Genomic DNA, 72,089 nt, shown 5'->3' on the forward strand with positions numbered 1-72,089 from the left:
TGGATCTTGATCTTCATCAAGGTGTCATCCACATGTCTGAACTAGTGGGTCGGTGTCATCACCAGTAAAGAGTTGAGAGCTTTCTTTTCTACTTGTTCCAAGTGTAAACTGGCTACAATGGGTGACACTGGGGAACACATGGCACAGCCGTGACTCTGTTTGTCAAAGTTACCACCTGTTGCCCTCACTACTCAGTTCAGAAAGTAACTAGAGATGAATCAGCGAAAGAGAAACAGGTAGAAGATGAATGGCTAGAAAAATCAGTGTAGACCTATTAGGACACAAAGACGTTTTATTATCACCTCACCACAGGGTCATTTATACTTGAACAGCACAATGATACATATGATGACATGATATTTTCACAGGAGGCAAGATTTTCCCAAAGATTAAGTCAGACTTAGTCACAGCATTTACCTTCATGTCTCTGGGTAAGCAGTGCACCATGTTAACCTCAGCACGATCAGCACTAAACGATGTTTAGTAACGTCTTCTACAAATGACACTATCTACTTGGATACCAATTACTTTCATTAAAAATCTTTTTACAGATTCAGCTTCTCAAATCTCACTTTAAGTATGTTTTACAGACTTAAAAATGTAATAATTCATCACCAGAACAAAGGGTTAATCATTAAACAACAATTATCAGTAGCTGTTCAACTATCATCAACATCTTCTTACACAGTGCCTTTAAGAAAAGACCAAGTCATGGAATGGCTCCAAAACATGTCAGTAATGGAGATGCCTAAAACATCCTACTGCTGGAGATTTCTTTAGGCTTAGTAACCTAATGTTATGAGTCATTAGCTTTTTTGCTTTAGCAACAAAATCATTCAGTTGTTTTGGTGTGATTAACATGTCCAGAAGAGCTTCTTCGTCCTCAGACATAGGACCAAAAAACTACTCTAGTTCTGTGATCGCGTCGTTTACAGTTCACCTTGTTGAGAATCACTTTCTGCATCAATACAAACAGATTTTCCGACACATTTCCTTTGTATTATATCAAGTTTTTACTCACAGTTCAGATGAAGTGACATTTAATGAATAACTATTCTTAACCTGAGGAAAACCCAGGATTCAAGGAGCTGGTTCCCAGAAGGCTGGATGTCAGGTGTCAGGTGTCAGGTGGTGCTTTGGGAAATTGTTGGATGAAGGTCGGAGACGGATCAGTGATTCTGAAGAAAATCAACATCAATGAAGATATGATTGTTATTTTAGAAGGAACAATGAAAACAGACCTCAGCTCATCCCCAAGTTCAACCTGACAGTTGTTGAACCAGGTGAGTTAATGTGTGTGTGTGTGGATCAGAGTTGAAGCTGCTTCCTGGTTGTTGATGTGATAATAAGATGTTTGTTTTAGTCTAGTTTTATGTCTGCAACATTTTAGTGTCGTTTCTTCCCTGTATGTCTAATATTATAATCTACGTGTCTGTTGATATATTTGTTGTGTGCAGTTGCCAGAAGAAAGTAATTTTCTTTGGTTAATGTGTCCCTGTGCTCTGGAGAGAAATAACTGGCGGTTAATTCACTCACGTTGTGTCTAAGTTGTTGCTCACTGAGTCTTTTTTCATTAGTTACACCTTAGTTATCCTTAACCAGGACGTCGTTAATGTTGTGACAAGCTACAGAAGGAGTCCTTTTTACTAACTTTACTTTGTTTATTTAGTGTCTAAACCTAACCCAGATGTCTTTTTGCCAAATTACAACCACTTTGTTTGCACCAGTCACGTGAAGTCATATGAAGTTAAGGAAACTAACTTTTCAGGCGAATGTTAATTGGTACTAATCCTAACCATGTTCATTTAATACCTAAACCTAACCAGGACATTTCTATACCCAATATATCTCAACCAAACTGCTGTGTTTGCACAGTTGTTGTCCAGTCTTTTTGACTGTTTAGTGTCCTGTGAGGGGGTTGGGACAAACAACCTTAAAGGTGGAGGACTTGTTGGCTAAACAAACTTTTGAACCAGACATATTTCGGATGGTGAACGTTGGGATTCGACAAATACTGCAGATCGTTAAATAAGACTTTTCATCCAGATACGTTTTTTCTGTTCATGTGTTCACATTTGTTTAGTTTTAACTTTAAAATATTTTGTACACGTTTTTATTTTCAAATAGTCATGTTGCCATAGTTTTTAATGATGAATTTAACACTGGTATGAATGATCATGAGGGATGTTTGACCGTCTCTAATCTGACTCTGATCTGCAGTTCACATCAAAATTGGAACAACGATGGAGGAATCAGATGTGGACTGTGGATCTCTACGTTAGTTGCTACTGTATTTCTTTTTTATCTTGGTGGTGTGGCACTTGTTGTTTTTATGATGCTCAGGAAATGTATTAAATTATGTAATATTTGAATTAAGTGCACTGGCCCTCCTGTGGAGGATTTAAGCCATTAGTTCATTTGTTTTACGTATTAAACAGAGAAAATGAAAATGATTAAAGTTCAACTTTACTGGAATCTAAGAGAATTTCTTGAAAAATGTGAATTCTCTGAATCATATTGACTTGATGTTTGTGGTTTGGTTTTGAAAGAGTGAAACTGGGATTGATGCATTCCATAGGAATGTCATTTCCTGCTAATTAATCCATGAATGTACTAGGCGTTGTATAATAATACTTATATTATATTATAACACGTTTATTTTTTATTTGTAAGAGAAAGCATTTCTTTTTTAGATATTTCTGTTATTCTCTGTTGAAATAATCTGATTCATTCATTTAACCTTTCACTTGTTCTCAGGTTTGAAACTGTGTGTTACAACCAACAACAACTTATTATAAAAATCTATTTACTGTTTTACAAACCTGTTAAACTCTTTTTTCTATATTTTTCTTGTTTTCTTGTTTTAAACTGTCTTTTATTATTAATACATCTGCGCCTAAATACTTTTATTTTGCAATCTGTAGTTGAGGTGAAACTAAAAAGGTTGTACAATGTTATTAGTCTTATGAGAATTACAAGTGTTACATATGTTTTATGTTGCCTTAGTAAATAAACTGTTTTAACATTTTCCTTCAACTTGTTCTTTAAATCATTCAAGTTAATATGGAGGTAGATTAAAACCTTTCCTATATTTTGACTCTCAGTTCAATAACATCTCTTAAAGCCCCCAACTATCATGTCAAGGCAGCATAGTAAACTCAGGACCTAAGAAGTATGGAGAAAAACCTTTAAAAGTTCCTTTAATGGAACCAGACTCAGCGTCGGAGTAAACCTGCCTCGACTGGTTGGAGAGAGCCGTGTTCCAGTCAAGCATCCAGTTCTCTTCATACATCAACAGCTGCATGATGTGAGCTTTTTAAAATAACAAATACCCGTACTTTCTGTAAACAGGCCTCTGTACATGTTTGTGCATAAGAGTGCAGATTCTTACTGTATTATTTAACTGCACTTGGACCAGATTAGACAGGTTTAGATATTCACTGCATTTCTCATTCTTTACCGCTGGTATTCTGGGAAAAGTCATCAGTTGTTCAATGGCTCCTGCATACTTTCCACCAAACACAAGTCTGGTACTTTTCCAGACACTAAAAATAGCTCCCTCATCTCACTGAGTGCAAAGAAACAGAGAGACACATTATGTAGTTGTTACTAAATCATGAACATCTTCTCTAATTAATTATTTCATCAATCAAAAGATCACTCACTGAGTTACACTGCACCATTAATAAGGGAGAAGCAGCAGTAAAAACTTGACTTGTTGTGGTGACCATGAGCGATTGATGAACTCAGGCGGCTCTGAGCTGCTGTAGGATGCAATATGATGATGGACAAGAAGTCTAGTCAGGAAACAGTAGGACACGCTATGAAGTAACTCAGCTGATGACGAAACACAAGTCTGAGTGCTGATCTGCTGTTTTTAATCTCAGTGTAACAAGAACAGGACGGAACTGTTAACAGAGGCAAGAGGTCAGAGACGTTTCTGTTCAGCTGTTCATCGTCTGCTTCATCAGGAGGAATAATATCTGATTCCATCAGCTGTTTTTAACACCAACATCTGATCTGTGATGTTTCACTCTCACATCAACAACCAGGAAGCAGCTTCAACTCTGATCCACACACACACACACACACACACACATCCTCCTCCGTCCTTCGTCTTTAGATCTTTCATCTGCACTCGACCAGCATGAGATTGATGCCGGTCATTTAACTTTATCTTGTTCCTCTAAACAAAGACGCATTTGTTCTGATGAAGTGTGCTCCACTCTAACATCTTCTGCACGCTTCTTTGTAATGTGGCGTCTCTGTTGTGTCGTCTAGACTCAACCTGAAGTCAGAACAGTGCAGCCTGTTGATGAAGTCCAACGATGGTCATTCCAGAAAACCTGAAGCTGGTTCTCAACTGACTCTGTTCACATCTGACCATCAGAGCCAGAACTGTAGTGTTTCTTCCAAACAGAGGATATTTGATGAACACCTAGTGACTGTGAGTGAGTGTGAACAAGATCTTAGAACGAGAGCAGAATAAGAACCAGTGAAAACTGTTGGACTCATGTTGAACTAAGGTTCTGGATGTGATTAAATGATAAAATCTTCATGAGACATTAAGCTGTAATCTGTTCCAGGTCAGAAAATCCAGATGAAAGCAGACAGGAAACACAAATGTGAATGTCTGGTTTCCCTCCAACAACGAACAGGACGGAGCTGTAAAAACAGGAGATCGAGTCAGAACCCTGAATGAAAACTGTGACACGTTTCAATTAAAGAACATGTTCAGATCTGTTACTCAGGTAAAGGTTCGGATGCCATGCAATGAAAATACTGATGTTTACTGTCAGATATGTTTACATGAAGGGAAACAGAGGGAGTTTTCCACCATTTGTGTTTCTCTGAATCTAGATAGTTTCAGAGATAGTGTCATGGCGTGGAAACTACCTTCTGTTCCAGATGTGCGTGGCCACTGTGTAGGACATGAAAAATGGTTTTAATAGGTTGTAGATTCCTAAACTTTGAACACTTGTCTGGACGTGTTGGAAGTCTAGTGTTCACTGAGCTCTTACACTAAACGACCAGGAACCCTCTCACACACGTGTTTACTGCCTCCATCCTTCATCTGTAGGTAAATCTGTGTGGGTGTTCGTCCAGATAACTAAACTGTTACCAGGACGTGCAGCTTTTATCAATTAAACATCTGTCCTTCAATGCTAAACCTGGAGCTGAGTTCAACCAACATCAGGCCAACATCTTCAGGCCTCTCCGGGGGTGGGGTTTCACATTCTTGGTAATTATATTTATATTTGTACAGTTGTTTGGCTTTTACATGCTGAACGTGTGCAGCACATTGTATTTAATGTGTTTGTTTTGTGTCTAACATCACTGTAGATGTTAAACGTCCAGGTCCGTGTGTGATTAGTAACTATGGACCCGTGTCCAACACGTTATCAGCAAAAATATAAGTACTGTGTAGAAGGAACAGCCCCTCTAAAAGTAAAAGTAAAACAGATTCATCCTGATGAAGCAACATGATGAGTTCAGGGTCTGTTTCTGATTACTGTCCTGATAAACAGTAAGTGCCATGCAGGTCCTGGCGAGACGCCACTGCCCACACTGTGTATAATTTAAATCAGGAAACACATTTTGAACATTTTGTTCTCCACATTTTTCTTGTTCCAACAGTTTTCTCACACTGACTCTAAAATGAAAATATATTTGTAGGAAAAACTAAGCAGGGATCCAGACGCAGTATGAATCCATCGGAAGGAATCTGGAGATCAACTGAGAAATAATAGGAAAGTAAAATAATAATGATAAAAAAAAAAGTTCAGTAATTCATTCTACTGTCATCTGTTCCAGGTAAAAGCAGACAGGAAACATCAGCTGTTCACTAGTGATTCACTCAAACACATTAAAAACACAAATCCAGGGCTGAGCTGTTACAAACAGGTCGTCGAGTCAGAACCATGATCTGTTATTTCATGTCCACTCTTGTAAATATGAAGCTCAGTTTATTGTTGAACACAAACAACGTGGAGACAGAAGTGTGTATAAAGTTCACGTAACCTCACAAACAGCTGTGTGACAACCGACATCATCCAGTTTGAATCACGTGGTCGCTCTGCTTCCTCCATCTGCTCCTTGTCACTGCTCTGATCCTCACATTCAATCAGTGAAGTAACACATAGTAAAGACACAGTGAATGAATCTGAAGAACTTCTGTCAGTGTGGAGCCACCAACACATTTAGAAAAGTCGCTCCTCTTTCTTTCTGCAGACTCTGTGAGGAAGAAAATCATACTTCAGAGATCTCAGCTCATACGACACGACATGTTGTCGCTTCCTCCTTGTGCTCGTGTTGTGTTCACTGTAGTAAATAATAAATTCCCTGTGGGACTTTGTAGTCATGAAGACTTTCTAGTGAATGTAAAACCAAAACTGGACTGTTTCTTTTTAATGGAAGATTTATTATGAAGCTTCGTGACAGTGTTGCTATTCAACGTTCAGATGTGTGACTCCGGCCTTGATAAAGTTTTTTATTTGATTGGGTTTGGGATTCCCAGAGCTGGATCAGGGTCAAAACAATCTGTTTAACCTCTAGCGGCATGGTGTACGTCTGTCATCCATCCCAAACAACTCACTTCTTCATCTTTTAACAAACGTAACATTTTCAAATTCAATTCATTTTGATTCGTATAGTTTCTGAATTTATACAGGTTTAATATTTAGAATTATTATAATTATTCAGTCACATAATAAGTGAGTGTCCAAACAAAAACCTACAAACAAACTAAACTTTGTCAGATAAGAACCGTTGACGTTAGTTTTCTTTTTTTCACGTAACATGTGACATTTCTATGTATTGAGAACAGACAACACGTGGTAAAAGTTTTCTTACGTTGAACTCAGCGTGAATTCTTTTATGTGTCAATAAATTAGACTTTTGACAGAAAGCTTTTCCACGCTGATCTGTCTTCTCAAACATATTCAGGCTTCTTTAATTCCTCTGTTCCAGTTCAGCTGAGCTGTTTTTAATCAACAACTATTACTAGTGACGACCGCAACGACAACGTTCACTTGTTTATTACTATATTATATATTATTTGCAGCCCCCAGCTGTCAACACACCAGATTTGACCCAGTTCTCTGCACCCGTTTAGCATTTTTAAAACGTCCTGAATAAAATAGTACAATTTAAAATATTTTTTTAACACCACAGAAAATTCCTGTGTTCACTGTGGTTTTTCCTGTAACTTGGGACGTCCTCATTAAATCCACCACGTCTGCACCTCACTATTTGGAATCTAAGTAAATTACATGTAGTGGATCTGACTGGGGGATAAACCTGATTCAGGAATGTGATATTTAACAAATGAAGATCAGTGTGAGTGCTGGAAATTCACTGAGTAAGTTTACGTTTAAAAATATTTGTACAGTATATTTGTGGCATGACAGTATTTAAAGGTACACCGTCTCATTTTCAGTACTCTCACACACAGGTTTGTTCTACTGATCTGCGTTTGGTGAGCTGCATTCAGAATCATCTAAATGGAAAAACTCCTCCAGACGATGTCATCAGAGAGAGATTTTAACACAGGGAGAAAGTAAAAGTGTTTCTGTAGCTGCTAGAGTCCAACACTAGAGGACCTCAGTCTCATTTCTTTATGATTTACAGAACCTGATGAGCAGAACTATTAATACTCACACACAGTGAAGAGCTGAAAGTATTAAGTTCCCACAAACAGACACTGAGACTCTAATAAACAAAGACTGGAGCTGTTCAGGGAACATCGTTGATCTGAGGACGTCACAGAGCTGCAGCAGATAGATGACGATGAAAGACGACACAGTAATCAGGGTTATGATGTGTGTTTGTTCTGAGATCAGCTTTAAGAAAGTGAATCTCTGTGTTAACACGCATCCATCCAGCTGGATCTGTGAGTGACTTCAGCAGGTTTCAGCTCTGTGATTTATAAAAACATGTAGAATAACTAAGGTGACTTTTTAATATTATATTAGTGTCCTAATGATCTGTATCTAAAACTCCCACAGTTTAACAAAACATCCAGTAGCAGTGTTGATGTCAGTGTGGGTTCACTTCTGATCTCAGCTGCCTGTATCAACACACTGGAAACTGTTCTTGACTGTGAGGTCCACTGGAAAACCCACTGTCCTCCCTTTACAGCCTTTTAGATGCATGTTGTTTCTCTAAGTTATTATAAATCTATTTTATTAAATGTTAGAAACTGTTCAAATTCAATAAAAACTCAATTTAAAACCAATAAAACAGCTGGAACACATGTGATGAAGCTCAGGACTCATCCTGCTGAAAACCAAGGATTTAACTGAGACTCACTTAGAAACAACGTCTCCGTCAAACCTCAACCTGCAGCTCAAACACCTGATTCCACCTGAGAAGATACGATGGGTAAGAAGGTTCCTCACATTAAACATTGTATGTTGATGCAGATAATTGTTCAAATGTGCAACAGGATGTTTTTGAACATCAGCTCAGACACATTTGTTTAGAGGATAAGAAAATAAAGTCCCATGATATGAGACCATTCTAGATCAGACATGACGAATCACTGCACAATAAAGAGGTGACAATAAAAAATAAATAAGACAAAAGGAGAAAGAAATAGAATAAAATTAAGAAGAACTGTTTTTAAAAGTGAGATCTGGAGTCTCCGAGTCTGTGTCTTTCAGTTTTAGGTCAGGAACAATCAACAACTCCCCTCAGATCCTATCAGACAATCTCTTCAGTGTCGAGGTCTGGTTTTTACGACGCTCCGCGGTCCTTGAACGCGGCACAGCTTCAATAAATACCGGTGACGTCAGACGCCAATTATCTCGTCGTGGCGCAGAAGGAGACTGAAGTCTCCGGGTCTAAGTGGTCCAGGACTGGTCTAGGACTGGTCCAGGACTGGTCCAGAACTGGTCCAGGACTGGTCCAGGACTGGTCCAGGACTGATCCAGGACTTGTCGGAACAGGTGAGCTGCGGTTTGTTCAGATGACGTCAGGTGTGTGGTCGTTGTTCAGGTAACATGTGGAGCTTCAGCTCATTAATCCACAGCTCGGACTTTAGGGACTTTAGGTTTAATGTCTTCGGTCCAAACGGACCTCTGAGGGGCACGTGGAGCTTTAACCTTTAACCTTTAACCTTGAAATGAGACGTTTGAAGCAGCAGATAGAAACCCGGTTCATCCTGAACTGATGGACTGAAGTCACGTGGATCTGTGATCTGTGCTCAGGATCATCAAACATCAGCTGGTTTAAACTAAAATGGTCCAATAAATGTCTCTGGTTCTGGTTCTGGTTCTGGTTCTGTTTCTGGTTCTGGTTCGGTTCTGGTTCTGGTTCGGTTCTGGTTCTGGTTCGGTTCTGGTTCTGGTTCTGGTTCTGGTTTGGTAAAAGGCCTCATGAGTGATGCGTTCAGGGACTGCAGGGATTTAAAGACGTGATGAGTGAACACTGTTAGAACAGTACATTGAAGAAGTCTCAACACTAACACCGTCCAGGTTTCTGTGAGTCTCTCAGTGATGTTGATCTGTATTTAATGTTTCAGGATCAGGACTAAACAAATCCTCAGTTGAACCCACGCTTCGTTTTCTTCGAGGCCTGACTTGTCGGGCTGACTCTCACTTTCTTTATTCTCAGGTGAGTTCAAAGACCTTTCTTAGTGTCCATGCTGATTTTTATCTCTTTACATCAGTAAACTTACACATTTTATGTCAGTTTAAGTTGATTCTCTGGTGAAGGGAGGAGGTTAAATCTCATTAGATGACCTGTGATCAGACTCTTGTATTAGTTTGTTCATGGCCGCACGTCGACTTTGTATTAAACAGTTTTTCTCCTCACACCTGAACATCACACGGATTAAAATACATTTATACTAAAGCTCATTTAAATGTCAGGAAGTGTTGAGGAGTCATGTTTATGATGAAGTTGGTGGTTTGAGATTTTACTTGGTCTAATATTTATTTTTCTCTTTTTCTATTTCCAGGTTGATCTACAAACTGTGAGTCTGAACTTTTTTATATTTTTGGCCGCCGTGCCTCTGTTTCTCTTTCTCTCCATCAGCTGGATTTGTCTTTTGCTGGATTTGGCCGCTGGGTTTGATCTGGTGCCGCTGTTTTCCTCGGTCTACCTAACCTGGGCAGACACCTGCTCAGCCGTCTGTCCGCGCGTCCGCTACGGCCACTTAGTTCATTTAATCCAAAATGAAAATCTTCGTCGATTTTCAACATTTTATTTCGCATTAAAATAAAATAAACAAATATTTTCCAGTTCATGTTTAGTTCTGAATAATCCTCCAGGTTCAATATTAATTTTTTTCCATAGCAGCAGTAGAAACCAGACAAACTGAGAATGACTGATGTCTTGTTGGTTTGTTGACCTCTTGTGTTAGTTGGTTTCATGATTGTGGTTCAGGTTTAAGTCATGTATCTGTTGAGTTGTTGTTATGATGTTTGACTGTCACAGCTTGTTTGTGTTGACTTGTTTTCTTCCCTTGTTTCCATCCAGTTGTCTTGAGAGCTGTTAACTTGCTGTAGCTTCCTGCTTCATTCAGTTTATAATTTAACTTCTTACCTCAGTTGTTGTAGGTTGTCAGTGTAGGTTAGGGTTAAAGGTTAGGTATTGATATGTCAGTGTAGGTTAGGGTTAAAGGTTAGGTATTGATATGTCAGTGTAGGGTGGGGTTAAAGGTTAGGTATTAATATGTCAGTGTAGGTTAGGGTTAAAGGTTAGGTATTGATATGTCAGTGTAGGTTAGGGTTAAAGGTTGGGTATTAATATGTCAGTGTAGGTTAGGGTTAAAGTTCAGTATTAATATGTCAGTGTAGGTTAGGGTTAAAGGTTAGGTATTGATATGTCAGTGTAGGTTAGGGTTAAAGGTTAGGTATTGATATGTCAGTGTAGGGTGGGGTTAAAGGTTAGGTATTAATATGTCAGTGTAGGTTAGGGTTAAAGTTTAGGTATTGATATGTCAGTGTAGGTTAGGGTTAAAGGTTGGGTATTAATATGTCAGTGTAGGTTAGGGTTAAAGTTTAGGTATTGATATGTCGGTGTAGGTTAGGGTTAAAGGTTAGGTATTGATATGTCAGTGTAGGTTAGGGTTAAAGGTTAGGTGTTATGTCAGTGTAGGTTAGGGTTAAAGGTTATGTATTGATATGTCCGTGTAGGTTAGGGTTAAAGGTTAGGTGTTGATATGTCAGTGTAGGTTAGGGTTAAAGGTTAGGTATTGATATGTCAGTGTAGGTTAGGGTTAAAGGTTAGGTGTTGATATCTGTAAAAGCTTTAAGACCATAGTATTCAGACTTCTACCAAACACTTTTTGAGACGCGTCACTTTCCACTCTGTGTTTCAATCCTATCAATATTCGCTTAATAACTTTTTATTCCTCAGGTAAATCAACAAAGGGTGAGTCCCATTTAATTGATCTATCCCCGTCTCTTTTTCCATCTTTCATTCTGTCCTCTTAATAAAAACCAAGTGTCCTGTGTGTTTAAATTATGTTTAATGTTACTGTTTGACCACTGTGTTTTGAATTCTCCTTCTCCACCATCTGTCTGTGGGGCCAACATGACCCCTCCATCTGTCCGACATATCCGTCCCTCTACTTGTCCAATTCATCGACATGGAGCAATTTAGGTGCAGCAGTATAGACCAGGACGGTCAACACAGTAAGTACCATGTGGGGTGGAAGGTGATTTTGAACGGCCACTGTCAGGACACCTTATTGCTCCATTTGTCCATTTATCCAACATGGCTGCCTCTAATTAGGTCCGTCGTTCGTTAAACATCGTTTGTCGCCCATTCGTTCGTTAATCAAGGCAGCCATCTCATTAAATCGAGGAACCTGGATCCATTTTGGTGCAGCTACATAGACCAGGAAGGTCAACAGCTCAGTGTGGTTTTGGGGTGTGGGATGATTTATGGTTGTATTGAATGACTGCTGTTCCACAACAATTTCATTTCTCCATCCGTCGATCATCCAACATGGCTGCCTCTAATTAGGCCCGTCGTTCGTTAAACATCGTTTGTCGCCCATTCGTTCGTTAAACAAGGCAGCCATCCGTTCACCTGAGGAACCTGGATCAGTCTACAACACAGTAAGTCTCATAAGGTGAGTTTTGATTTGGGTGGTCGCCGTGCCACAAGTGTAAGTTCAACATTTCTGCCCGTTGGTTCAAAATGACCATTTGTCCATCGTCGTCGTTTTACTTTAATTTTGGATTTTTGTTTGGCCGCCGTGCCACGAGTGGCTCGTTTTGGCCGCCGTGCCACAAAGTCTTAATGTCCTTTCACTCTGTCCAACATGGCCGCCGTGCTATGACGATCAATTATTCTGACAATTCAGTTTAAATCAATGTTGGTGCAACAACTATTGTTCAGATCCACATAAGGTAAGTGATACTGGTTTGTTTCCAGGCCGCCGTGCCACAACTGACTGGACTTGGCTGTTGTGCCTTCCTGTCCCTGTCTTCATCTGTCCCTCTTTTCTCTAACTGGTCTGTTGATGTATAGAAGTTTCCAGGTCTTGACCTCTGTTCCTAAACTTATTGTGGGATCAGTCTCTGTTGTTCATGTCCACCATGAATGTGTCTTGTCCTCTGGTGTAGTTGACGTTTGATTCTCAAAGAACAGATTAGTTGTCTTCAGTAGTTCAGACTTCAGAATGTACTGATGGTTCTGACCTTCTCATGTCTCTGCTGTTTGTCAGTAACAGTGAATTTAGGTTGTTGTCTGGTTGGTTTCTCTGATGCAAGTGTTTAAGTTTTAAGAAATAGTTTTCTGTGTGTTTTTTTTCATCTGGACTGTAATGAATTTAGGTCCTTTAGAAACGGGATTTTGATGGGAGTTGATGCTCGAACAGATCATTTTGTAATTGTAGTTCATGACTGTGTGTGTGTGTGTGTGTGTCTGTGTCTGTAAGGTTATATAGTATACTGCATAATACTTGGACTTCATTTGTAGTAGTGTATATATATTTTTTTTTGAGTACTCTCAGCTGTAGCCACACTATAAACCCACCTGTACATCACCAGAATCTAACCTCAGACTCTTGCCGTATGTACGTGAATTCAGATTACACTCAAACACAAACTACTAACTCTACTCCTGTTGTAAATAAAACTTTCTGGCAATGTTGAAGAGGTGTTTCTAACACTTCCAATCATTTTGGCTTACAGGGGAAAACACATTATTTTTCATGAACCCTTTTGAAGACACAACATTATTCAACTTATATCCATGATTTTCAAGCACAATGATGGATGAAATTAAAAATATCACCTTAACAGCAGAATAAGTGTGAATGGAAGAAATAACTTGAAGTGAAAATCTGATCTCCTGGTCGGTTCATGTTGAGTAGAGATCAGTGGAACAACATGTGGTTGTAGAACAAACTAAACAAAAATAAGAGTCAACAACTTTTTGTTTTTTATGTAGAGAAAAGAAAATAATCCTGAAAATGTTAAATTCAAACAAGACAACTTGGTTCTTTAAAAGTTGAAGTGATTAAATTTGTGTGAATATGGTAAAAGAGTCGACTTTTGAAGGAGACTCTGGAAAGACTGGACATTCAAAATGAGGTCCTGGAAAAATGGGAAACTGCTGCAATTAAAAATACAGTTCATCTCAATCTGAAGTATAGTTCTAACCATGGTTAAATATTAACATTTATTTATTTTTAACTGTACAAAATGTTACTGCAGTTGGATTATTGTATTCCAACTACAGTAAAATGTGTTGCATACAAACATTAAACTGTATTTTAATGGTTATGCTGATTTTAAGCTCTGCTAATTTTTAAGCTTTGCTTAAATTTAGTATAACTTCATCCTCCGTCCATGTTCTCACTGGATTAATTATGGACGGACATGTTGCATGTGCAACATTTAACAAAGTAGAAAAACGCAATCGTCCAAAATACAAAACATGTTTCTGTTTAGACGGAAACATTCAAGACTTTAAAACAAGGTTGGAGATGGAAGAATCTGGTAGATCAGTCAGAACTGAAACTGTAAAATGATCCACTTGAAAACTGATTAATATCTAATACAGAGTTGGTAAATGTCTTCAGTGATGGATCAAATTTAACATGTGTTGATATGAAGTGTTGATAGGGTGGCTGTGGAACCGGGGGTAAAGCTGGTCGACCACTGACCGCAGGGTCAGTGGATTGATCCGTTTACTCTCAGGCCGCAGCCCATAAGAATTTATTAAATATAAATATAATGTGGACATAGATTAGTACAGGACTAGACACAGGTTTGTCATCATGTGGTTCAGTGATCTAACTCCAGTCTCACAGGTTTGATTGTAATATGAGGTACTTGGAGGTTTTTAAACATCTGAAACATGTAAAGGAATCTAATCAATGAGAAACACAATTTAATAAGAAGAAATGCTTCTAAAATAAACAATATAAACATATTTACTGTTGTGTTAATGTAACAACTACAGTAAATCATGTGTTTGACTTACAAACACTCACATGTTTCAATAATAGAGTTCTACTAATGAATTAAATTAGTATAACCCCACTCTCTGACCACGTCCACACTAAGTCAGATAAATTTTATCTTTCTGCTGTTCACACAAGCAGCTTTTTAACATTTAGATGACTCGATGTGGACAAACTCTCTCCTCTGTCCCCCTCAGTCTCTTCCTCCCTCCATCTTTTTCAACAGGTAAAGACTCAGCAGCTGGATCCTGAGGAGTCGATATTTCTCACTTTGAATTGTAAAGTGAGCCTAAAAGAAGCATTTACTAAAATATGTAAAACACACAATGTTGTAATCTAAAGTTTTATTAAGTGATATTTGTGACAGTCTGTAAAATCTTCTAAATTGAACTGGGAACATCATCTGTTGTCCAACTTCCAACAGGGTCAGCTGATCCTTTATCCTCCAGCCCACATGTTGAGGTGTTTAATTAAGACCCAGAACTCGAGTATCTGCTAAATGTAAATATGAAGTGGAACAGTAGGAGACATGTTTCAGTGATTCCTGGAGCCTGAATTCAGCTAAATGTAAAGTAATAATTCTACAGGTTGGATTTATAATCTGAACCATTTTAAATGATCAGTTGAAATATGTAATGAAATCTCCTCAATGAAAAACAACTGGATATGAACAAGTTCCAAAATATTTGACTGTAGTTGTTTTATTATTGTAACAACCAGAGTAAAATCATGTTTGATTTACAAACATGAGTTTAATGTGAAGGGTTAAACTAATTTATTACTTCCTCTGATTTAAATGAGTATAACCCCACTCTCTGACCACGTCCACTCTGAGACACTAAATTCATGAATTAACCTTTTTGCAGTTTGTGCAGATGAAAGACTTTTTGAATTTAGATGGTTTAAAGTGGATTTGTTCTGTTTTTTCTGTGTCTGTCTCTGTCTTTGTGTCTGTCTGTGTGTCTCTGTCTCTGTCTGTCTCTGTCTTTGTCTCTGTCTGTCTCTGTCTTTGTCTCTGTCTGTCTCTGTCTGTCTCTGTCTTTGTCTCTGTCTGTCTCTGTGTCTCTGTCTGTCTCTGTGTGTCTCTGTCTCTGTCTTTGTCTCTGTGTCTCTGTCTTTGTGTCTTTAGTGTTTAACAGTGTTTTGGGCTGTCGGTACATTAGAGCTGTCAGAATTTGTCCATGAATTTCAAGTGTTCACTTTAATAAGTACACTTGTTAAAATAATAAATGTCCACCAGTGGATATTTTCTCAGTAACAAAGATTTTATTTTGATATAAATTAGTCTGTCAAAGCTTTTTCAAATTTCAGATTAGCTTGTTTGCATTATTAGACCTGTTGGTTAGTGTTGGTGTGACTCTGGATCCAGGAGGTAGAGCCTAAGTGGAGACTTACTTACTGCAGCGTCAGCGTGTTGAAGTGATTCCTGAAGACAGAAAACAGACTCGACAGGTCAACAACTGTAACATGATTAAAATCAGATTAACAGCAGAATCAGACGCATTAATATTTACAACACAATGAACAGCTGCATGCTAACATTTTGGTGAGGTGGGATTTGGTATTTGTTGCATCATTGGATTAAATTTACTAATGTGTTGGAAACACAGTGACTCACAACAGAGGTCACTGTTTTTGTCCATGTCTACATTAAACCAGATTAATGTAAAATCACCTCTTTCTCTTCATTTGGAATCTTCAGTCCAGTTTAAGTTTAATGCAGACAGAAGTAACTGGTATAAAACATGAACATGGAATCTTAGAAATGGGTTTTGGGCTTAATGAAGACATGGTTTAGAACTTGCACTATGTTGGTGTCACACACAGTCCCTACCCCCCCACTCTCACTATATGTTAGTCACACAAACACTACAGTGGTATCACAGTTCATTAATGAATGTCCACCTCAGACGCTGTGGGTTGTGGTTGGTGTTACTACTTTCACCTTCTTTCTTACCTTCTGTTTCTTTTTCTGACTCTAAGCTTGGAACAACTTTGTAAATCTACAAACATCAGTATCTTTTCTACTGTTTTTGTAACTTTCTCTCTTCTGGTCCTGTTTTCCTGTCATTTTCTTTTTCCTGCCTTTATCTCCTACTTAATAATTCAGTTCTTTTGGTGTTTTTACTAACGTGGCAACAGTGTCATGTATCGTGATGTCTCAGATTGGTTTGGAACAAAAGCTCTTGTTCCAGTACGTCTTCAAACGGTGAGTGTCTTTTTATTTATTTATTTTGGCTCTGTATGTATGTATTTCTGTATTTTCTTTTCTTTTTTTTTTTTTTTTCCACTTGTGTTCCTCTGTCTGGGTTTTCATGCTTTTCCTTTAACTCCCCCACTCCATCCCCAACCTCTGGATTTCACTTCCTGCTCAGTCGTTTCACATTGTGGACAGAATAATGATTAAATATAAAATATCACCACACTAGTTCAAGTGTTTTATCTGGTGGTGGTGGTACTGTTTATGGGGCCCATAATTCTTTCTTTCTTGTAATTCTTGGGGAATTCAGTGAATTGTTTGTCCAAGATTGGTTTTAAGACTTTCTAATACTTTAGTGTCAACTCGCCTGACACTGTGAAACTTTCTTTTTCTTCTGTGTACATGTCTGGTACATATGTTTAGTACCCTGAGTTCTTTGCATGTGTCCTGTTATGATCTGAATGTGTTTGATACCTTATACTTGAGCTGATCTGAGGTTTTATTCATGTTTTTGTTATTAGAACTAGAAAACACTAAGATGGTTTATATTAAATATCGCTGTACGGGAGATTTTATGGATGGATTGTATGTGTTTTGTTATTTATTAAACTGGTATTCAGCCCATAAATGTATAAACATCTAAAATCTATATTTACAGCTGGGATGTGCTGGAATTTGTTTATACAATTACATTTACCAGAAATGGTAGCTGGCAATACAGTTGCCAGGTTAATATTGGATGATGCTTGGTTCAGATTTACTGCTGAAGATCATCACTGTACAAGTCTTTAGTTGTATTTCAGTGTTATGACCTGGAGTTGTAATGCTGGCTGCCTCTCTGCAAATCTTCATTCATTCTACGGAAAACCTCGAGTACGATGTTTCATGATTTGTATTTTTTAAATACAGTTTGATTTCCGAGCATCTTGGGAGGCCTCCTGAGAACGTTAAATAACTGATAATCATTGATCACAAATGAGAGCCAGCACATCTCCACACTACAGAGAAAAAGGTTTACTGAGTCGACTCATAACATAAGAAGGTAAGGCTTTTCTCCTTCCCCTTCTTCTCTTTGTGAAGATGTCAAGAAGTTTTAATTTGGACTGTTGCTGGCTCTTAAAGCTACTTGTGGAGAGCTGACTTTCAAGATTTTCAAAAGAGGAGAATATATAAGTAAGAGGTTATGGTTAAAGGTTGTTTGTTTGTTCTAAATTTTATTTATTTTTTGTCCATGCTTTACTTGATTCAATATGTTAAAGTTCCACGTTGTAATATCAGTTTTGTAGATACAGGACAATACTCTGGCATTTGAACATCCAGCTCTTATTTTTCTGCACACTTTGTAGACGGGGATAATCTTGACTGAACTCTTGCTTCATAAGGGTCGGGGTTTTGTTCAGTAGGTCATACATCACAGTTCCATATATCTTCATGTAGCAGTTTTCAGATTTGACTGAGTTGAGTTCCTATGACCCACTTCACACATCCATCTTTAGCAGAAACGGTAAAGATGAACCTGCTTTACAAAATGCCCTTTTATTTTCTGTGAAGGGTACAATTCATGCGTTTCTTTCCCATTGGGGTAACTCTGCTACAGCTTCTTCCTGGATTAACTTGCATCCTAAAGTGTCCGTTGTCTTGAAGCCTTTCTTCTGCACACAGTGCTGAGTAAAGTACCTTGTTAAGTGCAGGATTTGTAAAGTGAAGCAGGGCAACTAGCTCTGCTTGTTCAGTGAAGTGGCTTCTGTCGTGACATCATCTACAGCATGGATCTGGATCTCAAAATGCTCTTTCCTGTGAAGAGCACAAAGGTTTTTCTTTAAGGTAACTTCACAACAGCCTCTTTCTAGAGGTTTTCTTGTAAACAGAGTTGTACGTCTAACTCTGTGGCATCGTTCTCTTGAAATGGACTTCTGGATTCTGCAAAGGCCACAGTGTAAGTTATTTGGTCCCTTTTAGCCTCTTTCTGGGTGAACATCCATCCCAAGTGTTTTCTTTCTACAGAAAACAACCAAACATCTGCACTCTGGTGAGTTGAGTCATAAATAACCTCAGTGGTAAGTTAAATGGCGTCCATCTATACTGGAAAGGGAAATGTTCTTTTTCTGGAACGGCACAAGGTGGAACTCCCTAAGGACCCCTTCATGGAGGGGTTTTCTCTTTGGGAAGGTTTTACAGTTCAACAGGGTGCATCTGGATTTTCTGTTGCGTGCTTGAATTTATCAAGCGGGTGAAGTGGCTCTGCTACATTCTGTAGCAGCAAGTAGGTTTCTTTCCACAGGATTTATTTACAAGCGTTCATCACCCATTCAGGGGACATGTTTGTACCAACAACTGTCTTAGAGGTGAGTTCTTGAACTGATGGTTCTAGTAATAAGACTTGTTCCACCTTCAGGGTAGCCCTGTAACTGGAGCCTCTCTGTCCTTCTACTCATTCTTTTTTCACCGTCCATGTGAATTTCTACACACTTAAGCAGGGCGACTAGCTCTGCCTCATCCTTTAGCTGCTAATCAGGTAATCAGGTTTTCCATAGCATCCTCCATACACCATGGCATTTAATAATTACAACTGGGATGTTCATTTACGCAACCTGATGTTAGTACCTGCACATCAGTGATTGTCAGAGGAACAATGTTAAGTAGCTCATTTCATTTTCATGATGCAATATCTCATGACTGCTTTGAGTTTTGTAAAATGTGGCACAAACTTCTGTTTAAATGTATAAATTAATTAGAATGAGTTTTGGACAAACGACATTCTTGACTGATCCCCTTGGGGAAATGGGAACATGCATGTGAACTTTGTCATGAAGCTTCAAAACGTGATTACAGGTGAAGATGCTGCTCATCACTCTGTATTCAATTCAGTAAATTATGTGAATTCAAATTGCTGGTTTTGTGGATGTTATCTGTTCCTAAACTTGTTCATACCGGATCGGTCGAGGCCCGGGTTAACAACGACCGCCACCGGTGCTGTTAACCTACAGGGTGCCGGTGGAAATTTGACTACTGTTGGTCGAAGAAAGAGGGGAGGCAGAAGGGTTCGTGGTCAGAGAGAGAAGGGGAAAGGCAGGAGCATAGGTTTGAGAATAGGGACTCTTAACGTTGGCACGATGACAGGGAAAGGCAGAGAGCTGGCAGACATGATGGAGAGAAGGAAGGTAGATGTTCTGTGTGTGCAGGAGACAAGGTGGAAGGGCAGCAAGGCACGTAGTATCGGAGGAGGATACAAACTGTTCTACCATGGTGTTGATAGGAAGAGAAACGGGGTAGGAGTGATCCTGAAGGGGGAGTTTGTAAACAGTGTTCTAGAGGTGAAAAGAGTCTCAGACAGGGTGATGAGCATAAAGCTAGAAATTGAAGGGGTGATGATGAATGTAGTCAGTGGGTATGCTCCACAGGTTGGCTGTGAGTTAGAAGAGAAGGAGAGATTCTGGAGTGAGTTTGATGAGGTCATAGAGAGTATCCCCAGAAGAGAGAGAGTTGTTGTTGGAGCAGACTTCAATGGGCATGTTGGTGAGGGGAACTGAGGTGATGAGGAGGTGATGGGCAGGTTTGGTGTGAAGGAAAGGAATCTGGAAGGACAGATGGTGGTGGACTTTGCTAAGAGGATGGAAATGGCTGTAGTCAACACCTACTTCCAGAAGAGAGAGGAACATAGAGTGACATACAGAAGTGGAGGTAGGAGTACACAGGTGGACTACATCCTATGTAGACGAGGTCATTTGAGAGAGGTTAGTGACTGCAAAGTGGTGGTAGGAGAGAGTGTAGCCAGACAGCACCGCATGGTGGTGTGTAAGATGACTCTGGAGGTCAGGAAGAAGAAGAGAGGGAAGACAGAAAAGAAGACCAAGTGGTGGAAGTTAAAGAATGAAGAAACTTGTGAGGAATTCAGGCAGAAGTTGAGACAGGTTCTGGGTGGTCAGGATGAGCTTCCAGATGACTGGGAAACTACAGCAGAGGTTATCAGGGAAACAGGTAGGAAGGTGCTAGGTGTGTCATCTGGAAAGAGGAAAGAAGGTAAAGACACTTGGTGGTGGAATGAGGAAGTACAGGAATGCATCCAGAGGAAGAGGTTAGCTAGAAGGAAGTGGGATGTAGAAAGGACTGAGGAAAGTAGACAGGAGTACAAGGAAGCGCAGCGTAGAGTGAAGAGGGAGGTGGCAAAGGCCAAACAGAAAGCTTACGATGAGCTGTATGACAGGTTAGACACAAAGGAAGGAGAGAAGGACTTGTACAGGCTAGCCAGACAGAGAGATAGAGATGGGAATGATGTGCAACAGGTAAGGGTGATTAAGGACAGAGATGGAAAGGTACTAACAACCCAGGAGAGTGTGCAGAAAAGATGGAAGGAGTATTTTGAGGAGCTGATGAACGAGGAAAATGACAGGGAAAGAAGGGAGGAAGATGTGGATGTTGTGGAGCAGGAAATAGCAGAGATTGGAAAGGATGAGGTTAGGAGGGCTCTGAAAAGGATGAAGAGTGGAAAGGCTGTTGGTCCTGATGACGTACCTGTGGAGGTGTGGAAGTGCTTAGGAGAGACAGCAGTGGAGTTTCTAACCAGTTTGTTCAATAGGATTCTAGAGAGTGAGAAGATGCCTGAGGAATGGAGGAGAAGAGTTCTGGTTCTGATCTTTAAGAACAAGGGTGACACGCAGAACTGCAGCAACTATAGAGGAATAAAGTTGATGAGCCACACAATGAAGCTGTGGGAAAGAGTAGTGGAAGCCAGGCTTAGGAAGAAGGTGGAGATTTGTGAGCAGCAGTATGGTTTCATGCCCCGTAAGAGCACCACTGATGCCATTTTTGCTTTGAGAATGTTGATGGAAAAGTACAGAGATGGTCAGAAGGAGCTGCATTGTGTCTTTGTAGATTTAGAGAAGGCGTATGACAGGGTGCCGAGGGAGGAGCTGTGGTACTGTATGAGGTCGTCGGGAGTGGCAGAGAAGTACGTCAGAGTAGTTCAGGACATGTATGAGAGAAGTATGACGGTGGTGAGATGTGCTGTAGGTCAGACAGAGGAGTTCAAGGTGGAGGTGGGACTACACCAAGGATCAGGAGGTGCCAAGGATGAGGTCAGACAGGAATCACCCTGGACAATGATGTTTGCGGATGACATTGTGATTTGCAGTGAGAGTAGAGAGCAGGTAGAGGAACAGCTGGAGAGGTGGAGGTTTGCTCTGGAAAGAAGAGGCATGAAGGTCAGTCGTAGTAAGACAGAATACATGTGTCTGAACGAGAGGGATCAAGGTAGAAATGTTAGGTTACAGGGGGCTGAGGTGAAGAAGGTACAGGAGTTTAAGTACTTGGGGTCAACAGTTCAGTGTGATGGAGAGTGTGGAAAAGAGGTGAAGAGGAGAGTGCAGGCAGGTTGGAGCGGGTGGAGGAAAGTGTCAGGAGTGTTGTGTGACAAAAGAGTGTCAGCAAGACTCAAAGGAAAGGTGTACAAGACAGTGGTGAGACCAGCTCTGCTCTATGGGTTAGAGACGGTAGCAGTGAGAAAGAGACAAGAGGCTGAGATGGAGGTAGCAGAGATGAAGATGTTGAGGTTCTCCTTAGGAGTGACCAGGTTAGACAGAATAAGGAACGAGTACATCAGAGGGACGGCTCACGTTGCATGTGTTAGCGACAAAGTCAGAGAGGCCAGACTGAGATGGTTCGGACATGTTCAGAGGAGGGATAGTGAGTATATTGGTAGAAGGATGTTGGAGATGGAGCTGCCAGGCAGGAGGGCAAGAGGACGACCAAGGAGGAGATATATGGATGTTATAACAGAGGACATGAGGTTGGCTAGTGTTAGGGTAGAAGATGTTCATGATAGAGTTAGGTGGAAAAGGATGATTTGCTGTGGCGACCCCTGATGGGAAAAGCCGAAAGAAGAAGAAGGTATAAAAGGTAAAGTGCAATATTTAAAGGTAAGAAGACACAATAAAGCAACACGGACGACAAAAGTAGGGAGTAGTAACACTAAAGAGACACGTGTGAAGGTTTCAATAATTATTAACAGTATAAAATGCTCAAAAACTCCAGGACTAACAGGTATGTAGACAAAAAAGGCACAAAGCAAAGGACTCCAGCAGGAGCAGGAGACGGGACCATGAGGTCAACAGGCACCAATCACCAACGAGCACTGGCTGCAGGAAATGTAAATAGACATGAGCAACATTAAACAGATGTTTTCTTCCCACGACGTCATGTTGAACAGTTTAACTTAATATCTGGAGTGAACTAAACTGGTTTTGACACGTTGACTTGTAAATGGTCACAGAACTATTTATTACATTTAAAGTCCATTAAATCTCATTTTCAGTGCAGCAGGTGAACTTCTATTTCTAAAATGAATAAACTTCAGTGTAACTATCATCTCACTAACGTAACAGTGAACTGGGATCAGAAGTGATACTCGGTGGTGACTACTACGATGTCATCAAAGTCCTGGGTGGATGCTGATGTTGGTTCATTATCTGTCAGAGGAAATAATCAGAAACTTTACATTCAGGTTATAGACGGTAAAAAAAATCAACACAACATAAATAAAATGATAAAAACAAATATTAAGAACTACTATGATTGGTTGACTGATTGTGTTGAGTGTTTGTTAATTCAGTGACTGATTCAGAGTGTTACCTGTGGGTCTGTGTCGATATAAAGACACCATGAGGAGAGTGGAGATGAAGTACGGACAGAACACCACCAGGTGGAGGACCAGTCTGAACACAAGCTCTGGTGGAATGGAGGTAGGAGGTGGGGTGGCAGATGTGGGTGGAGCTGTGGTTTTATTTTCTGTAGAGAGAATCCACGTGTTCAGGTGAATGTGTGGATGTAATAAATGTTGAACTCAGAGTTTTCCTCCTGACCTGTGACAGAGATCCAGCTGGGTGGAGACTCTCCATGACTGCTGATGTTACACTTGTAGAGGCCTTCATCAGACTTGGTAACATGGTGGATGGTCATGTGACCTGTAGGCTCAGTCCTGATGAGGGAGCCATCTTTATAGAAATCAGCTGGGAGCTTGGAGGGAGGGCTCTTTGTTTGACAGTGCAGAGTGACATCATGTCCCTCCATCACAGGGAGGACAGGACTCTGCAGGATCACTGATCCACCTCAACACAGAGACAAACTACAGCATTTCATCCATTTCCACACAGACTCATCAACACTAACTCCACAGTCTGATCTTACCAGAGACAGTGATGTTGATGATGCTACTGGTTGATCCCTCTCTGGACTCACACCAGTAAACTCCACTCTCCAGTGAGTTGATGTAGCTGATGTTACAGGAGGAACCAGCTGTTCTCCCCCAACCGTCTCCACACTGTTTCCTGGTGTCTATCTTTGTGTTCCTCTTTACCGTCCATCCAGCAGAGCTGTCGTCCTCCTCACAGCTCAGAGACAGAGACTCATCTTCAAACAGCTGAGATCTGTTGGGACTCACAGTCAGACGAACTGCAGAAAGATTCATGTGGATGCAGAAATTGCACAAATTAGTTTTAAAGGACCAACTAGTTGTTTGGAGAAGTCTGTGTCTCCAGGAGATGAAGAACTCTGTAAAGTAAAATCAGTTTCTGTGTAAATATGGTCGTTCTTCAACACAGACTCAATCTGAACGAGCGTTAGCTTCAATCACCTTCATCTATTTATCAAAAAACACTGTACAAGTGTAAGTTAAGGAGCTGAATGTTTTAACATCTTTAAAGAATCAGTAGAGAAGTTTACTGACCTTGGTTTGTTGTGCAGCACAGCAGTGGGATCACGACTGAAGAAGAAATAAATAAATAATTAATATTATGAGAGTTGGAGATAGAAATGAATTCATGGTAATAAACTGGAAACACACTTTTCTACTGGTTATTTCAGTGTAATCATCATGAATCATCAAACACATGCAGCTCTGCACAAACAGCTGGAGACTTTTTGAAGTTCACATGAGATCAGAGAATTTCAGCACTTTTTCTGCCTGATCAGCAGGTTTTGTATTATTCTTAATTATTTTGATTTCTTAACGATGATCAGTACCTGAAGTCAGAGTGTTTGAAGCATAAAGAACCAACCCGAGCAGTAACTATCTGTTACATTTCCTTCCTCCGACCAGCTGAGGCAGTGTCCCAGGAACTCTCTGTATTTTAGTTTTTTCCTGTTTGTGTATGACTTCACTTCTGGGGACATGTCTCGGCTGGTTCTAGTGGCAGCAGGTGTGTGTTTTTTAGCAGGTGTGTTATGTTTGTCATTAGTGTGTCTTGTATTTACGTTGCTGTCTGTCGGTCATTTGCTAGTGTGTCAACTGTCGTCTTGTTTGTATTCTCATCCCTCCATTCACCTTTTCCCCGACCTCTGGCTTTTCATCCAGGGTTTGTGAGTTTGAGTACTACTAGTTTGTTTGTCAGTGTAGCTTTGCTTAGTCTGTTTGTTCCAGCAGAACCAGACTGATGCACATGTTTCGGCCCTCGCCTCTGCTAGTGTGGTTGCGGACCAGGCTTGTTCCTGGCTAATTCTCCCTCTGCTGAGTGCGAATTGGCACCTCCCGATTTTTTCGGGGACGCTACCAAGTGTCGCTCGTTTTTGGCTGGGCTTAGGATTTTGTTTGAGCTCCAGCCAAATTCATTTGCCACTGAGCGGTGCAAGTTTGCGTACACACTTTCTTTCCTCTGCAGAATGGCACATGAGTGTGGAATGGCTGAATGGGAGAAACAGGATGAGTGCTGTTCCTCTTTCGATAAGTTGGCAGAGGAACTGACCTCAATATTCAATCCTTCCGCCCATCGCCAAGTGGTTGCAGCGTAGCTGACGTAGCAGTGGCTAGACCAACGCACTCGTGGGCGTGCTCCTTCATCCACCTCCTCAACTGGACTGGGGCCCTCGACCACTGAAGACCCGCTTCTTCGAGGCGACAGACGTTAGGCTGCTCCTCCTTCCCCTCTTCCAACGGATCCAGGAGAACTGATGCAGCTGGGACATATCGTCTGCCAGCGGCTGAGAGGCAGCGTCGCCTGTTGGGGGGTCTTTGTCTCTATTGTGGGGAGGCTGGACACCATGCTCATCAGTGCCCGTTAAACTCCAGCGGATTTGCGTGGATCTGCGCAATGCCTACCACTTGGTTCGGATTAGGGAAGGAGACGAGTGGAAGACGGCATTCAACACCCCAACGGCCACTACGAGGATCTAGTAATGCCTTTTGGTCTTACCAATGCCTCCGCAGTTTTCCAGGCCCTGGTGAATGGCGTCCTCCGGGACATGATCAACCACTTTGTTTTTGTTTACCTTGACGATATTCTAATCTATTCCAGCAGCCTCGATCAACATGTCCAGAACGTCCGTGCTGTTCTTCTGCGTCTGCTAGATAATCAGCTTTTTGTGAAAGCAGAAAAGTGTGAATTCCATGTACAGAAAACAACCTTCCTGGGTTTTGTCCTGGAAACAGGGAAGTTGTCTATGGACCCCACCAAGGTTTCAGCAGTCCGGGATTGGGCTACTCCTAAAGACCGTAAGCAGCTACAGAGGTTTCTAGGGTTCACCAACTTCTACCGTCGGTTCATTCAGGGTTACAGCAAAGTGGCTGCCCCTCTCCACTTACTCACCTCCTCCAAGGTGGCGTTTGTTTGGTCCCCGGCTGCTGAGGAAGCCTTTGTTCATTTGAAGGATTTGTTCACCTCTGCTCCCATACTCAACCTCCCTGATCCCAAGAGACAATTCATCATGGAAGTGGACGCCTCCAGTACTGGGGTCGGGGCGGTCCTTTCTCTGAAGGCTGCTGTTGACAACAAGGTACACTGTGTGTATTCTTCTCTCGCCACCTGTCTGATGCAGAAGGGAACTATGATGTTGGCAACCGTGAGCTGATCGCTGTCAAGCTAGCCTTGGAGGAGCGGAGACATGGTTGGAGGGAGCTGTCCAGTTTTTTTTTGGTCTGTACTGACCATCGAAACATAGAATACATTAAGACCGCCAGGAGAGCCTGCCAGTCTCAATGGGCGTTGTTTTTGGCCGGGTTTAACTTTGTCCTCTCTTTCAGGCCTGGCTCTCAAAATGGTAAACCGGATGCTCTGTCTCGCCAGTTCGAAGAGGGGACCTCGGATTCCGAGCAGGACACTGTCGACCATCACATTGTTAACCCAGTCAACGTCCGGTCCCTCCGCTGGGACCTAGAAGAGAGGGTAAGAAAGGCTCCTCATGTCACTCCTGTTCCCCATGGTTTCACCGTGGGTCGTCTGTTTGTCCCCTCTCCTCTTCGTCAGCAGGTGCTTAGGTGGGGACATGACTCAAAGTTGGCCTGTCATCCGGGTGTTTTTCGCACGGCAGCGCTGATCGCCCAACTATTCTGGTGGCCATCGCTGAGGGAGGACGTCAAGCGATACCTGGCCGCCTGTCGGGTCTGCGCCTGCAGTAAGACTTTGGTTTTGTTAAGGGCCCTTCCTGTTCCGTTGCGACCCTGGTCGCACAATTCCTTTGACTTTGTGACTAGTTTACTGCCTTTCACTGCAATTATGACTGGTGGACCGGTTTTCCAAGCTGGTCCATATTGTTCCTCTGTCCAAGCTGCCGTCCACCAAAGACACTGCAATGCTTCTGGTGGACCATGTGTTCAGATTGCACAGTCTTCCGGAGGATATCTTGTTGGATCGGGGCCCGCAGTTCACAGTGCCAGCTTGGGCACTTGGTGCCACAGTCATCTTGTCTTCAGGTTTTCACCCACAGACTAATGGCCAAATGGAACGGATTAACCAGGATGTGGAAACGCTGCTGCGATGCATGGCTTCTACTAACCCCTCCAGCTCTCTTGGATCGAGTACGCCCACAACTCTCTCCCGTCCTTTGCCTTGGGCTGTTCGCTGTTCAAAGCTGCATATGGCTACCAGCCTCCTCTTTTCCCTGAACAGTCTGCCAGAGCTTCTGTGTCGTCTGTTGGGGCCCTCATCCGGCGATGCCATTCCACCTGGGACCGCGTTCACCGGCACCTCCTCCGAAGGCAGGGCAGGTCTTCTCGGCAGGCCAACAAATACAGGAGGCCAGCTCCTGCTTACAAGGTGGGAGATGAGGTGTGGCTTTCCGCCAAGGACTTGCCTCTTAAGGTTCAACCGTTCAAGATTGTTTATCCTGCTGCTGTTCAGCTGGCCCTTCCTGCCAGGATGAAAGTGCACCCTGTGTTTCATGTGTCCAGGCTGCAGCCGCTTTGTCGGAGTGTTCTTATACAGGAAGTACCAAACTATCATACATATCACTTTATCAATGTTATTATTTTATTAGTGCTGAAATATTATGGTTATTACCTAGTAATAGTTTAATGTACCCCTCCCCAAACTGCCACCTTACTGTGGTGGAGGGGTTTGCGTGTCCGAATAACCCTAGGAGCTATGTTGTCGGGGGCTTAAGCCCCTGGTAGGGTCTCCCAAGGCAAAAAGGTCCTAGGCGACGGGCCAGACTAAGCAAGTCATAAACCCCTTATGATGAATAAAATATCAAGATTAGTTAAGTCGCCCGGATTAGCGTCAACGGGGCCCCACCCTGGAGCCAGGCCTGGGGTTGGGGCACGTAGGCGAGCGCTTGGTGGCCGGGATCTTTCCCACGGGACCCGGCCGGGCAGAGCCCGAAGGAGAGACGTGGGACCGACTTCCTGTAGGCCCACCACCCGTAGGAAGGAGCATAGGGGGCCGGTGCAGTGTGGATTGGGTGGCAGCCGTGTGGAGGTGCCTCGACAACCCAATCCCTGGACAAGGAATCTGGCAATTGGAACATGGAATGTCACCTCACTGGGTGGAAATTAGCCTGAACTTGTGTTGGAGGTTGAGCAGTACCGACTAGAGATAGTTGGGCTCACTTCCACACACAGTCTGGGCTCTGGAACACAACTCCTTGAGAGAGGTTGGACTCTCTTCTAGTCTGGAGTTGCCCATGGTGAGAGGCGGCGGGCAGGGGTGGGCTTGCTTTTAGCCCCCCAGCTCAGCTGCCATGTGTTGGAGTTCTACCCGGTGGACGAGAGAGTTGTTTCCCTGCGCCTCCAGGTAGGGGATAGGTCTCTCACTGTTGTTTGTGCCTACGGGCCAAATAGCAGTGTAGAGTACCCGGCTTTCATTGGGTCTCTGGAAGGGGTACTGGAAGGTGCTCCACCTGGGGACTCTGTCGTCCTACTGGGGGATTTCAACGCCCACGTGGGCAATGACAGTGATACTTGGAGGGGCGTGATTGGGAGGAACGGCCTCCCGGATCTGAACCTGAGTGGTGTTTTGTTATTGGACTTCTGTGCTAGTCACAGTTTGTGCACAATGAACACCATGTTCAAGCATAAGGGTGTCCATCAGTGCACGTGGCACCAGAACACCCTAGTTCGCAGGTCTATGATCGACTTTGTGGTTGTGTCATCTGACCTCCGACCATATGTCTTGGACACTCGGGTGAAGAGAGGGGCTGAGCTGTCAACTGATCACCACCTGGTGGTGAGTTGGATCCGGTGGCGGAGGAGGGAGCTGGATAGACTTGGCAGACCCAAAAGTATTGTGAGGGTCTGTTGGGAACGTTGAGTCTCCAGGCTCAATGTCTCCAGGCAAAAACCTAGTAGTAGGGCCTGGGAGAAGTTCGACGAGGCCATGGAGGAGGACTATCGGTCTGCCTCAAGGAAATTCTGGCAAACCGTCCGGCGCCTCAGAAGGGGAAAGCAGTTTCCTGCCAACACTGTTTACAGTGGAGGTGGGGAGCTGCTGACTTCGACTGGGGACATTGTAGGACGGTGGAAGGAATACTTTGAGGATCTCCTCAACCCCGTCGATACGCCTTCTGTTGAGGAAGCAGAGGCTGGGGACTCACTGAAGTAGTCAGTTTTCGTCCTGGCCGTGGAACACTGGACCAGCTCCATACTCTTGCCAGGGTGCTCGAAGGTTCATGGGAGTTCGCCCATCCAGTCTACATGTGTTTTGTGGACTTGGAGAAGGCATTTGACCGTGTCCCTCGTGGCATCCTGTGGGAGGTACTTCGGGAATACGGGATTCGGGGCCCTTTGTTAAGGGCCGTTTGTTCCGGAGTAGGAGCTTGGTTCGCATTGCCGGCAGTAAGTCAGACTTGTTCCCGGTGCATGTTGGACTCCGACAGGGCTGCCCTTTGTCACCGATCCTGTTCATTACTTTTATGGACAGGATTTCTAGGCGCAGCCAGGGGTCGGAGGGAATCCGGTTTGTGGACCACAGGATCTCATCTCTGCTTTTTTACAGATGATGTTGTCCTGTTGGCCTCATCAGACCGGGACCTCCAGCAGGTACTGGGGCGGTTTGCAGCCAAGTGTGAAAGGGCTGGGATGAGAATCAGCACCTCCAAGTCCGAGGCCATGGTTCTCAACCGGAAAAAGGTGGCTTGCACCCTCCAGGTTAGGGGGGAGATCCTCCCTCAAGTGGAGGAGTTTAAGTATCTTGGGGTCTTGTTCACGAGTGAGGGAAATAGGGAGCGTGAGATTGACAGACGGATTTGTGCATCGGCAGCAGTAATGCGGTCGGTGTACCGGTCCGTCGTGGTGAAAAAGGAGCTGAGCCGAAAGGCAAAGCTCTCGATTTACCGGTCAGTCTACGTTCCTACCCTCACCTATGGTCATGAGCTTTGGGTCATGACCGAAAGGACAAGGTCCCGGATACAAGCAGCCGAAATGAGTTTCCTCCGTAGAGTGGCTGGGCGCACCCTTAGTGATAGGGTGAAGAGCTCAGTCACCCGGGAGGAGCTCGGAGTAGAGCTGCTGCTCCTCTGCATCGAGAGGGGCCAGTTGAGGTGGCTTGGGCATCTGTTCCGGATGCCTCCGGGAGGTTTTCCCGACATGTCCCACTGGGACCCCCGGTGAGACATGTCCCCGGGGAAGACCCAGGACACGTTGGACAGACTATGTCTCTCGGCTGGCCTGGGAATGCCTCAGTGTTCCCCCGGAAGAGCTGGAGGAGGTGTCTAGGGAGAGGGAAGTCTGGGCATCTCTGCTTAAGCTGCTCACCACGCGACCCGGCCCCGGATAAGCGGTAGAAAATGGATGGATGGATAGTTTAATGTAAAGTGCTGCTCAAAATGTTCATATCAGTGTAACAGCAAAGACGTGCAGAACATTTAAAGCTGATCAATGAAATTTTAACAGTATTGATTAAAAAAAAGTTAAAATTTACTGAGTAGGGAAAAAAAATGATCTGACCATGATCTGGCTTCTTTACCGTGATCCACTTGTCAGAACATAAATTACTGAACGTCTTTCTTGTTAATTTACATTTTAAATCCTGCATTTTTCTTTGTTTCCTTTTCTCTAAATAATGACTAAGATGTTCTCTCCTCATTCACAGTAAATAAAATCATTTAATAACATATCTTGTACTCACAGAGCAGCCACTGAAGAGCTGTTTGGTCCATTGTGCTACTTGTTGATGTGAGATCATCAACACATGTTCTTGCACTTCCTTCCTCTTTGTATTTGAGTATGTTGTGATAGTATGTGATACTTCCGTTCCAGCAATTGACAGGAGAGAGCACATTTAGTTTTATGTTAATATCTCACAGATAAACCATCAGCACTCTGCCAATATGTTGTTAGAGGCCTGGTATAAACAAGACAGGATGACCTTAGCATCATCTTAAGAACCATCTTATGAGATTCAGGATTCCAAAAAGTTCATTAATCACATTTGGAAATTGTTTAACATTCACATTTGCCTGTGTTTGTTTGTTTTTTTTTTATTATTCTGTTTTATGGTTTATTTGGTTTATAAGTTGTTGGTTTGTTTGTATCTGACCAACAACACACACAAAAACCGTAAGATCATAAACAACATGGACACTGCAGAGGTGAGAAACTTCACAGGAAAGACTTTAGTACTGAATGTCTCTAGTTATGAGCCTGTAACACTAATTAACACACAGTTAATTCTGTTTTAGTATTTTTGAAATTCACTCCAGGTGCATTTTAAGGGTCAAAGATTTCTTTGAGTTCATTGAGTTTTACAACATACTGTGAAGTTCAGTGTATTTAGATTTAAAGTGCACAATAACCTCCTGCAGCTTGATATCAAATATCTTTATTGATGCAGTTCCTACAAATATAGCAGCATAAAGAGAGATGGTCACGTGACGACCAGAGCTCTGTAGCTTCAGTCTTCACGTTGTCTGTTCTCCTTCTTAGTATTGTTGCTATAATGTAAAAACACATACTGACCCAGACATTAACACCCAGATCCACTAATCTACCACTATTTATTTATTGACTCACATAAAAGAACAAAGTTGATTATTAAATGATTCTAACCTGAACCTTAATCTAAGTCTGTTTGAGAACCAGACAATCCCAGAGGAGTAAACTGGTTCTTCTAACATATACCAGTACACATGCACACACTCACACTGACTGAAGCCTAATTCCCAGTAAGCCTGTTAAACTCAGCAGCTTGAATGTGTGTCTGTGTGTTATTAGTGTTAAACTGCTGACTCAGGAGGATCAGAGGAAAACCAGCACCACTAATCTGCCCCTCCACACCTTTCACTGTCTCTTCCTCTCTCACAGTTACTTTCTTTCTGCTCCTGTCATCTGTGTTATTTCTCTAGGTCATTAATCCTTCCTTATTTCCTTCCTTATTCCCTTCCTTATTCCCTTCCTTATTTCCTTCCTTATTTCCTTCCTACCTCATTCTTCTTCTGTTCCCTCTTCTTCTTCTGTGTGGTCTCTAGTCTTTCCTCTGTCTTCTCTGTGTGTTTCAATCATTTCTATTCTGTTTGATCTCATTTCTCATCACTTGCTCATCCTAACTTAAAGTCTAAAGATGTAAAATAATTATGAATATTATTATGCATTATTAAGTGTGCAGTCATTTCCTTCATTCACCTCTGAGTGCAGGTGTATGTGAGACATACGTATCATCCGTCCTCCTCTAATCCCTTTATCCCTGTCAGGGTGACAGAGGAGACCGTCCTGCTGAGTCTTCACTTCAGTTCCTCCTTTTTTCTCCTTTTATCTCTGGAAACTTAACATTAAAAGGATTTAAAGAGGTCAGAAATATCAGTTTGTGTGTGGGGTGTGTTACTCGTCTGTTTCCATGGCAATGAGATTGAAGCACAGCTGGCGGATACAGGCCTAGTAACCGAGGCAACAGGTTATCACCTGATAGATGAGTAAAGAGATAACGGAGTAGTTTCTGGTAGATTTGTTAATGCAGTCAACACTTTATGTGCTCAGAGCTGCAGAACAAAAGAACCACAGGCCTAACGACCCAGTTGTCTGGTCATATTGATGTGTCCAAGACACTTTGGTCGTACACCTGAAATGAAAGCAGTGTTTTTACCCTATGATACGTCCCTGTGATGCTGTTATAATCAACATTACTTTGTTCATCTTGTATTTCTACAGAGTTGAAGTTACATTAGAGTTTGAGGAGCAGCAACAGCCTCGATTCTCAGTTGTTCTGGAAAATACTATTAAAGCAAAACTGTGTTTATTGTTGTTAAATGTTCCTTTAGCGGTTCCAACTAAAAATAATAAAACTTCTTGGTAGATGACACCAGATTAGACTTTGATGAAGTCAAGAACAGATAAACTGGAGTTGTTTTAGTTTCATGTTTCTCTCTCTAACAACAGAAAGTCAGGGGAACAGCACCTCCATGGATAAAGTAGCTCCATTAGCCCCTCCCTCCACGTCCAGGTTAACCCCACCCACCATCGTTCTACAAGACATGGAGGAGGAGCCAGGTTCAGTCAGGGAGGGGGACAGGTGAGACCACACTGTATGGTAGACCAGGAGCTGCTGTGGTTGCCAGTTCTGCTTTTATCCACTGAATCATCTCAACAGGAGTTTCAGGATCTAATAAAGGATTCAAGTTGAAGTTTGTTGTATTATGAAGAGTTTCAGAAGCCACTGAGATGGTTTGAAGTCTAGTTATATAAACCTGTGAACGTGCTAAATGAGGTGTAGTCAGTATTTACCAAACTTTAAATTAAATAAGTGGATTAATAAGAATTGAATTTTTCTTGTTTGTCTCAGAGCTGCACAAAGAGCAGGACCAGGAGTTTTGTTCAATGTCAACAACAACAACAGCAACAACAACGAGGAGGAGTAAGACCCACACATTCAAAAGATACAGTTTAATCTAAGTGTTTATGGACACAGCTGATCTCTCTGATCTGTTTGTTGCTGCAGGGACGAGAAAAAGAAAAAGAAGAAAGAGAAGAAAGAGAGAAAAGAGAAGAAGGAGTAAGTTTTATCTTTAGGATTCTTCTACGATCCAATAAAAGCAGTAATACAACAATTACTGCCACAAACATCCATGTTTCATTGTGCAGCCGTCGCCCAACACACTAAAAACTAATCAACCAATGTTCTTTATGTTCTTTTACTGTGATCTTTTAATTAGTTTTAATTCTGACAGACATTTTAAATTCAGCTCATCCTATTTTATTCATTTTAAACTAATTTTATCTTCTTTTCTTTTCACTCAGGAAGGAGAAGAAGGAGAAGAGAGAGAGGAAACAGAAGTTGAAAGAGGAGAAGGAGAAGGAGAAGGAGAAGAAAGCCAAAGAGGAGGCGTAGGTTTGATTAACTCAACCAAATAAAGATATTTATAACTCAGTGAGACATCGACTAATGAACCACAATGAGTAGAATCATTAATAGAGACAATGAAAGGTATGTTTTAATATTTATTTTCTTTGTGTCCAGTCCAAAGGAGATCACAGTGATCGATCCAGCAGGTAACACCTACTACTACTGGCTGTTTGTTATCACCGTACCTGTGATGTACAACTGGACCCTGATCATAGCCAAGTACCAAACACATGCTCGTTCTTTCCAGTAACTCTTGTTCTTTTGATAATTTCTTATCTTCTGTATGTCTTCCTGTGTTTCAGGGCGTGTTTCGAAGAGCTTCAGACCGACTATTTGGTCCTCTGGTTCATCGTGGACTTGATCTGTGATCTCATCTACCTCGCTGACATGTTTTTCAGAACCAGGACCGGTCCGACCACACACTTCCAAACACACACACACACACACACATCAAATGATTAATTCATGCAAACGTCATTTAGTTTATACATAAAACTACCAGTAAATGAATGAATCACATCACACTGGACAACAGATACTGGTTACTGCTGCTTTCACTACTCACACAACCTTTTCTACCAGTTGTGTCACAGTGTTGAACCAGTTTCCAGTGATATATGAACTTATCAACATTCAGTTTAAAGTGTTCCTACACAGCTGAACTGAACATTTCCCCCTCCCTGCCTAAATATGCCTGTTTCTGTCTGTGTGTGTTGTGTGACTGTGTGAAGGCTTCCTGGAGCAGGGTCTGCTAGTGAAGGACGAGTTGAAGCTGCGTGAACGCTACACAAAAAGCTTCCAGTTCACAAAGCAGAAAAATGGTGCAGACTATTTACACAATACACAGTTCACTATGTCACATGAAGTTATTGCACTGAGTCCTTGCATTATGGGATTGGACAGTTCAGCCCAGACACAGCTTTGGGGGAAGAAGCTGACTCTGTGTCTGGTGGTTCTGGTGGCTATATCTTCCTAAAGTCCACTGTCATCTCCACAGTCTTGAGCATGTTGAGCTCCAGCTGGTTCTGACTACACCATTGGACCAGCTGCTCCACCTCCTGCCTGTATGCAGACTCATCACCGTCCTGGATCAGTCCAACAACGGTCATGTCGTCTCCATACCTCAGGAGTTTCGCAGACGGGTCCCCTGAGGTGCAGTCATTAGTGTACAGGAAGAAGAGCAGTGGAGTAAGGACACACCCCTGTGGTGCGCCGGTGCTGATGGTGCGGGTGCCAGATGTGATGCTGCCTCCTGTCAGTCAGGAAGCTCCTGATCCACTGAGCAGGTACGGTGAGCTGGGTCAGTTTATGGATGTGATCGTGTTAAAGGCTGAACTGAAGTCCACGAACTGGATCCTGACATACGTGCCAGAGAGATCCAGGTGCTGCAGGATGTACTGGAGTCCTAGGTTTACTGCATCATCAGCTGACCTGTTTTTATAACTTCACCTGGACGACTGAGAACCTTCACCGACACAAAGGAAATAGAAACACGTTACCATGACAACAAAGGTAAATGTAAATAATTAGATAATAAACAGATTCATCAGATTATTTTCAATTAATTAATTAATTTAAGTAAAATCTAGAAGAATGTGTCTCACCTTTAGATTTTCTCTGTGTCACCAGTGAAACCAGTATCACCAGTAGTTTGAAACCATAGACAGACAGAGCAGACACCAACACAGACAGAGGATGAGATGAAGGTGGAGGAGGAGAAGATGTGGTAAAAGAAGGTGGAGATGTGGTGGAAGTCTTTTCTAGAAAATAAGGAAAAATAATTGTTGTCACATTATGAATCATCACAGCTGAATTTATTAATAAAGAATTTCACAGATTTATTTTCCCCTCCTGACCTGTGACAGAGATCCAGCTGGGTGGAGACTCTCCATGACTGCTGATGTGACACTTGTAGAGGCCTTCATCAGACTTGGTAACATGGTGGATGGTCATGTGACCTGTAGGCTCAGTCCTGATGAGGGAGCCATCTTTATAGAAATCAGCTGGGAGCTTGGAGGGAGGGCTCTTTGTTTGACAGTGCAGAGTGACATCATGTCCCTCCATCACAGGGAGGACAGGACTCTGCAGGATCACTGATCCACCTCAACACAGAGACAAACTACAGCATTTCATCCATTTCCACACAGACTCATCAACACTAACTCCACAGTCTGATCTTACCAGAGACAGTGATGTTGATGATGCTACTGGTTGATCCCTCTCTGGACTCACACCAGTAAACTCCACTGTCCCATGTGAAGATGTAGTTGATCTTACAGGAAGAACCAGCTGGTTGTTCTCCCCAGTCAGCTCCACACTCAGCTCTATTGTCTTTGTTTGTGTTCCTCCTCAGTGTCCATCCAGCAGAGCTGTCGTCCTCCTCACAGCTCAGAGACACAGATTCTCCTTTAAACAGCTGAGATCTGTTCGGACTCACAGTCAGACAGGCTGAAGGGATAAAAGATTTAGAAAACACATCATTTCAGGAAAAGACCGCTAATATTTACTAATTTCATAACATCTCCTCAGTTAATTTGTTGACTTATTCAACAGCACAGATCTTGTCAAACTCAGTTCAACAATCATTTATTGATTCTTTTCCAATATAAACATTTACTAAGATCCTAAATACTGAATTGTGTGAACAATCAGTCTTCACATCCTCCTCACTAACATGTCTCCCATTCTTTCTTAGACACAACCAGTGAGTTTCATACTATGACACAAGTTTACTGACCTTGGTTTATTCTGCAGCACAGCAGTGACACTACAGCTAAAGAGAAACAAGAGGTTCATTGAGTTTAGAGCAGTCACAGAGTTACATTCAATTACAGTAGAACAGTTATACAGTGATATGTTCAATTTAAATTAAGTCATGAAACATATAATGATACGTGATTCATTTAAAGGAAACCAAATTTATTATGTTTTACATTTGAAAATCACAGGACATGAACTCAGGTTAAATATTTGATGCAATGGTTTCACTTGAAAATCTGTCTGATGAGAATGTGAATCACTTAAAGTTTAGCACGACCGCTCTGTGGTTCCAACAGTCACATTCCAGTAAGGAGGGACTGGGTCTGAATCCTCTGGGTACTAATATTTCCCCCATGTCTAAAATCTCTGAGTTGTCCTTAATTACATTTTCATCAGTGGGACTAAACATTATCTAGAATTTAGTGACTGACTGAAGCTGTTTGCTTTTCTAGCTCAGATCAGTTTCATGCGTTTCTCTTCCTGTATTGTCGACACATCTGTCAGTCACAGCAGCTACGTTTTACTTTCTCTAGACTTGAAGCTGTTCACTTTCCACTCTAGTATCTAATCTTCATTTCCCAACATGCTACATATGCTGAACATGTAATTATTGAATCAGAACATGTTGTACTTACAGAGTAGATACTGAACAGATGTTTGTCCCATCATACACTTGGTGGTCTGAGATCAACATGCTGTGAAGTATTCAGTCAGTCCAAGGTGTTAAAATGAGGTGTTTCCTGTGTTTTCTCTGTTATAGTTTAGAGGAAAGTTGTTGCAGACTGTGATAAAAGTAGCTCTGTGAGTATTTAGCTGTGAAATTCATTCATTTCCCTGAACTTTACTCAGACTGATTCTTAATCTGTTGTTTCTCTGAACAGGAAGGTCAGGGGTCAACATACAACTCTAAAACCCACTGAATAAAACACGGTTTACAGATACATCAACAGGCACAGTCCAAGTATCAGTGTGTACACACAAACAGAAATACTTTAATGATGTTTGTCCATCCAGACTCTGTACAACACACCAGACCTCTGTCACCCTTTGGCAGAAGAAAGAGTTAATATTCAGTAAAATATTATATTCAGTGTGGATAGTCAGAGTGTAGGGAGTTATAAACCAGATACTACAAATCCAACAAAGAACCAACATTACAAACAAGGGACAAAGACAATTACTTCAACATAGTCCTGCAAGAAGAGAAGTTAAAGAGCAGCCTGGTTCAACTAGGACTGCCTGATTTAAATAGGTGGGGAGGCCAACCAGATTAAATACAGCCTTGTTGTGAGTAATTTGTTCATGCTGGATACCAACAGTAAGAAGTACAAGAAAAAAGCAGCTTTGTTGGAATATATAAAAATGATTACGACTAAATCTAAGCTTAGTGGCAACACTGCACAGACCTTAGAACTAACACTGAAAGTGAAACAGGGGGCGTGGTGGTGTAAATAGTTAACGTTGTAGTTGTAGGTTTCCCTATAGAGCGAATTCACCTGTTCAGGTGAATAAGTGATTAATTCCCAGCTGGGTGGAGACTCTCCATGACTGCTGATGTGACACTTGTAGAGGCCTTCATCAGACTTGGTAACATGGTGGATGGTCATGTGACCTGTAGGCTCAGTCCTGATGAGGGAGCCATCTTTATAGAAATCAGCTGGGAGCTTGGAGGGAGGGCTGTGCTGGTCATATGGTGTTGAAGATGCTGGATAAGTCAAAAAACATGACCCTCACTGTGGTTCTGGCAACCTACAGGTGAGTCAGTGCCCGGTACAGCAGGTAGATGTTAGCGTCATTCACCCCGATGTTTGGCCTGTAGACAAACAGCAGTGGGTCCATTGTAGTGCTGATCACAGAGCGAAGGTGGCGGAGGATGAGCCTCTCCATGGTCTTCATGAGGTGGAAAGTCAAGTCTACTGGATCTGGAGTGGTTTGGCTCTCTCATTGTCTTAGGAACCGGCATCACACAGGAGGTCCTCCACAGCTCAGGGACCATCTCCAGACTCAGGCTCAGGCTCAGGTTAAAGACGTATGTGACCACATCACAGAGCTGGTCAGCACAGTTTCTGAGCAGTCTGGGGCTGATACTGTCAGGACCTGCGGCTTTCTGATCTTTAGCCGCCTCAGTTCTCTCCTCAGAAAGGTGGGGGGCACACATGGGCTGTTTAAGGAGGGAGGTGATGTGGAGTGATTTGAATTTGAATTGACATGCGAATCAGGACAATGATCCTAATCATCAAAGTAAATCTACTGCAGAATGACTTCTTCCTGTGTTTCACATGTTATTCTGTAGACTTCTCTTTGCTGCGTGTTGTCATGATGCTGAACTCTGTCATTTTATTCTAAATCTCATTTCATTTTAGATACTTTCAGCTTTTAATTTAGTCAGTTTACACTGAATCTCAACACCACTTCTCTAAACTCAGCTATAGATATAGAAATTATACAGATTGTACTTACAGAGCAGACACTGCAGAGCTGCTTGATCCATTGTATGACTTTACAAAACATCTACACTGAGTTTGGTCGCAGCAGTTCCCACTTCCTTCCTCATTGTAGCTAACTAGTCAGTGTGTTTCCTCTCCAGCAGATGGCAGAATAGAGCTTATTTAGTTTGTATTAGCACACACATGTCTCCAGTAGCTCCTGTGATAGACTGCTGACCTGTCCAGGGTGTACCCCACCAATCAATATTGTCAGTATTTACTGAATTGAAACCTACGTTACTGCAGAGTTTTCTGTACTAAAAGCTGCCTCTCACCTCCAGGTAGGTGGCAGATCACCATCTTGTCTGGTTAATAAGTACAAATCTGTGAACTATGATGATAGAGACTGTAGATTTCCTGGTATAAATCAGTTTCTGATGACTAGAGACAAAACAAACTGTAAAACTCTACAGAGAGTAATTTATGAGTATTGTCAACACAACATCAGTCATTTTTGGGCTCTACCCAGGATTTTAATTACCTGTAAGGTATCCTGTTGTTGAGTCAGGATCAAACAGTTTGGTAACTGAGGTTGGATTTATGAAACTGAATTTACTGAAAATAAATCTTAAGCCTGGTTTAACTGGTCACTTAATAAAACACTTCTCCTGTGTGTGTTGTGCTTTCTACCATGACATCTTTCTGTCTGTGGTGTCAGTATGTACTCAGCTGGATAGAATTGTTGGTACCCCTCTTTACGTCTGAAGATAAAGGTGCTTCACCTCTTCTGTTCCCATAACAAAGTGTTTCCTGATGGGTTTGGTAAAGACATCAACAGATGGAGTTATATAAATAGGATGGATGAGGTTTTTACTCACTGACAGATATTCATAAAGTGTACACACAGACTGCTTGAACAAACCACAGGAAGAGATCCATTTTAGAAACTGACCCCATCAACACCATCAACCTGAGAGTTGAACCAGGTGAGTTAGTGAGTGTGGATCAGGCAGGCAGCCTACCTCAGCTGTCATTGGGCCAGAGGTGGGGTACACCCTGGACAGGTTTGTTCTCAGCTCTGTGTGTTTGTAAAGTGATATTTATTAGAAATGTTTTTGATTTTCAACCAGTGTAGTGGGAACTTTTTGAACTGGTCCATTAATACCTGAAGGACTGGTTGAAGCTTTGGTTTTATTCTTCAGTTTAGAATCAGACAATGGTTGAGTTGGACTTTTATCTGTGGTGGTTAAAGTGAACTAGGGGATCTGGAATAGATTAGTTCATAACGTATTTACAACAATAAAAAACAAACTGTAGTTTTTTTGTGAGGACATGTTTGGATTTTAAAAGAACATTTTAAAAGTAAGTAAACTTCTCTAAACTGATCACACTGAAGAATGGGAGAACATTTTTCTGAAGTGGGGAGACCCACTAGTCAGACTCCCATTAGAGACATTTCAGCAGGTTCAGCTTGATGAATCAGCAGCAGACATGTCAGAGAAATAGACCACTCTGATTGGCTGTTCAGCTTAGTGACTCAATATAAAGAGGAGAAATGGACCACAGAGTCAATCACTTATTCTCAGACCAATTCTCTCTTAGCAGTAACTGTGAACTGTCTGTGGTGTAAAAATAATGAATCTTTTACAGTTTGTATATCTGTGATCCTTTATCTGCTCTTTATTTTAGAGGATGAGCACAAACTGCTGCCACCTGCTGGTACAGACAGTTATTTCCTTGTTTCTCAGACTGAGGTGATTCAGCAGTTTCTCAGTCTCCTCTAGTTCTTTGAAGTCACTTTGGTAATTCACAGTCTTTAGATTTAAGATCCTCAAACTGAGAAGAGAGAACATCTTTGTAGATAAGGACATTACAGAAGTGATGGATAATAATAATGAGGATTAGAAAAGTTGTTGTTTAACAGCAAAGATGAAGATTTGATGCTATTTACTGTGAAGTACAAATGTTATCCTGTGATTTTACACTGAACTGCATTAAAATTCCCATTTCATACATTCTGATGTTACATGTTGATGGATTCAGACTGTGAGACAGACCTTGAGACATCTTGAACATGAAGTGTTGTGCTGTGTAGATGATTGAGACTTCAGCTCTGTGATTCCTGTTTCTCAAGAAAGGTGTTTTTACTTCATGTTCTTCCTTGTTACTGACACTGTTAAATGTTTCAGCAGCAGTGACAGATGTTCTTCTGTCTGTATATCCTACATTAGAAACATGGAGATTATGAGTCTTTTGTTTTTTCCTTTGCTAAAGGAACCATCCTCCTCATCATGAAGTCTAAGGTAAGAATTAATGTTATTACTGATGCTCTTTAGATGTTCCATTAAAGTGGGAGCTGTATGTTTCTGTTAGTAGAGAGTTTAAGAGTTTGTAGGTGAAGTTAAAACAGTGTTTCCAATTTCCACATCAAATTTAATTCACTTTAATGGTGAAGGTGGTGGAAAAGTTCCAGCCAGGCCTGAAGCAGACCTGTCTGGAGTCACTGATCCATCTCTAACTATAAGATTTATAAAAAAGGAAAGTTTAAAGTCTAGTCTTAAATGTAGAGAGGGTGTCTGCCTCCAGAACCTGAACTGGGAGCTGGTTCACAGGAGAGGGGCTTGATAGTTAAATCACCTGTGTGCTCCAAGATAGTTTTTAAAATTAAAGTTAATAAAGATACAACAAACATTTATATTTGTATCATCGTAGTTTATGGAGCAAGAAGAGTGAGTAAACGAGGACCTGCGCAGAAATACTAGTGCGCAGAAATACTAGTGCACAGAAACACTAGTGCGCAGAAATACTAGTGCGCATGTGGAGACATTTAACACGGAAGAAGAATCGGAAGAAAGGAAACTTTTAGATTTATAAGATGCGAGACATTTATTTATTATCACAACAATAAAATTAACAGTAACAGTATCAGAAAAGGTAAAGATGACGTCTTCACAGTGGATTTTATTCTTTTTTCTGATCACATGTTTGCTTCACCACGCTGCTGCTGAAGGTAGGTTGTGTGAGAGGATGTCGCGTTTACGGTTCAATATAAACTGAGGTGAACAAACAGAAACCACATCCAGGTTTCAACAAGAGATTTAATAAGATCTGGATGTGACAACATTGTGATGAAAACTAACTGTAACCAACAAACCTGTTCAATAACTGAACTGACCACACCCTGTCTCTGTTCAGTGCAGCTTAACTTCCTCATTACTACAGTTGATGTTAAAATACAAATAAAACACATTTTACAGTATAAAGTATAAAGTATATGTTGAAGAGGGAGATCAGAACTGTTAGTAGATGTTTAATGTTACACAGGTCTGTTGAAGACGACGTGTGAGATTCAGTGAATGTTGTATAATAAAGATCCAGCAGGCAGCAGCAAATCTTTCAGTTTGTCTAAGAAATGCTTTAGATTCACTTTTGGTTTAATGATCAGTGTCAGAAAATGAGAACAGCTGTGTGGAGAAACATGTGATCACTGCAGAGCAAACAGCGACTGTCATGTTCAGTAGAACAGGTGAATATCAAGAGTAGAACAGTTAAAATGTCCTGAGTTAGTGAAATACCTGTTGAGTTTAACAGCAAACAGCTGAAGCTGATGAACAACCCCCTCTGATACTTAACTTCTGTCCTTTTTTATACATGATGATGATAATTCACAGCAGACTTCTTAAACCTCATCTCTCTTTATTACAGATCATGTTCTGTGGTAAATTCAGTGTTTAGCTGCTGTAGTAGTGAAGTGATTAGACTGTAGAAATGTTTAGAGAAGTGATGAATATGAAAATATTTCCTAAAGAACTTTATCACTGACTTTTGTTTCTTCAGAACAATATGAGATTAAAGCTGAACCTGGAGAAGACGTCACTCTTCAGTGTCAGGATCCCAGAAAAGTTTCCATTGAACTCATAAAGTGGAGTAAACCTGACCTGAAGTCAGAGAAGTACGTTTACTACTTCAGAGACGGCAGCATGTGCATCCCATGCCAGCTTGAATCTTATCATGGTCGAGTCGAGCTGAAAGATTCAGAGATGAAGGACGGAGACGTGTCTGTGATTCTGAAGAACGTCACCATCAATGATACTGGAACATATGAGTGTTATGTTGGACATAGACAAGATGTTCAGCTAATCAGCATCATCAACCTGAGAGTTGAACCAGGTGAGTTAGAGTGTGTGTGTGTGTGTGTGTGAGTGTGAGTGTGAGTGTGAGTGTGAGTGTGAGTGTGAGTGTGTGTGTGTGTGTGTGTGTGTGTGTGTGTGTGTGTGGATCAGAGTCTTTATGAGAGAAAAACATTTGTCATATGAAAAGTACCAGCTTGAATGTTATCGTGGTCGAGTGGAGCTGAAAGATCCAGAGATGAAGGACGGAGACGCATCAGTGATTCTGAAGAACGTCAACATCAATGATACTGGAACATATGAGTGTTATGTTGGACATAGACAAGATGTTCAGCTAATCAGCATCATCAACCTGAGAGTTGAACCAGGTGAGTTAGGGTGTGTGTGTGTGTGTGTGTGTGTGTGTGTGTGTGTGTGTGAGTGTGTGTGTGTGTGTGTGGATCAGAGTTGAAGCTGCTTCCTGGTTGTTGATGTGAGAGTGAAACATCACAGATCAGATGTTGGTGTTGATGAGACTTTGTAGAAAACAGCTGGTATGAGTGATGGGATCAAAGTGCAGTAGATAATGTCTGACAGGAGTTTGAAGAGGAAATGGATTCTGTTGTGTTCTTCACTCATCACCTACCTGACACCTGCTGACTCACTGCTGCTTCTCATCTTTCCTCCCAATCCACAGGACCATTCAGATCTGAGACCTACAGTGACCTTTGAGTCTGTTTCAATCAACCTCAGCAGTGCTATAGCCAGGTTTATCCAGGTTAATTTCAGGTTATATCCAGGTTTATCCTCTGTTAACTCTTAAAATGTCAACACCATGACCCCATGACTCCGTAGAAACTTGTCGTGTCTGAGAAACACATCTACACATGAATGTTCATAATCCAGTCTTTCCTCTTTTATTTACTGATGAATTCACTTCTGTTATTTGAGATAAGGACCACGTTTCATGTGGGCAAAGTTTAGTCAGTAGAGTTGTTTAGATGTTAGCTGAAAATTAAAGTGTTTAATAAATAACTGACTTTATGACTTTTACTTTCTGTTTGTTTAAATCACAAGAAATAACAGCAAAACCTGGAGAGGACGTCACTCTGCAGTGTCAGGGGCCCAGAGATGAAGCTGTTTTAATGTTGAGGTGGACGAGAGCTGATCTGACGGCAGAGGACGGCTACGTCTTCTTTATGAGAGAAAAACATTTATCACATGAAAAGTACCAGCTTGAATCTTATCGTGGTCGAGTGGAGCTGAAAGATCCAGAGATGAAGGACGGAGACGTGTCTGTGATTCTGAAGAACGTCAACATCAATGATGCTGGAACATATGAGTGTTATGTTGGAAATGGGAATGGCATACTTACACTCATTAACATCATCAACCTGACAGTTACAGACTCAGGTGAGTTAGTGTGTGTGTGTGTGTGTGTGTGGATCAGAGTTGAAGCTGCTTCCTGGTTGTTGATGTGAGAGTGAAACATCACAGATCAGATGTTGGTGTTGATGAGACTTTGTAGAAAACAGCTGGTATGAGTGATGGGATCAAAGTGCAGTAGATAATGTCTGACAGGAGTTTGAAGAGGAAATGGATTCTGTTGTGTTCTTCACTCATCACCTACCTGACACCTGCTGACTCACTGCTGCTTCTCATCTGCAGGTACCAACAAGGATGGAGGAGACAAGGGTGGAGGAAACACCACACTAATTGGTGTAGTGATACCTGTTGTACTTGTTTTGTTGCTTGTTGTTGTTGGTATTGCTGGGTTTTTGTTCTATAAAAAACAAAGAGGATCCACAGACCAGTCTTCATACCAACAACCTCCTGAACAAAGAACTGAACTTCAAACAGTCCAAACTGACTCTGCTGCTGAATCTTCTTCTCCTGCTCCTTTTAAACAACAATGATAAAACAGAGACTTTGTAGAAAACTAAAACTATAAAGTCTATCAAATATTTGGGACTCTGTTAAAATGTGGAGAACAGAAGTGACAGTTTGGTCTTTTTCACCAAACTCCATCCAGAGATGTAAAGTGGTCAAACTGCTGCTTCTGTGACTGGTAAAGTAAAAATGAAAACTGAACTCTGTTCCACATGTTTTTAGTTTGTCTTCAGTTTCTGTCTAATCCAACTCAAACCTCCTCGTTGACTCACAGCACAGAGCTGCAGACAGTTTGTTGAAGCAGAGACAGTTTCTCCAGAGGTCCCACTGATTCAGGACACTGAGGAAAACCTGGTTTATTGTGTTTCTCTGGGACCATTCAGGTAGAAAGAGTTCAATGTTGAAACCACTGATCAGATATGAGTCCTGTTGTTGTTCACTGGGAGAATTCAACAAACACTGAGTTGAACTGTGTCTCCTCCATCCTCCACTGTTTCACTTCCTCATTAATACCTGATATCCTAATCTACTCAGGTCAGAGCAGGAATTTTACTAATGGACATTAGGAGAAGATACAAATCCTGGTTTATTAAAGTGTTAATTTATTAAAGTGTTTATAGTTTTATATCAGTTAATTAATCAACTCAACTTGGCTGATCTAATGTGAATACACGTGTTCTACTGTATAAACTGTATTGAATGTATTTTTACCACTGTTCAAACATTGTCTTATCATTAATGTGGATTTACTCATCTTCTCATCTCAACTTATTATTATTTCTTGAATGTGTCTTTCTGTTGGAGCTTATTTAAAATAAAAACTGATTTTACTTCCAAATGAGCAGCTTAAATATTTTATCAATGTTTTATCACTGAGTCAGTACAACAGTCAGTGAGAATACTCACAGTATTTTTACTCTCATCTCTCTGTGTACGTGACTTTTAGTTTCCTGATTCCTCAGAACATCTTGACGTGTTGTTGTAGTTTGAAGTATTTAAATAAAGCAGAAATGTTGTTTTACACTGATAAACACGAGACAAAGAACTGAGACAGTTTAGGAGGAAAGTTTTTCTTCATCAATGATAGAAACTCTGTGACTTTTGTTTCATGACCTTTGATCTTTATAAACACGTGTCTCTGTGTGTGGATATAAAAGATTTAAAGTTTTTCATTTACTTCTCAGAACAGTTTAATTTGAGGAAGTTTCAGTTTAATACAGAAAGAGACATAAACCACATTTAGTTCTAATAGTTTTATTTCCTTTTCTTTTAATCAGGCTTCTTCAGCCTCAGTGTCTGTGGGTTTTGGGGGTTCAGTCTCTTGTACAGAGACATTTGACATGTGTCTAAGAGGAGCTGTGTCTTAAACTACCGGCCCTGAGTTGATGGGCGACCACTTCACCAACTGCACCACTAACTTTAAGGACAACAGCTGTTATCTGAGTGAGGAGCTGTGTTTGACCCTGTTGCTATTGATGACACGTTGTTTTAAACGCTGTGATTGGTTGATCATTAGATGTATTGTAATGATCTGAGTGAAGTGGCAGCTTGGACTTTATGATTTGTGCTGTGAGTGTGAGAACTGATGGTTCTGTTCACTTTTAGGTTTAAGTGGTTCAGTTAGTGTTGAGACTGTGTTTGGACTGGTTGGTTGATATCGACTGTGGTGTCGTTGGTGGGATTAAGAACAAGTTTAGAGTTTAGTTCGTCCCCATGATGGAGGTTCCTGCAGCATTTAGTGGATCCCAGTCAGTGCTGTGACTTAAATTAATATTAATTTAATTAAATCTCTGTCCTTCCACTGTTTTGTTTTGTGCTTAACAAACTCTTAAACTTCTTAAAAGTTCTCCTCTCCCAACAATTTTTCACCTTAGTTCTTTAAAGGTCTAAGATGTTTTGTCAATCACATCTTTACTTTTAGTTTTAAAATTAAAGAAAATTATCATAAAACATCATTATTCTAAGAATTTGTAAATTATTTTATCACTAGGAGCCACTTTCATCCTTAAAAAGCTTCATGAATACAACTCGATGAGTGATGGGATCAAAGTTCAGGAGATAATCAGGTTGTTGAGAGCAGGATGCTGAACAAGGTTAAAGGTTAAAGAACTGTTAATACAGACATCTGAATCTGAATACAGCAGATAGAATATCTAATAATTATTATTATTTCATTGTTATTATTATTATTTTTTATTTTCTTATTGATTTTTTAAGTTTTTATTTATTTTGTATTAAAAAATAAAAAGAAACTGATTTAAGGAAAACCTGATGCGGTCCAGTCTCACCCAGACTCTGCTTCCTGTGGCCCCCAGGTAAATAGAGTTAGAGACCCCTGTTTTACGTGAGCAGTAAGAGTCAATAAATAAATAGTGGTAGATTAGTGGATCTGGGTGTTAATGTCTGGGTCAGTATGTGTTTTTACATTATAGCAACAATACTAAGAAGGAGAACAGACAACATGTAGACTGAAGCTACAGAGCTCTGGTCGTCACGTGACCATCTCTCTTTATGCTGCTATATTTGTAGGAACTGCATCAATAAAGATATTTGATATCAAGCTGCAGGAGGTTATTGTGCACTTTAAATCCAAAAACACTGAACTTCATAGTATGTTGCAAAACTTAATGAACTCAAAGAAATCTCTGACCCTTAAAATGCACCTGGAGTGAATTTCAGAATTACTGAAACAGAATTAACAGTGTTACAGGCTCGTAACCTGAGACATTCAGTACTAAAGTCTTTCCTGTGAAGTTTCTCACCTCTGCAGCGTCCACGCTGTTTATGATCTTACAGTTTTTGTGCATGTGTTGTTGGTCAGATACAAATAAACCAACAAGTCATTAAACCCAATGAACCATAAAACCGAATAATAAAAACAAACAAACACAGATAAATGTGAATGTTAAACAATTTCCACATGTGATTAATGAACTTTTTGGAATCCTGAATCTCATAAGATGGTTCTTAAGATGATGCTAAGGTCATCCTGTCTTGTTTATACCAGGCCTCTAACAACATATTGGCAGAGTGCTGATGGTTTATCTGTGAGATATTAACATAAAACTAAATGTGCTCTCTCCTGTCAATTGCTGGAACAGAAATATCACACTAGCAGACTCAAATACAAAGAGGAAGGAAGTGCAAGAACATGTGTTGATAATCTCACATCACCAAGTAGCACAATGGACCAAACAGCTCTTCAGTGGCTGCTCTGTGAGTACAAGATATGTTATTAAATGATTTTTATTTACTGTGTCAGAATGAAAAGAGAAGATCTTAGTCAACATTTAAAGAAAAGGAAACAAAGAAAAATGGAGGATTTAAAATGTAAATTAACAAGAAAGAAGTTCAGTAATTTATGTTCTGACAATGTGGATCACGGTAAAGAAGCCAGATCATGGTCAGATCATTTTCTTCCCCTACGTAGTAAGTTTTAACTTTTTTTTAAATCAATACTGTTAAAATATCATTGATCAGCTTTAAATGTTCTGTGCGTCTTTGCTGTTACACTGAGATGAACATTTTGAGCAGCACTTTACATTAAACATCTCATGTAATAAATAATAGGAATAATATTTCAGCAATAATAAAATAATAACTGAATAAGAATTGAAGTAATATGGATGATAGTTTGGTACTTTCTGTATAAGAACACAAAGAGCTTCAGTAATTATTCGAAAACACACGTCTAATGAACACAGATCTAAAGATCGATGACATGTTAGAAGGTTGTTTAAAATTTACACATCCATCTATCTGTTTTCATGACATTGAATTATACCCAACAGCTGAGCTGAGATGGAAAATCATTTAAAAAAAGACAAAAAGAAACAAATTGTAAAACTGTAGATTTGCATTAATTTCAAAATTTCAAAATACATTAAATTTGATGTATTCACTATATGTATACAGTACATAGTGATGTATACACTAGTTATTTTGAAATCTACTTCTTACCATTCGCAGTAAGTTAGATAATTATCTTGCTAACATGCTAGTTAACTGGGTAACAATGAGGCAACACATTCAGTTTATTCTAACCACAGAGAGATGCTGCTTCAGTATTTAAGTAATATTCAACTTACAAAATGTGTTTTCATATGTATTTATTTATTATAATAATCATCAATTATAATATGAAGTTATGAAGAACAAGTGAAGTTAGAACCAGTATGAGACTCCGTCCAGCCCTCCCTCTGTATAGTTACAGCTCAGGTTGGTTCTTTATGCTTCATACACTCTGACTTCAGGTACTGATCATCAAGAAATCTCATGTCAACTTCAAAAAGTCTCCAGCTGTTTGTGCAGAGCTGCATGTGTTTGATGATTCATGATGATTACACTGAAATAACCAGTAGAAAAGTGTGTTTCCAGTTATTTACCATGAATTCATTTCTAATTCCCACTCTCATAATATTATTTATTTATTTATTTCTTCTTCAGTCGTGATCTCACTGCTGTGCTGCACAACAAACCAAGGTCAGTAAACTTCTCTACTGATTCTGTGAAGATGTTAAAACATCAAGTTGCTGATTTTACCCAGCAGCTCCTTAACTTACACTTGTACAGTGTTTTTTGATAAATAGATGAAGGTGATTGAAGCTAACGATCGTTCAGATTGAGTCTGTGTTGAAGAACGACCATATTTTCCAAGAAACTGATTTTACTTTACAGAGTTCTTTATCTCCTGGAGACACAGACTTCTCCAAAACCCCCTTTCATCAACTGCATATTAATAAACAGATTAATTAACCTACAATATCATCCATTAGTGTAAAAACAATTCCATTGAAACGTGCTGAGTGATTAGTGAGCTGTTCACAACTTTTCTGTGTAGGTGATAAAATACTTGATATTTGTTTCATCTACATTCTCTGGTGTGAACGAGAGACTGTGAGTAACTTAGAAACAGAAGTTTTTACTTTCAGAATCCAAATTTGACAGAAAGTTCAGGAAAAGAAGACAGAAATACAAATTGACTTGATATAATGTAATGTGGAAATGTGAATGTCACTCTAACAACTATTTGGTGCTTCAAAACTAATTTATACAATTTTTACCTCTGCATGAATCTTTCTCCAGCTCATCTGACTGTGAGTCCCAACAGATCTCAGCTGTTTGAAGATGAGTCTGTGTCTCTGAGCTGTGAGGAGGACGACAGCTCTGCTGGATGGACACTGAGGAGGAACACAAAGATAGACACCAGGAGACAGTGTGGAGACGGTTGGGGAAGAACAGCTGGTTCCTCCTGTAACATCAGCTACATCAACTCACTGGAGAGTGGAGTTTACTGGTGTGAGTCCAGAGAGGGATCAACCAGTAGCATCATCAACATCACTGTCTCTGGTAAGATCAGACTGTGGAGTTAGTGTTGATGAGTCTGTGTGGAAATGGATGAAATGCTGTAGTTTGTCTCTGTGTTGAGGTGGATCAGTGATCCTGCAGAGTCCTGTCCTCCCTGTGATGGAGGGACATGATGTCACTCTGCACTGTCAAACAAAGAGCCCTCCCTCCAAGCTCCCAGCTGATTTCTATAAAGATGGCTCCCTCATCAGGACTGAGCCTACAGGTCACATGACCATCCACCATGTTACCAAGTCTGATGAAGGCCTCTACAAGTGTCACATCAGCAGTCATGGAGAGTCTCCACCCAGCTGGATCTCTGTCACAGGTCAGCAGGATGAAAAAAACTTTAACTTAAATTCTTTGTTTCTTTATAAATTAAGTCTCCAGTCATTATTCATTATGTGACAATGATTTAATATTTTTATTGGTTCATTTTAGGAAAAACAACTACAACACCTCCACCTACCACCACCTCTACCTCTACTGCCTATGGACCTTCCTTTACTGCTCCTCTCGTCACAGTGTCTGTTACATGTTCTGTTGTCTTTGTTCTGCTTCTACTGATTTTACTGATTCTACTGGTGAGACGATGTGTTAAGAAGAAATCTAAAGGTGAGATACAGACTTTATAAAGTTAGACTGATTCTGTTTAACATACGTCCTCCCATGTTACAGTATTCTCTTAATTACATTTTACTGTTTCCTTCAAATTTACAAAAACTACAAGTTACACATTTCATCTGCAATTTGAGTTGGTTCATGTTGGTTTGTTCCAGCTGGTGAAGTAAAAGTTAAAGAAGATGACATCACATACAGTGAAGTCAAAATATTAAATAAAAACAGTCACCAACAACAAACAACCAGGGAAAGCAGAGGTAAGTGTTCATTTGTACTTCTGCTTTGATTTTTTTTTTTTTTTTGTATATTGCAGCTCAATACTACTACTACTACTACTACTACTACTACAAATACTAGTAATACTACTAATATAACTAATATTGATAACAACAATGCTGTGAGACACTGAAGCCCGTCTCAGTTTTGATCGCCCAGAAACAACACGTTACACCAGTCTTCAGATCTCTGCACTGACTTCCTGTAGCTGCTGCATCAGGTTCAGGTCCTGACTCTCACCTGTAAAGTGATCAACTCAACAGCACCGACCCACCTGAACTCAGTCATCCAGGTCAACAATCCCTCTCTCTCATCATCACGTCTTGTGGTTCTCTCACCTCAAAAGATCCCTGACAAAACTTTTCAGTTCTTTGGTTCCACGATGATTGAACAAACTACCCACCTCTACACACTCAGCTACGTCACTCTTAACTTTCAAAAACATGCTGAAAACACAACTCTTGAAAAATAAAATCTTATAACCTGTTCAACTCAAACAGCTGTCTCTAGAGCACCTTAAAGTTTGTCTCCCTGGATTTGATATTTTTTTGCTTTGTACCTTACTTGTAAGTCACTTTAGATAAAAGCTTCTAACTAAATGTAAATGTAAATGTAAGGTCCTGGGTTCAAATCCATGTGTCAGGTGATGAACCATCTGCTGCTTTGTGTTGTTTTCTTCTCACTCTGATCTTTGTCAAACTAAATCTAGTATTTTAGTAGCATTTGTAAACCACAGCAATTTTTAGAATTAAAAACTAAAAATACTTGTTTACTATAGCTCTAGTACTACAGTTCTAACTCGTCGTTCTAACATTTGCAGTAAAAAGTACTATTATCAACTATCTGTAGTGATGTCTTCTGTATTTTATTTTACAGACACTGATCCAGATGTTGTCTACTCAGGTGTGAGAACAGAAGATGTCAGTTATGGACAAATAGTCATCAGACCAAACAGGAGCAGAGGAGCAGCTGCAGGTCCAGCTACATTCACTGTTTCCTTATGCTAAGCTAAGCTTAGGTCCAGTGATGGGTAACTCTGGTCCTTGAGGACCACGACCATGGTTGTATTTAAAACAAACTTCACGTACTGTAAAGCTGTAGTTACTGAAGGCTTCTTTCAGTCTTGACCTGCAGTAGAGTAACCAGACATTTAACTAACTACACCTACATGAGAAAGTGATAGTAATCTTTACCTATGTCAGAAATAACATCGTCAGATAAACATGTGACTTTGTGTGTTTGTGTTCAGACTTTTGTCCAGAACCAGAGGTCGTCTACTCTTCACTGAAGTCGAGCTTCACACCTTCACAACAGTTCAAACACTGACGTCCACCTGCTGATCTGGAACTGGTTACAACACCTTAAATTCTGTTATTTCATTTTTAGACATGGATCATTTTTTGTATAACCCACTTATACAGTTTTCAGTGATTCCACATTAACTTTACTTTTTATTTATATTTATTCACTTGTTTCTCTGAAGCATCAATAAACTTTGGTCTAAATGTAGCAGCTGTTTTTCTCATAGTTCTGTGGTTTATACAAAGGTGTTAAAATGGAAACTTTGACTTGTTCTTGTTTGTTTGTGGTAACAGATCCACACCTCTCTACTGTGCACAAACATCCACAAACCATAACCACAGACTATTAACAGCACCGACATCATTTAGTGTTAAACTGAACAGAAAACATATTCTGAGTGTCTGTGTTTGTTTAATAATCAGTGAATTATTGAGAGTTAGAGAAAGTTTCTTATCTTACGTGTGATGATAAATATTTAATATATTTAATATTATTAATTCATATTATCTTGTAATTGTATTCATTCTATTAAAATTGTGTATATATTACCAATGCAATACAGCAGAACTGTAACGAGGAGGACACTGTTGATATTAATAATTTAAATATTTTATTTTTATTTTGTTAATTAATTTACCTTAAAGTAAATCAGCAGATTGTTTAATATTTAGTCAGTTATAATAGTTTTAAACATTGGTTCAGTGGTAGGACGTGTCTTCTCCCTCTAAAGTACTTTATAACATACAGAACACAGCAGTAGGAACTGTGTAATGTGAGGATGTTCTGACTCATCATCATCACCTGGTCTTCTTCTCTTGCTCTGCACTGATTAAACAGCTTCTTCTGCCCCCTGCTGGACACAGAGAGAGTTACTCTGACTGAAGTAGTGACTGTGGTGAATGTTGGATAAGATAAGATAAGATAAGATATTCTTTATTGATCCCACATTGGGGAAATTCAATTGCTACAGCAGGTCAGTGCAAAAAGAACAACAGCAATGTGCAAAAAGAATGAGAGGGTGTTTAAAATACAAAAGTAATAAACATTTTACGCGAATCTACAACTATATACACTATTACGAGTTAACATATATAATATGTTATACGTAATAAAAAATAAATAAAATAAAGTAAAAACAATACAGTCAGACGGGCTATGGACCGGTTTTGTACATGTATATTTAAACTGTGGCATTGTACAGTCTCACAGCTGTGGGAATGAATGACCTGCGGAACCGCTCCTTCCTACATGGAGGGTGTAACAGTCTGCAACTGAAGGAGCTGCTCAGTGCCTCCACTGTCCGATGTAGTGGGTGAGAGGTGTTGTCCATGATGGATGTTAGCTTGGCCAACATCCTCCTTTCACCCACTTCCTCCACAGAGTCCAGTGGACAGCCCAGGACAGAACTGGCCCTCCTGACCAGCTTGTTGAGCCTCTTTCTGTCCCGGTCTGTGCTGCCTGCTCCCCAGCAGACCACGGCGTAGTGGATAGCAGAGGCTACCACAGAGTCATAAAATGTCCTTAAGAGAGGCCTGCACACTCCAAAGGACCTCAGTCTCCTCAGAAGGTGGAGGCGACTTTGGCCCTTCTTGTACAGGGCATCGGTGTTGTGAGTCCAGTCCAATTTCTTGTTGAGGTGAACACCCAGGTACTTAAAACTGTCTACTACCTCAATGTCCAAACCCTGGATGCTCACCGGTGTGTGTTGTGGTGTTCTCCTCCTGAAGTCAATCACCATCTCCTTTGTCTTACTGGTGTTCAAGCACAAGTGGTTGCGCTCACACCAGTCCACAATGACTGACCTGTACTCCAGCTCGTTCCCCCCCGACACACAGCCAACAATGGCCGAGTCGTCAGAGAACTTCTGGAGGTGACAACTGCTGGTGTCGTACGTGAAGTCCGATGTGTAAAGGGTGAAAAGGAACGGTGAGAGCACCGTCCCCTGAGGAGCCCCAGTGCTGGAAACCACCACCTCTGACACACAGTTGTGTAGCCTCACATACTGTGGCCTGTTGGTGAGGTAGTCGGTTGTCCATGCAGCCAGTCGTCCGTCCACTCCTGCCCCTTCCAGCTTCTCTCTCAGCAGAGCTGGCCGGATGGTGTTGAAGGCGCTGGAGAAGTCAAAGAACATGACCCTCACAGCGGTTCCAGCATTCTCCAGGTGAGTCAACGCCCGGTGCAGCAGGTAGATGACAGCGTCATCCACTCCGATGTTCGGCCTGTAGGCAAACTGCAGCGGATCCATCGCGGTGCTGACCACTGAGCGAAGGTGGCTGAGGATGAGCCTCTCCATGGTCTTCATCAGGTGGGAGGTCAAGGCTACTGATCTGTAGTGATTTGGCTCCTTAGCGTGCGCCATCTTAGGAACCAGAACCACACAGGAGGTCTTCCACAGGATCGGGACCGTCTCCAGACTCAGGCTCAGGTTGAAGATGTAAGTGACCACCTCACAGAGCTGGTCAGCACAGTCCCTGAGCAGTCCGGGTCCGATGCCGTCTGGACCTGCAGCTTTCCTGGTCTTAAGTCGCCTCAGTTCTCTCCTTACCTGATTAGAAGTGAGGCAAAGGGGGGTGGAGGTGGGGGGCAGAGATGGGATGGTTGTGGATGGGGGTGGTGTGCAATGGTGAGAGTGCGTGGGGGTGGGTGTAGCTGCTGTACTGGAGATGTGTGAAGTGGGAGGGGGAGGGCTGGAATCAAACCTGTTGAAGAACAGATTTAACTCGTTGGCCAAGCCCTGATCTTCATCAGATGCCACCGTGCCTGCTCTCTGTCCGTGGCCAGTGAGGGTCTTTAGGCCTCTCCACACATCTCGAGTGTTGTTGTTCTCCAGCCGCTCCTCCAGCTTCCTCCTGTAGCTGTTCTTGGCCTGTCTGATTTTGCATTTGAGGTCATGCTGAACTCTTTTCGGCTCCTCTCTGTCCCCTGAAATAAAAACCCTCCTCTTCTCCTTCAGTAGGGCTCTCAGCTCAGGGGTCACCCAGGGCTTGCTGTAAGAGAAACACCGCACCCTCCGAGTTGGTACAGTGTTCTCTACACAGAAGTTGATGTAGTCAGTGATGCAGTGGGTCAGGCTGTCGATGTCTTCTCCATGAGAGCTGCAGAGTGTCTCCCAGTCCGTGGTCTGGAAACAGTCTCTCAATCTCTCACTGGCCTCATCAGTCCACACTCTCACTGACTTCTTCTGGGGTGGTTCTCTTCTCGCCCTGGGTTTGTATTCAGGAAGCAGATGCACCAGGTTGTGATCGGAGCGGCCGAGTGGGGAGAGGGGGCTGGAGTCGTATGCGTCCTTAACGATCGCATACAGTAAGTCCAGCGTCTTGTTCTCCCTGGTGTGGCACTTAACATGCGGGTGCCGGGTCTGCATGCGCGTCACCGCTCCGTGGAGTCGCTCGCAGGCTGCCGCTGCGTCGGCCGATGGAGGGATGTACACGTTAAACACTATAACATGAGAAAACTCCCTCGGGATGTAAAACGGCCGAATGCCCACAGCGAGAACCTCGATGTCACGGGTGCAAAGCTGTTCCTTAACAGAGACGTGCGCCGGGTTGCACCATCTCTCGTTAATAAACACCGCCAGTCCTCCTCCTTTCTTCTTACCACTGTCTCCCGAACTCCTGTCCGCCCGAACCAGTTTGAATCCATCCAGGGCGACCACAGAGTCCGGCGTCGATTCGTTCAGCCACGTCTCAGTGAAACACATGAGGCTACACTCCCTGTACTCCTGCTGTAGCCGGGTCAGCGCAGTCAGCTCGTCCATCTTGTTGGAGAGGGAACGGACGTTTCCCATAATGATGGATGGAACGTATGGTTTGTACCTCCATCTCCTCTCCCGAAGCCTTCGTCCTGCTCTGCAGCCTCTCCGTTTCCTCCGTATTTCAGGTGGTACCTCAGGTCTTTCGCTGTAGAGAGGTGCAGGGCCGCGCAGAGCTAACAGCTGATCCCTGGAGTAAACAATGGAGCCATGTGCGAAGCTGAGGGGATCCGCAGACGCACTCCAAAAAAGTTAAAAAACAATGAAAAACAGAACACAAAAGTAATAAAATTGGTCCCCCTATGTGCAGACTTGCAAAAGGCATTGACCACATAAAAGAAAACCCGTAAGGCGGGCCAAGAAACAATAGAAAAGAATAGAAAAGGAAAAAGAGAAGAGAGAGCTGCCGTAACTAGCTGCTGCTCCTGCAGCGCCATCTGCACAGTGTCTGACACAAATATCTTCATGTTCACCATCGTTGGTGACGTCTGCTCTGTGTGGTCTGAACGTCCAGTGAAATAAATGAGCAACATGTTGGTCTCAGTTCTGCAGTAGTTTTTTCTGATAGTGGGCTCTGTGGCCCAGTCTGGCATCTATTGAAAAAGTTATTCTATTCGTTGCCTCGGTCCACTGTCCCCACATTCACATTCACAAATTTCTACATTCAAACTGTAGAGTGGGGACGAGGCAGAACATGGTTCACTGGTTCTGACTGTTCATTTTAACAGTGTGTTTGTGTGACTGGAGTCAAAGTCCAGGTTTATTGTTTCACTTTATGACTTTTTACTGCTTCTCCCAGTGCATGCTGGGAGTGGAGGACGCTCAGAGTGTCTGCGTTTCAGGCTGAGTATGTTTTCTGTCTCTTTCTGTTGTTGGTTCTCTCTGTCGATAAAGTCGGTGTCGTCGTTGAACCAGGTGATTCAGGAAACCTTTGTCCAGGTGGAACCGCTGGTTAATCCCGACAAAGGTGGTTTAGTCCAAAGTCCCTCAGTTTATTAGAGAGAACTCTGAGACACTGACAGTGAATGATTTCTATGGAGCTGTGATGATTCTTGTCGGGTCTAAAATAGCCACAACACTTTTCATACGCTGAGAGACGAAGACAATAAAACACAACAAGGACACTCTTTGGCCTTTTTACTTGCAAGGGGAGCCGGCCTGAGATCTTAGCATCATAAATGCTTCACCCAGGAATTTCCACCTCCGACTCCGTCCGTCTCCCCTTTGTACAAGCTTTTTATTAAAGATGAGACACACCCTGAAGTCACAGATGTGGGCGTATGCTATGGTTACATGATGAATATAAGATGATCATATTGCAAGAAAAAGAAACTCCATACAAGGATAAAACATTGGTTATAGGCGTATAGCAACAAGAACTGTTCAACTCCAAGGCCGCTGACCTTTTCTGACCTTTCCTGTTTCCTGTCTGTGTGCAAAGTGCAGCTTCAGCACAGTACAACATGCTCTTGTTGCTTACAGGATTAAACATCACACACATGTATCCTTCATAATGACAATAAGTAAAAACAAGAAATTATCCTTATGAGTGAAGTAAGATTGTAATAAGAAAATTATAAATCAGTGAGTAAATCATATTTACTCTAACAATTCTGTTCATTATTGATCCATCTGATGATTCTTTTCCTGCTTCATCCATCAACTGTTTGTTCTGTTCAGAACCAGAATCAAGTGAGAAACTGTCAAATCTTCATGTGTAAAGTAACTAGTAACTGTACCTGCTGGCAATTTCAAAATGTCCTAAATGTAGTTTAAAGGTGAGATTTTGAACAGAAAATGGAGAAAAGTAGAAAGAGAGCACATCCAATCCAAGCTGGGTTCAGAAGCAGGACTAAATATATCTGTGATTTAAAACCAGAGATTGTCTGAACACTGAAATCAAACCAGTGTTCATCAGAAAAACACTGATGTGAACAGGAGCCGAGGTTTCTCCACACAGAGAATGACAATCCCAGCTCCAATGAAGGGATCACATGATGAAAAGTAACACTGTTGTTTCACTGGACTCAGAACTGAGGTCTGCAGTTGGACCTCTGGAGAAACAAAGTGATGACAGCGTTTTTCATTCAGTCCAGTTTCTTCTAATTCATGTTGAATATGTTTGATAAAGATTTGATTGAGTCCGTTGTTGAGTTTTGAACTGTGTCTGTTTTAGATTCCCCTGTTTGTAACCTCCAGGACTTTTAGGCTGCTCCAGTACTGCAGTACAATACTTAGTGTACTTTACTAGAGTATTTCTATTTCTTCTCCACTACATGACAGATGGAGATATTCTACTTTTTATTTCACTACATATCTCTTCAGTTACAGTTACTTTTAGAATTAATTAATTAATTTTAAAGACAAACCAAAAAATAATAATAATGAAACATTATATATAGAATATAAGTGTTACATATTAAACAACTGAAGTAATTAGTACATTAAACAGAATTTGAATTAGAATAGACTTTATTGTCATTGCACATGGGGAGTACAACTAAACTGTGGGTGCTCTTTTCAACAACAGTGAGCTGAAATATAATACAGTAGAATAGTAGTAGAATAACAGTATAACAATATAATGACTACCACCTATCAGGTGGCCCAGTGGAATTGCACATTGTATCTTGGTGGGATGTTCAGTGATTGTTTGCAGTCCTGACCTGAGGTGACGTCCAGACAGCAACATTTCAATCTCCTGTGATGGCTAAGACAACAAGACCTGGATATATCGTCCAAGGAGGGCAGAGGGCAGCTGGTGATTGTTTGAGCTGTATTTATCACCCTCTCCACAGTTTTCCTGTCCACTGCTGTGGAGCCTGCAGACCACACACCTGACAGTGTGTCAGCCGCTGCTGAGCTTTCTTCATTAAGGCTTTCATGTTAGGGGGCATTATAATCATTATAATGATTATAATGACAATAATAGTGGAGCGTGCACAGGATTCAGCAACTGAACAGAGCTGTCGCCAGGTGAGTATGGTGGTCTAGGAGAGGAGACAGAGTTAGTTCGAGTCTTTGGCTGGATCTTGGATAATGTTACGTAAGGAATACTAACTGAAGTCTTGGTGAGTGGTGGTCGAGTCTAAGGGAGGAGTGAACTAGATAGGAGATTGGGAGGTGACGTAAACTGTTGAGTGGTGAACCAGAAGTAGTGGTTCACCACCAATGAATATGGTGGTGGATCCAAGATGGCCAAGAGCAGAGAAAAGCACATCTTGATTGAAGTGTGAGCGATGTTGCACAAGCAAAATCAGTAATGAAACACACAATGTCAGTAGACAGTTTCCAGATATCCAAGGTGCAGAGCAAGAGACAAATCCGAGATCATGCACAAAGAGCTGTCCAAACAGTAGAGTCCATAAAACTAATAAAGACATCCAAACAAACTAGGTCAACACAGAAAGGCAGCACTGATATCAGAGATCCAGTAGGGCAGTAAGCTATGTCAAGAGACGGCCCAGGCCATACACAGGAATATCCAACACAAACAGAAACAGAAAACACTCATGGTACCGAAAGGATGAGCAGAGGCAGGTTCCGGTCAGGCAGGTTGGTCAGGAAGTCAGTCCGAAGGAAACGCTGGATAGTTTGTCTCCTTAGTTTATGTGAGACTATCTGGCAGAGTTGAGAGGCACGTGGAGCTGCTTAAGAAGGGAAGGAGTGGCACAGGTGTGAATAATGAGCATTCAGAGCTGTGAGGCAGGGAGGGGGAATAACCAGAGATCAGGCAGGAGAAAGCTGGGATCGTGACATCAACCGGCGTGGTATAATCAGGGAACGTGATGATAGTATTGGTTGCTGGGATGGAGTGCAGTCCTAGGTATACAGGGCGAACAGTAGGGGGCTCAGCAACCAGTAATGGGTGTGAGCTTGGTGGAGAGGTGGGGGCCGGAACCAGAACGGTTAATCCAGATGCAGGTGGGAGAGGGGACCTACAGGTTGAACAGTTGGTGACTAGTATGTCCAGGATGATTGTATTGAACGCAGAGCCGTAGTCCACGAAGAGCATCCTCACATAGCTCTTTGATTCTTTTGGTGGTGGTCAAAGGAGGTTGGGTTTTTACTTTTCTTTTATTTTACTTTGTGTCTTGTCTCTTGAGGACACGTCAAAAGCAAAGGTGTTGTTTCCAATCGTTGTTAACCAATCCACTGCCATCTCTACTAAACATTTCCATGTCTCCACTGATCTGTCATTAGGACCAACTGGACCTTTCCACTCATTAATAATAAACCTTAAATTACACCTAAGTTTGACAGTGTTTATTAAATTATTAATTTTTATCAATGAGGTTGGTGATAAACCATCTTAAATGAACTTTGATTGTACAGTGAGTTAAAAGTTACAAGTGGAAGAAGAAATCACTGTGACAGTATCTGTTGTGACCAGGTCACTAATGTTACATCTTATTATCTGTTCTTCATCCAGTTGATATTTCGACTGTCAGGTCTAAACTTCAGTCTAATCTGAAGAAGAAGTTCCAGTGTGTGTTGAGGGGATCGCTAAGCAGGAAACCCAACCCTTCTGAACCAGATCTACACAGAGCTCTACATCACAGAGGGAGGGACTGGAGAGGTCAATGATGAACATGAGGTCAGACAGATTGAAACAGCATCCAGGAAACCAGACAGACCAGAAACAACCATCAGACAAGAAGACATCTTTAAAGGCTCATCTGGAAGAGAGGAACCAATCAGAACAGTGATGACAAAGGGAGTGGCTGGCATTGGGAAAACAGTGTTAACACAGAAGTTCACTCTGGACTGGGCTGAAGACAAAGCCAACCAGGACATACAGTTCACATTTCCATTGACCTTCAGAGAGCTGAATGTGCTGAAAGAGAAAAAGTTCAGCTTGGTGGAACTTGTTCATCACTTCTTTACTGAAACCAAAGAAGCAGGAATCTGCAGGTTTGAAGAGTTCCAGTTGTGTTCATCTTGACGGTCTGGATGAGTGTCGACTTCCTCTGGACTTCCACAACAATCAGACCTGACTGATGTTACAGAGTCCACCTCAGTGGATGTGCTGCTGACAAACCTGATCAGGGGGAACCTGCTTCCCTCTGCTCGCCTCTGGATAACCACACGACCTGCAGCAGCCAATCAGATCCCTCCTGATGTGTTGACATGGTGACAGAGGACAGAGGGTTCACTGACCCACAGAGGAGGAGTACTTCAGGAAGAGGTTCAGAGATGAGGAACAGGCCAGGAATCATCTCCCACATCAAGACATCACGAAGCCTCCACATCATGTGTCACATCCCAGTCTTCTGCTGGATCACTGCTACAGTTCTGGAGGATGTGTTGAAAACCAGAGAGGGAGGAGAGCTGCCCAGACCCTGACTGAGATGTACATCCACTTCCTGGTGGTTCAGTCCAAACTGAAGAACATCAAGTATGATGAGGAGCTGGACAGATCACACTGGAGTCCAGAGAGCAGGAAGATGATTGAGTCTCTGGGAAAACTGGCTTTTGAGCAGTGCAGAAAGGAAACCTGATCTTCTATGAATCAGACCTGACAGAGTGTGGCATCGATATCAGAGCAGCCTCAGTGTACTCAGGAGTGTTCACACAGAGCTTTAAAGAGGAGAGAGGACTGTACCAGGACAAGGTGTTCTGCTTCGTCCATCTGAGTGTTCAGAGTTTCTGGCTGCTCTTCATGTCCATCTGACCTTCATCAACTCTGGAGTCAATCTGCTGACTGAAGGGCTTTCAACTTCTCTGAGGCCCAAACAGTTCAGACCTAAACTCAAACTCTCACCAGAGTGCTGTGACAAGGCTACAGAGTCCAAATGGACACCTGGACTTGTTTCTCCGCTTTCTCCTTGGTCTTTCACTGGAGACCAATCAGACTCTCCTACGAGGTCTGCAGACAGAGACAGGAAGTAACTCAGAGATCAATCAGGAAACAATTAAGTACATTAAGAAGAAGATCAGAGAGACTCCCTCAGCAGAGAAAAGCATTAACCTGTTATGTCTGAATGAACTGAATGATCGTTCTCTAGAGAGTCAACAGTACCTGGACTCAGAAAGTCTCTCCACAGATCAACTGTCTCCTGCTCAGTGGTCAGCTCTGCTCTTCATGTTGGTGTCATCAGGAAAAGATCTGGACGTGTTTGATGCATTTAAATACTCTTCAAACTTTTCAGAGAAGGATCTTCTGTTTGTGCTGGGAGTCGTCAAAGTCTCCAAGAAAGTTGTGTAAGTGTAAAGATAGTGGAATTTATAAATCTACAGCTACTGAATTTCAACAACGGAACAGAAACAAATTACAGGTTTTCTTGTAATACAACTTATTTAATAATATCTTAACACAAATGTTGTCGTTTTATACATCGCTGTTTTTCAGACTGAGTGGCTGTAACCTCTCAGAGAGAAGCTGTGAAGCTCTGTCCTCAGTTCTCAGCTCCCAGTCCTGTAGTCTGAGAGAACGGGACCTGAGTAACAACGACCTGCGGGATTCAGGAAGCTTCTGTCTGCTGGACTGGAGAATCCACACTGTAAACTGAAACTCTCAGGTTATGATTCATTAACTAAAATTTATTTTCATCCAGTACTTTTCTTGTACACTTAGAAATTTTTCTTTTTCCTGTTAATGCTGTTTTTAACAGGACAGTGACAAAAAAGGTTTTGTCACAAAAATATTTTCAGATTTTGTGCATTAATTAGTCATTATATGTGACCTGATCTTCCCCAAAATAATTAAATAACCATATTTTTCTGACTGACTCGCTGACATAAAGTAAAACATTCATGATCTTTAATGTCTTTATTGAACAGACTTGTAGTTCTAAACCACACCTCCATTCTTCACTTCATTGACTGGACTTCAGGTTTGCTAACACCTGACTCTAGTTGATGTTGTTTGACATTAGACAGTGTTTCGCTTACTTTTTACACCATCACTCTGTATGTTTAATGATTGTGTTCAATAAGACATAAAAGTATGTAGCACTGTATGTAGCTAAAATCCCTTAAAATACACATAGGAGTATGTGGTGTTGGTTTGTACAAATACCACCTTCACCAAGTCTCCTGTGTGTCGTTTTGTGTGTCTGCAGACTGTCAGGCTGTCTGATCACAGAGGAAGGCTGTGCTTCTCTGGCCTCAGCTCTGAGCTCCAACCCCTCCCATCTGAGAGAGCTGGACCTGAGCTACAATCATCCAGGAGACTCAGGAGTGAAGCTGCTGTCTGCTGGACTGGAAGATCCACACTGGAGACTGGACACCCTCAGGTATGGAGACGCCTGCTGCAGCCACAGACAATGTCTGATAATTAATAATAAATCAATGTTATTAAGTATTATATAATTAATTAATCAATACAATTATAATTAACTGATGATGCAGAAGTTGAGGACGTCAGATGTAACTGTCAGTAAATGTCCTCTATTCCTCTGTGGTACCTGGTTGCTCCACTAGGTGGTGCCTCTGTTTGTTTAGATGAATAAAACAAACGTAACTCTTTGTCATGAAAGCCCATCCCTACATACAAGCCTCCATTAGAACAGAACCAGAACACACTGTGTATGAGAGCCATGTAATGTCCATGTGTGCATGCTGAAAGAGAATGTGCTGCTCTGACCCCCTCCTCCTTTCAGGGTGGAGCCTGGTGGAGTCCGATGGTTGAGACCAGGTCTGAGGAAGTGTAAGTGTGTTTTTAATGAGACTGATGAAAACAAAGCAGCAACATTCAACCATCTTCAACTTCACTGTCACATCACTCCTTCAAATCCCTGATGTCATGAGTCCTCATCAAACTGATGTCATCACTCTCCTCACCTGGTCTGTCTTCTCTTGCTCTGTCACTGATTAAACAGCTTCTCTTCTGCCCCCTGCCTGGACACCAGAGAGTTACTCTGACTGAAGTAGTGACTGTGGTGAATGTGGGACTAAGGATAAGATAAGATTATAGAATATTCTTTATTGAGTCCACGATTGGGGAATTCAATTGCTCCAGCAGGTCAGTGCAAAAAGAAAACAGCAATGTGGCAAAGAATGAGAGGGTGTTTAAAATCCAAGTATAAACAGTTACGCAATCGACAACTATATACACAATGTAGAGATTAACATATATAATAGTTATACGTAGAAAAATAATAAAATGAAGTAAAACAATACGTCAGACGGGCTATGGACCGGTTTTTGTACTGTAATAATTTAAAACTGTGGCATGTGTACAGTCTCACAGCTGTGGAATGGAATGACCTGCGGACCGCTCCTTCCTACATGAGGGTGTAACAGTCTGCAACTGAAGGAGCTGCTTCAGGCCTCCACTGTCCGTGTAGTGGGTGAGAGGTGTTGTCCTATGATGTAGCTGGCCAACCATCCTCTCCTTTCACCGCTTCTCCAACAGAGTCCAGTGGACACCCAGGACAGAACTGGCCCTCCTGACACAGCGTGTTGACCTCTTCTGTCCCGGTCTGTGCTGCCTCTCCCCAGCAGACCACGGTATGGATAGCAGAGGCTGACACACGAGTCATAAATGTCTTAAGAGAGGCCCTCACAACTCCAAATGACCTCAGTCACTCAGAAGTGGAGGCGACTTTGGCCCTTCTTTTACAGGGCATGTGTTGTGATTCCCAGTCCATTTCTTGTTGGTTGAACACCAGGTACTAAAAAAAACTGTCTAACTACCTCAATGTCCAAACCCTGGATGCTCACGCGGTTGTGTGTTGTGTGTTTGCTCCTCCTGAAGTCAATCACATCTCGGTTTGTCTACTGGTGTTTCAGCAACAAGTGGTTGCGCTCACACCATCCACAATGACTGAACCTGTACTCCAGCTCGTTCCCTCCCCCCACACACACCCAACAATGGCCCGAGTCGTCAGAGAACTTCTGGAGGTGACGAACTGGCTGGTGTCGGACCGTGAAAGTCCGATGTGTAAGGTGAAATAGACGGTAGAGCACCGTCCCATGAGGAGCCCAGTGTGCTGGAACCACCACCCCTCTGACACACATTTGTGTAGCACTCACATACTGTGGCCTGTGGTGAGTAGGTCCGTTTGTCCAGGCAGCCAGTCGTGCCTTCACTCCTGCCCCTTCCAGTTCCTCTCTCAGCAAGCTGGCCGATGGTGTTTTGAAGGGCGCTGGAGAAGATCAAAGAACAATGAACGATCACAGCGGGTCTTCAGCATTCTCCATGGATTCAACGCCCGGTGCAGCAGGTAGATGACAGCGTCATCCACTCGGATGTTCGGCCTGTAGGCAAAACTGCAGCGCGAGCCATCGCGGTGCGGACTCACTGAGCGAGGTGGCTGAGAGTGAGCCTCTCCTGGTACTTCATCAGGTGGTAGGTCAGGGCTACGATTAGGTAGTGATTTGGCTACTTAGCTGCGCCATCTTAGAACCAGAACCACACAGGAGGTCTTGCCCACAGGATCGGGACGTCTCCAGACCTAGGCCTCAGGTTTGAAGATGAAGGTGACCACCTCACACAGAGCTGGTCAGCGAGCACAGTCCCTGAGCGTCCGGTCCAATGCGCGTCTGACTGCAGCTTTCCCTGGACTTAAGATAGCCTCAGTGCTCCATCCTTTACCATGATTAGAAGTGAGCAAGGGGTGGAGGTGGGGGGCAGAGATGGGATGGGTTGTGTGGGGGTGGTGTGCAATGGTGAGAGTTGCCGTGGGTGGTGTTGCTGCCTGTAGCGTGGAGATGTGTGAAGTGGAGGAGGTAGGATGCTGGAATCACAATTGTGAAGAACAGATTTAACTCGTGCCAACCGGATCTTCATCAGAATGCGGCAGCCGTGCCTCTCTCTGTCCGTGGCCATGAGGGTCTTTAGGCTCTCCACACATCGTCGATTGTTTGTTGTTCTCCACCGCTCCTCGCAGCTTCCTCCTGTAGAGGCTTGTTCTTGGCCTGTCGGATGTTTGCAATTTGGGAGGTCATGCTGAACTCTTTTCCGGCTGCCTCTCTTCCCCTGAAGATAAAAACCCTCCTCTTCTCCTTCAGGAGGGTCCTCAGCTCAGGGTCACCCGGGCTTGTTGCTGTAAGAGAAACACCGCACCCTCCGAGTTAGGTACATGTTGTCTTCTTCACAGAAGTTGATGTAGTCAGTGAGGCAGTGGGTCGGCTGTCGATGTCTTCTCCATGAGAGCTCAGAGTGTCTCCCCAGGCCCGTGTCCTGGAAACAGTCTCTCATCTCCAGCTGGCCCGCAAATCATCCACACTCTCACTGACTTTCTTCTGGGGTGGTTATCTGTCTCGCCGGAGGTTTGTATTCAGGAAGCAGAATGGCACCAGGGTTGTGATCGGAGCAGGCCGGAGTGGGGAAGGGGCTGTAGTCGTATGCTGTCCTAACGAGCGCGATACAGTAAGTCCAGCGTCTTGTGTTCTCCCTGGTGGGGCACTTAACATGCGGGTGCCGGGTCCTGCATGCGCGTTCACACCGCTTCCGGTAGTCGCTCGCCGAGCTGCCCGCTTGCGTCGGGCCGATGGAGGATGTACACGTTAACACTATAACTGAGAAAACTCCCTCGGGATGTAAAACGGGCCCGAATGGCCCCACAGCGAGAAACCTCGATGTCAAGGATGGCAAGCTGTCCTAAAACAGAGCGTGCCCGGTTGCAGACCATCTCCTTCGTTAATACAACACCCGCCAGTCCTCCTCCTTCTTCTTACCACTGGTCTCCCGAACCCTGTCCCGCCCGACCAGTATTGAAAATCGCCAGGGCGACCACAGAGTACCGCTCGAAGTTCGTTCAGAGCCACGCTCATGAAACACATGAGGCTACAACTCCCTGGTACTCCTGCTGTGCACGGTCAGACGCAGTCACTCGTCCATCTTGTTGGGAGGGAACGACGTTCCCATAATAATGGGTGGAACGGTATAGGTTTTTGTACCTCCAGTCTCCTCTCCCGAAGCCTTCGTCCTGCTGCTGACTCTCCAGTTCCTCCTCCGTTCTCGCCCTCTCCGTATGTCAGGTGAACCATCAGGTCCTTTCGTCTGTAGAGAGGCAGGGCCGCGCAGAGCTAACAGCTATCCCTGGATAAACATGGAGCCATGGTGCCGAAGCTGAGGGATCCGCATACGCACTCCCAAAAAGTTAAAAAACAATGAAAACAGAACAACAAAGTTATAAAATTGGTCCCCTATGTGCAGACGTGCAAAATTCAATTGACCACATAAAGAAACCCGTAAGGCGGGCCAAGAAACAATAAAAAGAATAGAAAAGGAAAAAGAGAGAGAGCTCCGTAACAGCTGATGCCCGCAGCGCCATCTGCACAGTGTCGTACACAATATCTTTCATGTTCAACCATCGTTGGTGACGTCTTGCTTTGGTGGTCTGAACGTCAGTGAAATAAATGAGCGAACAGTTGGTCTCAGTTCTGCAGTGTTTTTCTTAGGGGCTCTGTGGCCCGTCTTGGCATCGTATGAAAAGGTTATCTATTCGTTGCCGCCTCGTGTCACTGTCCCACAGTTCACATTCACAAATTTCGAACATCAACTGTAGAAGTGGGGACGAGCATACATGTTCACTTTGTTCTGACTGTTCATGTTAACAGTGTGTTTGTGTACTGAGCAAAGGTCCAGGTTATTGTTTACTTTATGACTTTTTACTGTGTTCTGCTTCCTCCAGTGCATGCTGGAGTGGAGACCTCAGAGTGTCCCTGCGGTTCAGGCTGAGTTTTTTCTGTTCTTTCTGTTGTTGGTTCTCTCTGTCGATAAAAGTCGTGATCCGTCGTTAACCAGGTGATTCAGGGAAACCTTGTGTCCAGGTGGAAGCCGCTGTGTAATCCCGACAAAAGGGGTTTAAGTATCCAAGTCCTCCAGTTTTAGATAGAACTTGAGACAATACACTGACGTGAATGATTTTGCTATGTAGCTGTGATGATTCTTGTCCGGGTCTAAAAAAGCCACAACACTTTTCATACGCGTGAGAGACGAAGCAATAAAAACCAACAAGGACACTCTTTGGCCTTTTTACCTTGCAAGGGGAGCCGGCCTGAGATCTTAACATATAATGCTTTTCGAACCCAGGATTTCCATCAGCTCGACTAACCGTGCCTCCCCATTTGTACAAGCTTTTTAGTAAAGATGAGACACACCCGGAATCACAGATTGTGGGCGTATGCTAGGTACGTATATGAAGATAAGATGATATATGTGCAAGAAAAAGAACTCCATACAAGATAAAACATTGGTTATAGAGCGTATGTCAACAAGAACTGTTCACTCCAAGGCCAGCGGACCTTTTCTGAACTTTCCCTGTTTCCTGATCTGTGTGGCAAAGTGCAACTTCATGCACAGTACAAAATGCCGTCTTGTGCTTACAGGATTAAAAGCACACACTGTATCTTCATAATGACAATAAGTAAAAAACAAAAATTAGCCTTATGAGTAAGTAAGATTGTAAAAGAAAATTATAAATCAGTGAGATGCATATTTACTCTAACATTCTGTTCAGTATTGATCCATCTGATGTATTCTTTTCCTGCGTTCACTCCATCACGGGCTTTTGTTCTGTTCAGAACCAGAATCAATGGAAACTGTCAAATCTCATGTGTAAAGATAAACTATAACTGTACACTGCGGCAATTTCAAAAGGTCCTAATGTAGTTTAAGTGAAGATTTTGAACAGAAAATGGAGAAAAGTAGAAGAGAGACATCCATCCACGGGTTCAGAGCAGGACTAAAAATCTGTGATGTTAAAAAACCAGAGATTGTCTGAACACTGAAATCAAACGCAGTGTGTTCAGCAAAAAACACTGATGTGAACAAAGGAGGCCGAGGTTTCTGCCACACAGAGAATGACAATCCGCTCCATGAAGGGATACACAGATGAAAAGTACAACATGTGTTTCACTGGACTCAGAACTGAGGTCTGCATGACCATCTGGAAAACAAAGTGAATGACAGCGTTTTTCATCAGTCCAGTTCCTGTCTAATTCATGTTTAAGATGTTTTGATAAAGATTTGATTGAGTCGTTGTTTGAGTTTTTGAACTGTTCCCTGTTTTAGATTCCCCGGTTTGTACCTCCAGGACTTTAGGCTAGCTCCAGTTAACTGCTGCAGTACAAATCTTTGTGTAACTTAATAGAGTAATTTCTATTTTCTAATTCGTCCACTACATGACAAGGAGAGATTCTAACTTTTTAGTTCACTACATTCTCTTCAGTCTTACAGTTACTTTTGAAGTTAATTAATTAATTTTAAAACCAAACCAAAAATAATATAATGAAACATTATATAATAGAATGTATAAGTGTTACATATTAAACAACTGAAGTATTAGTACATAAACAGAATTTGAATTAGAATAGACTTATTGTCATTGCACATGGGGAGTGACAACTAAACTGTGGGTGGCCTTTTCAAAACAACAACGTGGAGCCTGAAATTAATACAGATAGAATATATAAATAACAGTATAAACATATGAATGACTACACACTATCAGGTGGCCCAGTGGAATTGCAACATTGTATCTTGGGATGTTCAGTGAGTTTTCAAGTCCTGACCTGAGTGACGTCCAGACAGCACATTTCTCTCCTGTGATGGCTAGAGCAACAAGACCTGTGATATATCGTCCAAGGAGGGGAAGGGGCCGGTGATGTTTGAGCTGTATTTACACCCCTCCACGTTTCCTCCTGTCCACTGCTGTGGAGCCTGCAACCACACACCGGACAGTTGTCAGCCCTGCTGAGCTTTCCTCTTCATTAATGCTTTCATGTTAGGGATGAATATGAATGGAATGTAGAATCATTAATAATGAATTATAATGATTAGTCAATAAATAGTGGAGGTGCACAGGATTCAGCAACTGAACATGCTGTCGCCAGGTGAGTATGGTGGCTAGGAGATGAAGACAGAGTTTAGTTCGAGTCGTTGGTGGATCTTGGATAATGTTACGTAAGGAACTAACTGAAGTCTGTGGTATGTGTGGTCGAGTCTAAGGGAGGACGTGAACTAGATAGGAGAATTGGGAAGGGACGTAGAACTGTTGAGTGGTGAACCAACAGTAGTGGGTTCACACACCAATGGATATGGGGTGGATCCAAGATGGCCAAGACAGAGAAAAAGCACAATCTTTGATTGAAGTGTGAGCGATGTGGCCAAGCAAAATCAGTAATGAAACGACACAATGTCATGACATTTCCAGATATCAAGGTGCAGAGCAAGAGCAAATCCAGAGTCATGCACAAAGAGCTGTCCAAGACAGTAGAGTCATAAACAATAAAGACATCCAAACAAACAGTCACACAAGATAAGGCAGCGACTGATAGTCACGAGATCAGTAGGGCAGAAGCTAGTCAGGAGACGGCCCAGGGCATACACAGGAAACCAACACAAACAGAACAGGAAAACACTCATTGTACCGAAAGGATAGCAGAGGCAGGTCCGGTCAGGCAGGTTGGTCAGGAAGTCAGTCCAAAGGAAACCTGGATGTTTGTCTCTTATTTATGTGAGAGCTATCTGGGCAGAGTTGAGAGGGCGACGGGACTGCTTAAGAAGGGAAGGAGTGGCGACAGGTTGTGAATGAATGAGCATTCAAGCTGTGAGGCAGGGAGGGGGAATACCAGAGATCAGGCAGGAAAAGCTGGGATGAGTGACATCACCCGGCGGGGTATAAATACAGGGAACGATGGATAGTTGGTTGCTGGATGGAGTGCAGTCCCTAGGATACAAGGGCGAACAGTAGGGGGCTCACAAACCAGTGAATGGGTGAGCTTGGGTGGAGAGTGGGGGCCGGAACCCAGAACGTTTTACGAGATGCAGGTGGGAGAGGGACCTACAGGTTGAACAGTTTGGTGACCTAGTATGTCCAGCGATGATAGTATTGAACGGGCAGAGCCGTAGTCGCACGAAGAGCATCCTCACATAGCTCGTTGATTCTTTTCGGTGGTGGTCAAAGGAGGTTGGGTTTTACTTTTTCTTTTTATTACTTTGTTCCTTGTCGTCTTGAGACACGTCAAAAAGCAAAGGTGTTGTTTTCCAATCGTTGTAACCAAGCCACTGCCATCTCTACTAAACATTCCATGTCTCCACTGATCTTCATTAGGACCAACTGGACCGTTCCACTACATTAATAAATAACCTTAATTACACAAATTTACATGTTTATTAAATTAATTAATTTGTATCAATGGAGGTTGTGAAAAACCATCTATAATGAACTTTGATTTACAGTGAGTTGAAAAGATTACAAGTGAAAAGAAATCACTGTGACAGTATCTGTTTGACCAGTCACTAATTTTACATCTTATTATCTGTTCTGTCATGCCGTTGTATTTCGACTGGCAGTGTATTCGAAACTTCAGTTAAGTGAAGAAGAAGTTCCCAGGGTGTGTTTGAGGGGATCGCTAAAAGCAGAAACCCACCCCTCTGAAACCAGATCTACACAGAGCCTCTACATCACACAGACGAGGGAGGGACTGGAGATCAATGAATGAACAAAGTCAGACAGATTGAAAACAGCATCCAGAAACCCAACGACCAG

At 42.1% G+C, this 72,089-nt stretch overlaps 3 protein-coding genes across 3 annotated transcripts; 2 read left to right on the plus strand and 1 right to left on the minus strand.

Moving 5' to 3' along the window:
- Positions 1–22,574: 22,574 nt before the first annotated feature.
- LOC113168370 (Fc receptor-like protein 5) lies at positions 22,575–30,986 on the minus strand. The gene is made up of 6 exons (XM_026369386.2): positions 30,956–30,986; positions 24,349–24,384; positions 23,811–24,074; positions 23,486–23,731; positions 23,256–23,411; positions 22,575–23,092 (listed from the first exon to the last, which is right to left on the minus strand). The coding sequence occupies exons 1-6, from the start codon at positions 30,984–30,986 to the stop codon at positions 23,019–23,021; spliced, it is 807 nt and encodes a 268-aa protein (XP_026225171.1). The 3' UTR covers positions 22,575–23,018.
- An 11,188-nt stretch (positions 30,987–42,174) lies between these two features.
- On the plus strand, positions 42,175–43,567 carry LOC117153061 (butyrophilin subfamily 2 member A1-like). The gene is made up of 2 exons (XM_033326705.1): positions 42,175–42,358; positions 43,186–43,567. Exons 1-2 carry the CDS (start codon positions 42,289–42,291, stop codon positions 43,548–43,550), a joined length of 435 nt encoding a protein of 144 aa, XP_033182596.1. The 5' UTR covers positions 42,175–42,288; the 3' UTR covers positions 43,551–43,567.
- Positions 43,568–43,610: 43 nt separating this feature from the next.
- On the plus strand, positions 43,611–51,002 carry LOC117153108 (protein turtle-like; the record flags this gene model as incomplete). Its single annotated transcript, XM_033326735.1, has 5 exons — positions 43,611–43,846; positions 44,535–44,870; positions 45,622–45,730; positions 50,476–50,696; positions 50,776–51,002. Coding segments are annotated over exons 1-5 (1,101 nt in total), but the record flags the coding sequence as incomplete, so codon positions are not given.
- Positions 51,003–72,089: the final 21,087 nt, after the last annotated feature.

Source organism: Anabas testudineus, chromosome 18 (assembly GCF_900324465.2).
Source record: "Anabas testudineus chromosome 18, fAnaTes1.2, whole genome shotgun sequence".
In the NCBI taxonomy this organism is placed as follows: domain Eukaryota; kingdom Metazoa; phylum Chordata; class Actinopteri; order Anabantiformes; family Anabantidae; genus Anabas; species Anabas testudineus.

Coding starts and splice junctions, on each gene's coding strand:
- LOC113168370 (XM_026369386.2), bottom strand. CDS start 30,986: ATGGACCAAACAGCTCTTCAGTGGCTGCTCT. Junction 23,732..23,810: donor CATCAACATCACTGTCTCTG/GTAAGATCAGAC, acceptor CTCTGTGTTGAG/GTGGATCAGTGATCCTGCAG. Junction 23,093..23,255: donor ATATCGACACAGACCCACAG/GTAACACTCTGA, acceptor TTCCTCTGACAG/ATAATGAACCAACATCAGCA.
- LOC117153061 (XM_033326705.1), top strand. CDS start 42,289: ATGACGTCTTCACAGTGGATTTTATTCTTTTTTCTGATCACATGTTTG. Junction 42,359..43,185: donor TCACCACGCTGCTGCTGAAG/GTAGGTTGTGTG, acceptor TTGTTTCTTCAG/AACAATATGAGATTAAAGCT.